Here is a 68,825-nt window from a genome sequence, read left to right as displayed (position 1 = left end):
TGAGGATCGAGGAATCTGGACTTAGGAACTTAACCTAGGTAGAGCCACTCCAAACCCCTAGTATCTACCTGATTAGGTACTTTTTGTTTTCTGTGCTTGCTTATGTTTTGTACTAACCCCTCTTGTTGTGTTTTGATTATGATTGCATTGCATTGCATTTGCATATTAGAAAAGAGATATGGATTTAAGTTCGATTACTAAATTAGAAAGCTTGTCATGGAATACGAATTCCTTGATAAAGTGGAAAATAATACGACTTCCCGAATATATTCTGAGGAACGCAAGAAGGGCGATGGAAGAGTTCGTAACCCTGCTTCGTGGCCTAAGGATTCAAGGCGATTGTCTAAGAGACTTCGACGTTCCAAGAAGCTGACGAGCCTTATGAAGATGGGCAGATGATGGATCGCGACCAAGATCAAAAGAAGGAGCTAGCAATGGCATCTATTGGCGAGATTACCTCAAACATGCAGAAGAAGAAAAAGATTGATGTTGCTTCTTGGAATAAGAGGGTGAGGCCGTACATGTATCCGTTTTATGTAAGGGAATTTGCTTTCTAGAAAAGTTTCCTAAATGTAATTGAATCAGAATCAACGTCTCTTTAGGCATTCATTTCATGCATTTGCATCACATTGCGTTAAATGCATTAAAATCCATTAAAAGAGTCTAAACGAGTAAATTTATTTCAACTAACCTGAAAAACCAACCAACCAAACACCCTTACGATATCCAACCAAAAGCTAGAGAAATGGAACGAAGGTTGAAAAAATTAGAGCGAATGCAGATCCAGATGCAGGAGTAATTGACTGAATTTCAACAGGAGATGAGAGATCAGATGCTAGAATTACGGAGAACTATGATAAACCAGTTCAACCCATTGCTAGTTGGAAAGTCAAAAGAAGTGCAAGACCCGGTGGTTTACTTTGGGGTTAATAATGATGATCTTGTCTATTCCTTAGATTGTACTCCGACAAGTGCCCAGGTCCAGCCAGATGGGCGCCCACAAGGGGCACTCTTTACTATTGGATCCCAATATTATCAGACTAGTACATCGACACCAGTGAATTGCCTGACAGGCTTAAGATCCAATTTGAGGAACGATTTAACTAATCCTGTTGCTAATCTAGCCGAAATAAAGCAGATGAGGGTAGAGTACCCAAATACTATAAAGGCCCCAAGGAAGAAGGGGAATAAAAAGGATAACGCAGACGGATATAACAAGGACCACTCAAAACCAATCATTGTAGGCCGGCCAAAGACAGAAACTACCAGGCATCAGAGTCCTTTAAAGCAAGAATCTGGAGTGAAACCAGGTACCGAGAAGCTCCAGTTCACACCAATTCCGACATCATATAAGGAGTTGTATCAAAGCTTGTTCGATGCGCATGTTGTTGCTCCTCATTACTTAAAACCCATACAGCATCCGTATCCCAAATGGTATGACACGAACGCACAATGCGACTACCATGCGGGAATTACGGGGCATTCAATAGAGGATTGCACTGCCTTCAAAAAGCTAGTTGAAAAATTCATCAACATGGGTATTGTCAAGTTGGGTGACTCATCTAGTGTAGAAAACCCTCTACCCAATTATGTTGACAACGGGTTGAATGCGATGTATGAAGAAGTGTTGGGAAGCGTTCACGCCAAGGCCATACATGAAGACACAAATGAAAAGGGACCTTGTTAGATGTCCGCCCTTATAAACGTGGAAGTGTTCTAAGCAATTCGACTGCGGAAGAAAACCCTATAGTCTCTAGAGCTTTTTAAAGTAATGTTCAGAACATTTTTATTGTTCTTAGCCTAGAAATGATAGAAATTCCTTTGTGAAATAGGCTTATGTCTGAACGTTATTATTTTAATGAAATACATCTTTACGATTATTTTTGAGCCGGTATTTTCATTCTTTACGAATAATTCTATACTATTTCATTCTTTTAGATTTTCTTCCAAACCATCATTCATTCATAATCATATTGTAAATAATCATTCATAAATTTATACATTCTTTTGTATATTCCTCGGTACTTATTATGGGTCCTCAGATATCAATGACGTGAATGACTCTGCTACAGACCCAGATTTTCCTTTTGAGCAAGGCATGTATTTAGAGGGATCTCAGGACTTTGAAAATGACAAAGATTGTAGCTTACCTCTGGACTTATTGAGGATGATTGAGTAGGAGGATAGACAGATTCTACCTCACAATGAATCATTAAGAATTCTGAGCTTGGAATTTACTTGTCCTCAAAAATGAAGCAATACCTTATTCAAAGAGGTCTTTGTAGGATCATACCAGGATATGCCGGGTTAAGCACCGATAATGAAATCTGCACAACAGCACGATGTCAAAACTTGTATGAATGATACAATTCTTTGTCGGGGCAATGCCGTTCTCTTCTATTCAGCATAGCTTTGCCCATTTGAAGTCGAGTTTCTATCCCTTCAAGATGTTGTTGGATTTTATCCCGATGAAAGAGGAAGATAAAAAATTTCCAGTTGTAGTTTCACCCCAAAAGTCTCTATAAAGGAAATCCAATATCAGAGAAGATCCTTTAAAAGGGATAACAAGGACTTGCCTAATCCCAAGAGTTCAGATCCGATTCGAAAAAGGAAAAGGAAAAGAGAGAAAAAATCAAAATCAAAATAATAAAAAAAGAAAAAGAGAAAGAGAAATCAATCAAAGTCAAAATAAAAATATGAAAAGCAAAGAAGAGAAAAGAAGAGGCTAAGGCGAAAACCCAAAAAGGGCGCTTTGTGACCAAATATGGTTCTGAGTTGAAAACCCGAAAAGGGCGACTCAAATTTCGAGCAAAATGGGGCATGAACATTACCATTATTGAAGACTTCTAATGGGTATTGCTTCACTATTGATATCATTAATTACTTCATCAAATGGATAGAGGCTACTGCACGCGTCAATGTCATCATGTGCTAGAGAGGATGGTATTGGAAAATGAATTGAACTGGAATGACAACACGATAGCTGAGGGCTGTAATCAGTTCAAAATCAGGCACCACGGTTTGTCACTGTATTGCAAGACAATGAAGTTCAAAAAAAAAAGAGAGATGAAAAATGAAAATGAAAATGAAAAATGAAAATGGAGAGGCTAAGGTGAAAACCCGCAAAAGACACCTTAGGCCAAAGGGGATTTGAGTTGAAAACCAGAAAAGGGCGGCTCAAATATTGATCAGAATGGGGCATGAGGTGATCAGAGTAATTCAAATTTTGATCAGATTGGGGCATGTGGTGATCTTGCTATACCTCAATCAATAGGAAAGGATAGGCGACATCTTGGGGCATCGACAGAGCACTGTAGATCTCCTAAAACACATGTCCAACTCAAAATGGTCTTCAGAAAGTTTGTACAGAGAAGTTCAAGCTGCGATATCTGAGGCACCCAATTCTCATATTATTTGTTGTTCTTGGAATACTTTTTTCTTTTCCAATATACACATTCCCAATTAATTTCTTTGTCTTCCTTCTTTACTATTTTCAATAATTTGTTCTTTCGAGCTATGCCCAGAACCAACTTTATTCTTATCCATTGTTATAACCCCTTTTTGCAAACATGTTGCATTGGAATAATGATTAATGGACTAATAAAACTTTCACAAAGGAAGTTTTGCATATTACTCTGAAAAGTTTTTAAATAATAAAGGAGCCTGAAACAGGACTATTGTTTAGAACACACTGAATTTAAAGGTTGGAAATTTAATAAGGAAGAGTCTAAATTTGGACTTTCTCTTTGGATTTTGTTGTCAAATGCATTAAATGACAAGATGCCATGTTGGTGATAAAGCTTAAATAAACAAGCAAGCAATGATCACAGGCAAGAGGAAGAGGTTACCTCGGAGAAGAGAGCTTTCATCTGCGCATAAGTCTTTGGTATGACACCCTGAGAATGGTGTAAGGAAATCAGAACGATTCAGATCTTGTATCCTTGAATTGGGATAAGAGAGGATTGAGGAAAAGCCACATATTTCTACCCTTGGATTGCAGTGGGAGAATGATGGTACAAATTTTGCGCCCCGATGGATTAAACTTTGAGGTCTACAGTGGGGGCAACTTGGCTAAATGTTTCTTCAGAAAAGCCAGTCAAGTGAGAAGGCATCATAGCACGTCAGTCACAAAGCCTTAATAAACTTCGAGTAATGACAACCTAAGCGGGATCATTCTCGGAAAGATAAAATTCTGCATTCATGCAAACACCATTCACGCATGTCTAGTTAGGAGCATTTGATTCATTTTGGTCATGTCATCCTAATCATTAGGCATAATTAGGTTTATTATACAGGTCATATTCCCTAGAGAGTAGATCAGTGAAGATCAAAGACAAAGCCTTGCCTCTATCGGTTGCAGTGGAGCTGGTTAAAGAAGCAGATCTTGCCTTCCTGCGTTAACAGCGAAGTTAACAGTGAAGCAGATCGAAAATAAAGCCTTGCCTCCATCGGTTGCAATGGAGCTGGTTAAAGAAGCAGATCTTGCCTTCCTGCGTTAACAGCGAAGTTAACAGCGAAGCAGATAAAAAACAAAGCCTTGCCTCCATCGGTTGCAGTGGAGCTGGTTAAAGAAGCAGATCTTGCCATCCTGCGTTAACAGCGAAGCAAATCGAAAATAAAGCCTTGCCTCCATCGGTTGTAGTGGAGCTGGTTAAAGAAGCAGATCTTGCCTTCCTGCATTAACAGCGAAGCAGATCGAAAACAAAGCCTTGCCTCCATCGGTTGCAGTGGAGCTGGTTAAAGAAGCGGATCTTGCCTTCCTGCATTAACAGCGAAGCAGATCGAAAACAAAGCCTTGCTTCTCTCGGTTGTAGCGGAGCTGGTTGAAGACAACAGATCTTGCCTTCCTCAGCAGTAGTAGAGCAGATCGAAGACGGCGAATCTTAACTTCCTAAGCAGTAGTGAAGTAGATTTAAGCCACCAGTCCTATCTCCCTAAGCAGTAGTGGAGTAGATCACATCAAGTCTTATCTCCCTAAGCAGTAGTGGAGCAGACGAAAGAAACCGATCTTATCTCACTAAGCAGTAGTGGATCAGATCGTATCAAGTCTTATCTCCCTAAATAATAGTGGAGCAGACAGAAGAAACCAATCCTATCTCCCTGAAGTTACAGTGGAACGGATTAAAAACAAAGATCTTATCTCTCTAAAGTTGTAGTAGAGCAGATCGTATCCAGTCTTATCTCCCTGAAGTTACAGTGGAGCAGACTAAAACCACAAACATCGTCCCCCTAAAGTTGCGACGAAGAAAATTAAAGCTACAAGTCAGGTCCTTTTGAAATGCAGAGAAGTGGATTCAAGCAACAAGACTCAGTGGACTGGAATGAAGCCACTTAAAGAAAAGAAGCATCAAGAAGTCAAGACTCGGCAAGACCGGGCAAAATTGGTCTTTCTCAGTCTTTGCTCTATTCTCGTTACACGACAACGAGCAAAGAGGGCAACAGAAAGCCCATATTTTCCCGCCCAAACCAAAGATAACAAGCCAAAAAAATAAAAATTATAGTCCATTACAAATGGCCCAACTGACCCGAAAAAATAAAGCCCGATAAGCCCAAAAATTAAACACAATCAGAAAAAACCTAGGGTTTCATTAACCCTTTCAAGCCAGTAGCCCCTCATCGCCCATGTGCCGCTCCCCAAGGCATTTATCCGCGCCTCGTCCCAAGGCTTACCTGACACCCTAGCCACCGCCTTGCACCAAAACGGCAAAAAGCCGCGAGTTCCGCCTTCGTCGATACCTGCAAATGACACAAAATGGAAACAAGAACAGCAAAAGAAAAGGAAAGAACATTATAGAACTGTAGCATGCACTGTAATCCAAAACGGCTATAAAAGCCGAATCAAACAAATGTAAAAAGGGGGGATTTTTTGAAATACAAAAAAAAATCTTTGGTAGAGAAATAAAAGAAGAGAAGTTCAAAAAGGTGGATTTAGATACTATTGTTTATTTCCGTTTTCATTTTTTTCTTTTTCTTTTTATTTTTACGAATCTATTTTGACAAGAAAGAAAAAGGAAAAGGCTTCAAGAACACTCACCGGGATCGTTTGGCGCCTATATCTTCGGAGGCTTCTTCTCCGGCGATAGATTCGGTAGTTGAAAGGCTGGTGGTCCTTTCCTTTTTTGTTTTCTTTTTGGGTGTTTCGAAGCCGTAGCCATATTTAGGAGGCCGAGATCTAAAAACAGGGTAAAAAATAAGACTTTTTGACTCTCCGTCGCCGTGCACGGCGGCATTGGCGCCGGCGATTGGCGGCCGGTGCGGTGGCCCTCGACCCGACTATTGGCCGGACTCTATGACCAAGGGAGAGAGTCTGAGAGGGAATATTTTTTTTTCTGAAAAGGAGGAAGAAATGAGCCTTATGGAAAAAATTTCAACTTTTATACTAATATTGAAACGACGTCGTTTCATCTGGGGAGCTTCAGCGCCAAAACGGCGCCGTTTTGAAGGGACCCGAGATCCGACCCGTTAGAGCTTAAGGATCCGCGTGTTTTTGGACCAAAGGTCTATTTGGGATCCTAGTCCTTTCGCATTTATTTTCTTTTAAATTTACTCATTTTGTTTTATTTTAATTTATCCCCTAAATTTTGTTTGTTTTTCGATCTCGTCCCTGGCTCACTGATGCGCTAAAACGACGGACATGTGTCCATATTTGGGTTTTATTACTCATTGATCCTGAATTTTTCGCATTTTGATTTTAGTCCTTTTGTTTGTTTGATCGCGTTTTTTACCTCGTAATTTTATTTTTGTCCCTATGTTTTGTTCGCTTGTTAATTTAATCCTCTTCCACTGTGACCTTTATTATTATAGAACTAATTAGATTAGTACTATTATTATTAATAATTATTATTGTTATCATTTACTTATTTCTACTTTTTAATCTTAATTTTGTTATATACATTAAATATATATACGTTTCTACCATATATATATATATACATATGTTTTGTTAATATATATATATATATATATATAAATGTATATTTTCAAAATCATAAATATATTTTTATATTTCGTTTTTGGCACATACATACACCTTTATCCATACACATATATGCATATCCTTTATATTTTAAAATCCATATTTTCCTTTATATATATAATTCATATATACCCATATTTTCAGTATATCTCACAATGTATATACACACCTATATATATATATCTATATACGTTTTTATTTTTTATAAATACATATATACATACATACTTTTGACATATATTTTAATACCTTTATAAATTATCATTATTTACATGTTTATATGTTTCTTATTGTTTTCAAACTTTGATGTGTACTAACATGTATATCTTCTTACATTCTTTATAATTTTATTCATTTTATTTATTTATTTATGTTTTCATCATTATTTTAAAAATGTGTTTTAGTCTCACTTGCTTATATACTTGTTATCTTGCATGTTATCAATTTGTCCTTTTATTTTACTTTGTTGCTATTGTTTGTATTATCTATGCTCGCATTATTCATTAACATTTTGTTATGCATATTTTACACCGTACATCAAAAGGAAAGTTTTTCTAAATAAGGCAATATTTTGCTTTTGGAAAATCGAGAAAACGTGCGCTAACGTGCTGGGTTTCGATTTCTCGTTCGACCAAGTAGCAAAATATCCTTTTTAAACTTTCAGAACGAGGCAATGTTTTGCGTTTGGAAAATCGAGAAAACGTGCCCTAACGTGTCGGGTTTCGATTTCTCGTTCGACCAAATAGCTAAATATCTTCTTAACTTTCAATCAATATTATTCGAGTTTTCTTTAAGGATCGTATTTTTAAAATTCTTCAAAGTTTTCAATCTTCGATACTAAGACACAAATTAATCAACTAGGTACCAATTTTGGGCGCATCGAGGGTGCTAATCCTTCCTCGTGCGTAACCGACTCCCGAACCTATTTTTTGGATTTTTGTAGACCGAAAAATAATGTTTTAATAAATCAAACTATTTATTAAAACGTTCACATTGCAAGGTGATCCGATCACACCTTATCAAAAAAGATTGGTGGCGACTCCTGTTCTTTTGTTTTCATTTTCAAAATCCAAGTTGACCTCGTTTTTACACAAAAAATGGTGTCAACACTACCCATTGAGCCAACTGCTCCGATAGCCAAGACTAGCTATCTCCCTAATTGGAATTGTAGACTACAGACTCATTTAGATTATCTACTGAAGTAAGTTATCTTTCTCGCAACGCAAACGTTCTTACAGTGCGACTTATCATGAACTTAGACAATCAATGAGCTAATATTTGCTTATCATAATTTCCCTATGCATGCAAAATATGAAAGCAAAAAACACAAAAAGATATAATAGTGAAATATGAAATTAAATTTATTTATTCATCGTTCAGATACATAAAAAAATAATTACATATTTACTACAATATAGAAGCATTTCTTAACAATCTCCCACTTTATGTTCACTGCAACAACAAAAACATCTTTAGAGGAAAACTACACTCCAACTTATAAATGGCTTATATTTAACAAAAAACTTACGTGGCCCTTCTTTTAGAAAATGTACTTGCGTGAAAAAATCTAGTATTACGTCAACCTCACATGTCCATTTACTTTAGGCTTTCTGTTGCTAAAGACTCTCCTCTTGGTTCAGGACTTCCTCTAATTCCAATCTGAACTCTTTTTCTAAATTAAGAAGAAAGTTTAAGGGATACCTATCAAGCCTCTCCTCAATCCCCTTTAGTCTTGCCATAAGTAGCCTTTTCCTGTTCCTAATATGCCCAAAGGACTGATAATTTCACTCTTTGACTTTAGTGCAGAATTTTTCAATGTTTAACCATTACCTAAAGTCCAATGATCTTTTAAAACCTCATCAAACTTAACATTTCGAGCCAAGTTGCAACAAAGCGAAAAGGTCTTTGTGTGTTGGGGAGTCTCTGAGGTACCAAAGAAAGATACAGTGGTAGATGATCCGAACCTATGCGTTGAAGATGTGCCACAGAAGAATAGAGAAAATACTCCATCTAGTATGCGTTACAAATGAACTGGTCCAATCGTTGGAATAACAATCCCCGAATCCAAGTAAAATATGGTAATTTATACCCCAAATCTATCATCCCATGTTCAAACATGAAGTTTCAGAATTAGAGATCAATACCTACCCTCGTCCCTGCACCTTCAGTCCTTTCCTCACTGGATACGGTCGATTAAAATCACCCCCAAGTAGCCACAGATTATTTCCTTGGTGCTTCAATGAGGCAAGGTGGTTCCAGAACAACGTACGTTTTGCTATGTTAGGACTAGCGTAAACAGCCATGAACAAAATATTTTGTTTCATACCTTGCTTAGAGCAGCAACAATGGATAAGTTGGCTTGAAACTTCAATAACATCAATCTTATTTTGTCTTTCCATAGAACCCAAATATCACCTGAAAAGCCCATTGCTTCCACTCTAAATAAAAAATTGAAACTTGTTCTCCGAATAACCTTATCAGTTTTTTCCCATTTATACTTGTTTCCACTAACATTAGATATCTGACTTTTGAGTCCTCAAGATATTTTTCAACACAGCACCAAATTTAGGACTTGCAACCCATTGATAGTTCCAGCATAGTAGCTTAAAATCCATATTAAAATGGTAAAAATATTGTACCCAATAAAGAGTCACCCACAACTAGAGCTTCATCCGTATTATTATCAGCGTCTATACCATGATGGCTCAGCTTCCTCCCATCCGGTACCTCACCCATAAATAATACCTCCATAGGAACATCTACATTGCTAGTTCTGCTCGAACTATCTAATTTTTTTGAAAACATCGCTACCCATTCTGCTAGAACCGGTTTAGTAGGATGTTTCTGTTCAACCCTTTTGCAGACTTTATGCCCCTTCTTAGTGATCTCCTTCATGGTTAAGGCTTTATTTTTTTTGTGCTTGAACCCCTTTAACTTTACATGGTTCATGCATACCGTATTTTCAGAATACCCAGTATTGTCTTCAATCAAGATAGCTCTATGGTTCGTAATGGGGAGACTTGTGGGCCTTTCAACAACCTTAGGGCCATTTTGTTCCAACCCCACCGCTAACTCTCCACTAGGCCCACTTGTTTCAATTCTAACATTTCCATTAGGCCCACCTGGCCAAATGCCCAATTTTTCCTTTAATCCCACTGATCCACCACAATCTTGGGGCCTATTAAGGGTTTGATCCACCCTTATATCATCATTAAACCCTTGACCACCAGCCACTCCTCTATCCTTGGTTGTTCCTTTTTTTTAACACCATCTGCTCTTCTATTTATTGTTTCCCATTTCCTTTCATCCTTTTCTTTCCATTTCCACTTCCCTTATCACCTGAAAAATTTGCATTCCCAAAATCCCGCGATTCCTCAATTATCGTGTCATCCAAATCTACAAGAATATCAAAATGAATATTTTTCGAGGCTAATTTAACACCATTTTGTTTCTTCCGATAATTGTTTGCTGCCAATTATTTTGTCAGTTTCCAGCCAGGAGCTAGCATTCACAGACCAAAGCAGTTTTGGCCAGCCATTATCCTCTCTATTGACGGCGGTGACGGTCTGGATTCACTACCCGCAGATCGAGCTTCCTTCGGTTCCTTTCTTTCCAATGTACAACGCTCTTGAAGGTGTCCATAACAACCACACTTATAGCATATTAAAGGAAGCCCCTCATACTCAACGCAAAAAGGGACGTTGTTGATTCCAACAAAAGCCTTTAGCGGTTTCATCAGATCTACCACAATCGCAAACCGCGCAAACTTACCTCTACTTGATTTTGGGTGGGTTTGGATAGGCGATTGGGTGCGGTACGTTTAGCTTACTTTTTATCTCACGCTACAGTATCGCTACAATATCTAATCTCACCGCCACCGCTGTTTTTACACTAACCGCAGGTAAACGCAAAACTCACCATTTCTTGTGTTTTAGTTCACCTTTACCACCTTCCCCAATGTCCTTGCTATTATTCTCAATAGTTTCTTGTTATAATACCTATACGGGAGCCCCGACATTCTAATCCACACCACTATCTTTGAGGGATGTTGTTTGTCCGTAGAGAAGTCTTGACTCCAAGGTTGAACAGTGAGGTAATTCCCATAAACCATTCATGGTCCCTCTGTGAGTGCTTTGGTATAGTCTTGACTCAAAGAAAACTTTACCAAGTAATAATCATTATCTATGTCGATCACCTGAAACGATCTAACAAGAAGAGTCTGTATTCTGTTAAGGAGGGTTTTGTAAACAATTGTTCGTCCCAAAAGCCTAACTACTACTGTTAAATCCATGCTTTTATCTAGTATTTCTTGCACTCGGTCTGAGAAGAAAATCTCTGGATACGGACCTTCCAATGAAATTCTAATATCATCTTCCATTATTTCTAAATCATCATTCACCATCACCACCTATGTATCGCCAGTCTTGTTACCTACATTCACCATCAATTTCGAATTAAACGATTCTTTCATAGTTAAGTCTCCTAGAGATGTCACATTACACTCCTTATTTTGGACTTTTTTAGTGACTGGTTCAATCTCTGAAGGTATCGACGAGCCAGGCTGTTCAAAACCTGACAAGGTTGCAGTAGCGAAATCCATTTTTCTTCCTCCTACGTGCTTTAGTTGTTTGTTTTAAAGTTTTTTATTTAGTTGCTATACAACTTATAAGCATCACCTTTGGTCGATACATATTATAAATGTTTATGGTCTAAGGTAAACTAAATTGGATGTATTCATGTTCTATATTAAGTGTATGCTCCCAAATTATACATGACATCTCATCTTTAGAAAAGAGAGTGTCACATTTTTTAAAATACTTATATGTTAATTTGGAAGATCAAAACTATAAGATTTTAATATCTCAAGATTTTAAGCGATTCAGGTACGTTTTTGTATCTACTATTGTTTTTAATTTGTTCTTGATAATTTGATGATTTGATATGATAAATCCTAATCTATTAAGTTTTATGTAAATTATTATTATTATTCTAACACAGAATGCAAAGGTAAAGCTTTCTTGGCAAATCTCCAATCACAGTTCCCTCAAAGTACCCCCAACATTACATCTATCATCAGTTAAGGCAACATCAACATTTAACTTAAGAAGGATGTCTCTCAGCGGCAGCTTCCATTTTCTATGATAATGGATCGGTACCATTCGATTGGCAAAACAGGAAGCATCAAGCTCCCTCATATATGGTTGGGCAAAATTCATCACTATGCTAGTGTCATCACCCATCCCCCTCAAATTTCAATTATTTTCAGTTATTTCATTTTTCCAAATTGTAAAACATCACCTTCGAAACTCCTCTATACCAAACTTTCGAAAGCAATTGATCATCCATTCAAAAAACGAGTTACCTTCAACATCTTGGACTTTATAAGAGAAAGACGGGAGGTTTCGAACTTTAGTCAATTCAGCACAAGAGCAAAGCACATGCAAGATAGATTCATTGTTGTCTCGACAAATACAACATAAGAAGGGTGCCGAAATTCTCCTTTGAACCAAAGTTTTTCTCACTGGAAGGTTGTTGTTACCCGCTCTCCAAAGCAACATTTTGATCCTTAATGGTAACAAAGAAAAAAAAATCTAGAAAAAAAACTAAATTGCACAATATGTAAATGTTGAGAGTTAAATTTTTTAGAATCAAAATTAAATTAGCATAATATATAAATGTTAAATGTTAAAATTACTGTTATATCAATTTTAAAAGTTGCCATCATTAGCTAACTAGTGACCAAAAAAACAAAATTAGATTGTTAGGTGACCATTTTGTAATTTTTCATAATTAAAAAATCGAAAATAAATTACTAATAGCATATTTAATTTACCAACAAAATATTGATGGTTGGGCTGGAAATTGATTTTTGTATTACACAGATTTAATTTACAGATAATTAATCATTGGTAGATGAGTAACGTCTTTTTCTCTAGCACCATGAAATTTCACTTATACCCTTGACTTAGAGTCTTAGACTTGCCTTGCTGCAAAGACTGCACACGAATAATTTGGTCATTTGACTTTAGCCCAACGCTCTTTATCGTTTTCTCCAAACATTTTTATTACACTCACAACACAAAAACATCACTATCCAAATCCCGGAGAAATTTCTGTTCTTTTCTTCCAAATTTTAACTTTAATGGTACAGAAGAAAGAAAATAAAAAATCCTATCTCCTTTTCTTTTGTATGAATATTAAAGAAATTTTAATTCGTTTCTACTCAGTTTTTACAAGATCTAACTTGAAAAGATGATGAAACAAATTTGATTTAATCGAGTAATTATCTTTAGTTTATGCTTTTCTTCTTCTTTCCTTTTTTTTTTGAACTTTAAAAGAATAATCTAGTATGGCCGACGCGCTCTCCGTGATTCCCGCCTCCGTTCTGCGTAATCTATCCGACAAGCTGTATGAGAAGCGGAAGAATGCGGCCCTTGAGGTTCTTCTTTTGCTTTTGTATTATTTTCCATGTAATTCAGTTTCTATCTTGCTTTTTGAATGACTGAACTGCTCAACTGTTTGATATCATGATTTTGTGTAGTTTGAAGGAATTGTGAAACAGCTAGCGTCGTCCGGAGATCACGAGAAGATATCGCTCGTGATCAACTTGTTGACCACTGAATTTGTTTACTCACCACATGCCAATCACCGTAAGGTTGGTTGACTATGAATATTTTCCAGAATTTTGAAATTTTTTATGAGATTTTGTATCTATTTATTTTAAAATTCGGGTTGGCTTTGTTCAATTTTGGTGTTGTGTTTATGTAGGGAGGATTGATAGGTTTAGCTGCTGCCACTGTGGGGTTGACTTCCGAAGCTGCCCAACATCTTGAGGCAAGGATAAATTTGCCTTTAATTAGCTTTCTATTAGCACATTTTATTCTTATTAGAAAACCGTTGAATAATGTTTGCCATGGCATTGTTATTTGAGAACAAAGAATTTGCTATTTCGGGTTTAACGATTTTGTTCTATGATTGTAATTATTTTTGGGGGGTTGTTATTACGTGGGTATAGTGTTTGTTTATTATTAAGAAGGCAACTGTTGTTGATTTTCCTTGGTAGTTATTACTTGGGTATAGTGGTGCTATGTTACTTGGACTAGAGTGTGAGTGTCGAATACAAGTATGTATCCGACATGGATAAGGTTAGACTTTTCTAGGTTTTTCCATAAGGATCCTTACAGGTTATATCTCCATATTCATGTGCTGGACATGAGTGCCGGACATGGGTTCTTAAAGAAAAATGAAGTCCAAACAAAATAGCTTTTGTGATCTCTAGTAGGCAGTTATAGAGACATCTACATGACATGGGAAATCAGGATTTTTTTAATTTTTAATTTTTTATGAAATTTTAATAGGATATAAATAATCGTATTCTTACTAACTTGGTTGAACCGTTTCTAGTATTCCCCCGGGCTGCTTTGTCGTACAAATATTATTTGGAATACTTGCATGATGTTATTATAAGCTTAGCCTCATCCTATTTGTCATATAAATTGTAGAAATCAGCTTATATGATACTTTGATCACTTTAGTTCTTCTCTAACCCCTTGCTTTTGTTCCACATTTGTCAATGTGAGAGGCACTATATCCCTCCTTATAACATATGTTAGAACAATGGAAGATCAATGACCAACTGATCAAATCTGTAAGCCTATAAATGCTTCATATGTTTCAGACATGGGCATACGAGCCCTACTACTTTTCTAGTTCTAATAACTTCAAGCTTTCCTTTCCATGTCTGATTATTGAAAATAATTAGTGTTATGTACCACACCTATTAAAACGGGAAGTTATATAATGAGCTAGTGAGATCAAGGACAGTTTGGTCAATCTCTATTGTTCATTTGCAATGTTATGGAGATCATTGCTTGTCGAATCCTAGAAATTGAATGCCACAATAGCTCTTCTTGCACCTGGTATATCATCCAGAGAGGTGGAAATTGTCAAGAAAAGTGGTCCTATCATGTTCATGCATTAAAGATAAGTTTCTAACTATCTATATGAACTTTAATTATTTTAATTTGTTTAATATATAATTAGAACCTTACCCTCAAGCAGTATGTTCCTTTGGCTGAATTTTATGAAGCTTTAATTATTTTAGTCTTCCACTTCAAACATATGACTATTTAGGTTTCATGAAGTAAGGAAACAAGTTATAGCCAGGCAGCATTTTGATCTTGGTGTCCTGTATCCATTCCACTACTTGACATATAGCTTAATATTGTGGTTTAGAATTTATTATGAACTATTTCCATTCTGGTAATTGGTAATGCATTAGATGTATATATTATTTGTTTAATGTGCTTTCAGTTCTTTCTTCATTTCTTATTGAACTTTCATAACTTCTAAAAGAATTGGAAACACTTAAAGATTAAAGTAAACATCGATGCACATTTAATTGCTTAATCAGGGAAGTTCTTAAATCATTGTTGCTTCTGGTTTGACCTCTTACTCCTGAGGAAAGATCAGATACAAATATTGTTGGTTGTTTGTTGCTGTCCTAAACTCTGTTTCACTATTCACAGAGAAAGAGTAATTATAAAATTTTGATTAGAAAGTGTAGAGAATTTTACTTAATGGAATTTTATTCTATCTTAATAGTACAACTTTTACAGTCTCCATATATGCACAATTTCAATCTTTTTTTTGGGTTACAAAAAGAGGGCCAGGGCCCTAAGACGCTTCAAGAGGAACAAGACGTGGAAATGCAAGTATGCAACTCCTTCCATGTCTGCCTTCAAGAGGTTCCAGATATCCTGCAGGTGGATGCTCAAAGAAAACAAATCAAGCAAACAGCATTTAAACTCTCCCTTGCCATCCAATGAGCAACATTTTAACTAAGGAAACTTATCAATAACTAGTTATCTAAAATATTAAAAAACCAATCTGATATACACACTATTATCTGATATAAAGCCCACAAAAAACTAAACACTCATACACAGCAGTTCACTAGAACTCAAAACAGTCACACGCTCACACCATCTGACAGAAGGCTTCCAAGCCATTTAGTAGCCTGGTATTGGGACTGCATCTGCTGCTTGATTTTTGTTATGTGCCCGCCTTTGTATCTTGGCTTGGGTGGTAGGTGATTTGTTTTGTCTCCTTAGTTTTAGTCTTGCGGGGGTAGAGAAGGTTAGTGCTAGGGTGGGGCAGGCTATCAGGGTTGAGACTTTATGTTCTTTCATGCAGTCAGAGGGGATGACCCTTGTTTCAAATATTATTCTTTCACTAGTAGAATATAATGTAAAATGGGAAAACTGTTACCTGCTGTTATGTTGGACATAGAGATTACTTTTTTCCTATGTTGTAAAAAGTGTTTTTTCCCCCAGTTGTTTATTTTGTTAAAATCTATTTCTTTCATATATAATTGAGTAATTAATTTGCTTTTGATGAAATATGCCAGCAAATTGTGCAACCAGTACTTAATTCTTTCTCTGACCAAGACAGCAGAGTTCGCTATTATGCATGTGAAGCTCTATATAACATTGCAAAGGTGAAAGGAGATTGGTTTGCTTATGACCCTTTTTCTTTGTCGCTTCTTGTTTTCATGACTAATAGTGGACACGGTACGTTGTTTCTACCATACAGATTGTTCGAGGAGATTTTATCATATTCTTTAATCAGATATTTGATGCTTTATGCAAGCTTTCAGCTGATTCAGATGGCAACGTACAGAGTGCTGCTCACCTTTTAGATAGGCTTGTGAAGGTTAATAGTTGCTCCCTCAACTAATTGTTGGCATCTTGGTAATCATGTGAAATATGGAATTTATTGCTCTTCTTTTTTACCATGTGAAACAGGATATTGTTACTGAAAGTGACCAGTTCAGGTGTGCTTTATTCCTTTCCAATATCAGCCCATGAATCTTATTATTTAGAGGCCTTGTTTAGAATTTTCTGGGAACCATCTTTATAATGTTATTATATGGTTGCTTTATCTTCAGTATTGAAGAATTTATCCCATTGTTGAGAGAGCGCATGAATGTCCTGAATCCTTATGTTCGTCAGTTTTTGGTTGGATGGATAACTGTACTGGATAGTGTTCCAGATATTGACATGTTGGGTTTCCTTCCTGATTTTCTTGATGGTAATAAAGTTTTGGTCTTTTTTAAGCGAATGTTCTACTTCTCTACAGTAAGTGATTTTTAATTAATTAGTTCTTGATAACTTTCAGGTTTATTTAATATGTTAAGTGATTCTAGTCATGAAATACGGCAACAAGCTGATTCAGCACTTTCAGAGTTTCTTCAAGAGATTAAAAACTCCCCAGTAAGATTCTACTGTCTTGTCTTTGATTGATGGATTGGCTCCTTGGCCACTTATCTTAAAGCTTGTCAGCATCTTTATGGGAATCACATGATTGATACCTCAGACTTTTAGTAAAAAAGTTGTGGCTTTATTAATGTGCAAACTTACCAACAGTATTTCTCATAAAAAGAAAATCTTTTGTTCATTTGTAATTTTCTGACTCGAGCAGTGCTACTCTTGAAGTCTGTAGATTATAGTCGCATGGCTGAAATACTGGTGCAACGGGCAGCTTCTCCTGATGAATTCACTCGGTTAACAGCTATAACTTGGGTAAGATGAATATGATTTTTTGTAGCCACAGAAAGGGAACATTTTAAAGTAGAAATCGGGAAAAGAATCTTGGTCATGGATTCTTCCCCTTGTCAATGTGTTTGTCTATCCTATGATATTCTTAAATTTTCATTCTGTTCATATATTGATTATTTCATCTGGTATTTTTACTTTATAGAAATTTGAAATTTTCCCCATTGTACAGATAAATGAGTTTGTAAAGCTTGGTAGAGACCAGCTTGTTCCTTACTATGCTGACATACTGGGAGCCATTCTTCCCTGCATATCTGATAAAGAAGAGAAAATTAGAGTAGTAAGTTTAGTTTATCTCGTCTGCTGTCTCCTTAATCTACTTTAAAAAACTATCTGCAATGTCTTTCAAAATTTGTGTGGAGTTCTTTCCTTTGTATTCATTTTTTGCGTTTGATTTCATTTTCTTGTATTAGGTCGCTCATGAAACCAATGAGGAGCTTCGTGCAATCAAGGCTGATCCAGCAGAAACTTTTGATGTGGGTGCCATTCTCTCCATCACAAGGAGGTGTAGTTTTTGTTCCCCGGAAAAAGTTATAGGTTTGAAATGTTACTAGCAGTTTGCACTTTTATGGGGGATATATAGCTCTTCTGTATCTTGAAGGTTGAAGAGCTATACAAAAGTGTTTAAAATGGTGACTTATTTGACCCCTGAAATGATCACTTAAAATGATTTTGTACTAATTACTATTTTTTTTTACTGGTCAGGCAACTTGATAGTGAGTGGGAGGCCACTAGAATTGAAGCATTGCACTGGATATCAACCCTTTTAAATAGACATCGTGCTGAGGTGAGAGGGCAATTATCTGTGAGCTTAATGCCGGTTTTGCTCGTATTTTCTCATGTTTTAATGATTAGAATCATCATAATGATCTTACTTGCATAACAACTTCATTGAAGTCCCATTTTTGTGTTAGTGTTGAAGTATCTAAACACTCAATAAATCTTATCTTTTAAAATTATACCTGATAGGGTTTCTGACTTTAATGTTTATGTTCCTTTCCACCATTATTATCATTTTGAAGTTTCAAGGAGTTTCTATCTCTAACATATGCATTGGCAGTTGAAGATTTGTTAAGTACTAGTAATAATTCTCATTACTAAAGATGATGGTTATTAAGTTACTGCTAGATGCAAAGTACAAAAGGTCTCGATCTAGATTCCACCTAACCTTTTTATTCTGAAATAAAATGGTCAACAATGTCGGCTTGATGGATGCCAAAATCAATCGTTCTTGACTTATTATTTGGATACATGGATATTCTTAGTATTTATCTCACTAAATGTCCTCGTTGACATCTCTTTGAAATATTTTAGCACTTTTGGTGGAAGCACATCTGATGCTGCATGCTTGAAATCTTTTCATGCTTGTAGAAAGACCACATTCCCTGTTTAAGGGCATAATAGTTTCAACAAAAACCGAGACAAAAAGTGTATAGCCTTATGTAAAATTTGTTATTTCAATGGTAGATTCATCAATTGAACTGTTGCTCCAATATAGGCAATGTTTAATGTTTCACCTGAAACAGGTCTTATGTTTTCTAAATGACATATTTGACACCCTTTTGAAAGCTCTATCAGACTCTTCTGATGAGGTAAATTTCTGCTTCTTCTTGTGTATTTCCTAATTAATTGTTCCATTAAGGTTTTTCTTTTTGTTTTACTTTTTAATTATTAATTATTTTTTCTTATATTATCTATCACTGTAATTACAATAGGGTGTGCCTATATGTATTATTTTTGTTTTTGGATGGAACTGTTATTGAAACTCAGCTGACAGTTGATAAACGTCAGAAATCGAAGCAAGAAAAGATGGAGAAAAGAAGGGAAAATTTTGGAGAAGATGAGAGAATACTGAAATATTTCTTCTGATTTTCGATAACTGCCTCCCATGCAGTACATGCAATTTTAAAGAAAATAACAAACCCATGACGTGGCACATTTCAGTTATGACCAAAACGCACCATTCTACTAATTCCCAAACTCCCCGTTTTAATTAAACTATTTTAACTAATTCCTTCCTGCTAACATTTTGACTCGTAACAATATTCCCTCCCACAAACACATCCTTGACCTCAAGGATAAAATTGAGGAAATTTGGACTGAATTGTAGTAAGTGGTTCCCATGTCACATCCTCCGGAAACGAATTAACCCATTCGACTAACACTTCCGTCACAGCTTGGTTTCCTCGCTTGACTATTCTTCTGTCTAAAATGCGGATTGGTTCTTTTGGCAAAGCACCGTGATCATCCACCAGAGGTAATTGAGCTTGAGTTGGGGCCGAACCCATGTGTTTCTTCAATTGAGAAACATGAAACATAGGGTGGATCCGAGAATTTTGCGGAAGTTGAAGAGTATAAGCTTCTGCTCCTACCTTCCCAATAACCGGAAAAGGTCCATAGTACCTTGGAGACAGTTTCTGATTAATGACCCTTCGAAGAGACTGCTGTCTGTAAGGTTGCAACCTTAAGTAGACCAAGTCGCCAATTTGAAAGCTCCTTTCCGAACGGTGTTTATCAGCAAAATGTTTCATACGAGCCTGAGCCTTCTTTAGACAGAAGTGAAGCAACTTCCTTGCGGCCTCATGAGCTTGTAGGCTGCGATCCACAACGGCTACAGAAGAGGCACCAGCTAGATAAGGCATGTGTGTCGGCGGAGGTTGGCCATACAGAGCCTCGTACGGGGTGAGCTGGATCGAAGAATGGAACGAGGAATTATACCACCATTCAGCAAGTGGTAACCAATGGGACCATTGAGCAGGTGTTTCCCCTGTCATACAACGCAAATAGTTTTCAAGACACCGATTCAGAACCTCAGTCTGGCCATCCGTTTAAGGGTGGTATGCTGTTGATAAGAGAAGCCTAGTCCCCGATTGTCGAAAAAGCTCTTGCCAAAAACTACTGACAAAAATTTTGTCTTTGTCCGATATGATAGACTCAAGCATGCCATGGAGTTTATAGATATGAGTCAGATATTCACCAGCTACATCTTTGGCCGTGTAAGGATGAGACAATGCTATAAAATGACCATATTTAGTGAGGTGATCTACCACCACTAAAATAGAATTCTTTCTGTTTGAAGATGGTAATCCTTCAATGAAGTCCATACTGATCACCGACCAGGGTCGATCCGGAATGGGTAACGGCTGTAACAACCCAGGAGAAGCTACTGTTTCACTTTTGCATTTTTTACAAACAACACATTCCTGAATCCATTTCTTAACATCAGTAGTAAGACCCTTCCAAGACAGTAGACTTGAAAGTCGTTTCCTAGTGACATGCACCCCTGAGTGACCGCCTATCGCACTGTCATGAAAATGGGAGAACAGCTCCTGACGCAAATGTGGAACCTGTCCCACCACAATCTTCCCTCTTTTGAGTAAAAACCGACCGTCCCAAGAGTATTTGTGGTCCTGGCCCGGAAGCTGTTGAAGATTCTGAATAATCTTCTTTAATTTGTCATCCCCAGTATATGATTGTTGCACTTGCTCTAAGAGACTCGAAATAATCGAGCTAGTCGAAAGCTGATAGTGATGGCAATGTTCTAGTTGGGGTTGACGAGACAGAGCATCCGCCACCCTGTTGTTTACTCCCCTCCTGTATAAAACCTCAAAATCATAGCCTAGCATTTTAGCCACCCAACGCTGCTGAAACGGGGTAATTGCCACTTGATCTGACAAGAACCATAAACTCTGATGATCCGTTCGAATTTTAAAGTGTCGGCCAACCAAATAAGTGTGCCACTTCCGAACTGCTAACAGAGGCGCTAGCATCTCTTTCTCATAAATTGATAAGGCCTGATGACGCACACCAAGAGTCTTGCTAAAGAAGGCTATAAGTCTACCTTGCTGCTGTAGAACCGCTCCAATGCCAAACCCACTTGCATCTGTATCAACTGTAAATTCCATCTGAAAATTAGGGAGCATCAACAAAGGTGCAAAGCTAAAGGCTCGTTTAGGTGTTAGAAAAGCCTCTGTGGCCTGTTCTGACCAACCCCACCCATTCTTTTTCAACAAATCGGTTAAAGGCCTAGCAATCACACTGTAACCCTTAATGAATCTCCTGTAATAGCCCGTGAGACCAAGAAAGCTGTGCAACTCCTTTACTGTTTGAGGAATAGGCCATGAAGATAAGCATTTGATCTTAGTAGGGTCCATAGAAACGGTGCCCGCATGCAAAATATGTCCCAAATAGTGGATTTGAGGTGACCCAAAACAACATTTTGTCTTCTTAGCATATAACTGTTGTTCTCTGAGAATGAGAAGAATTGTCCTCAAGTGTTGCAAATGCTCTGTCCAAGAAGTTGAATACACAAGAATATCGTCAAAAAAAACTAACACGAATCTCCGCAACCATGGCTTAAAAATTGAGTTCATGAGAGCTTGAAAACTAGATGAGGCATTAGTGAGGCCAAAGGGCATCACGAGGAACTTATAATGCCCCTCGTGTGTTCGAAATGCGGTTTTGTGCATATCAGGTTCCCACATGCGAATTTGGTGATATCCCGACCTCAAATCCAACTTAGAAAAGACTCTAGCATCCCCCAACTCATCCAATAACTCTTCAATGACAGGAATAGGGAACTTATCCTTAATTGTATGCTGATTAAGTTGCCTATAGTCTACGCATAGCCGCCAACTCCCATCCTTCTTCTTAACCATAACAATCGGAGAAGCAAAAGAGCTTGTACTGTCGCGAATTATTCCAGTTTGAAGCATCTCCTGAATTAGCTTCTCCATTTCGGTCTTCTGAAATGCTGGATAACGATAGGGTCGCATTTTAATCACGGTCCTTTCATCCTTTAAGGGAATTTTATGGTCATGTACCCTTCGAAGAGGTAACCCCTTTGGAACCTGGAAAATGTCATCTAATTCCACCAACAACGTTTGAAGTTGGTCCTCAGGATCCTCGACCCCCTTGGACGAGAGCTTTATTTGCTCAGGTGAACTCAATACTGCTGTATAGGGTCCCAACGACTGCCCCATCATTGCAAAACATTTTGGATCACTGTTGCCAACTGCTAGTGACCCAAGAATAATTACTTGAATAGAACAGGATCTCCCATTTAAGTGGAACTGCATAGTCAAAGAATTAAAATTCCATATGATATCTCCTAGTGCCAGTAACCACTGCACCCCCAGCACTATGTCGCAATCTTTCAATGATAAAACCATGAAGTCAGTCTCAAACTTGTGATCTTGCACCTCCCATCTGACTCTTTACACAGTCCCCTAGTGAATAAGCAACTACCATTTGCTACCGATACTCTTAATTGCTCCTGGCTTATCACTGGTAAGGACAGTCTATTGACCAATTTCGTGCCAATAAAATTATGAGTACTCCCAGAATCAACTAAGATAATAGCCCAGCATGACCCCAATCGAGCAGCCACTCTCATAGTATTGTGCCTTTGAAGACCTGTCAACGCATGCAACGAAATAGCAGGAGATTTGGGTCCCTCTTCTTCATTACCATTCTCTTCCAACTTTTCAAAACACTCCAGAAATTCCTCAGTTTCACTATCAGAAAAAGGCTCCAATAAAAATTGATACAATTGAGACTTCATACACTTATGCCCCGCATGATATTTAGCTGCACACCAAAAATAGAGCCCTTTTTGTTTTCTCTCAGCCATCAATGCTGGAGATATGGTTTTGGACCCTGACTTGCTGGATGATATATTATTGACAGATTGTTTATCCGAAACAGTCCTGGTAAAAGAGGAAGAGTACCTTCAGACGATCTATGTGGTGGGTAAGGTTCTAGGTGAACTAACTCCCATTGCTATAGGTCCCTTCCCAGAATAAGAGATAAGCACTTCTATTTTTCTGGCCAATTGAAAAGCTTCCAACAATGTAGAAGGTTCAAACAAATCCAAGTAATGACCTATTTCAGCCTTCAGATTGCTGATAAAAATACTAAGAGCATAGGTCTCAGGGAGATGCAATTGATTCAGTAACGCCACAAACATATCCTGATATTACTCAACCGTACCTTGTTGCTTCAAGTTGACCAGCTCCCTCATCGGATTCCCGAACTGCCCAAAACCGAAACGATCTTGCAAGCTCTTCAAGTACACAGGCCACGATAGCATGTGCAAGCCTCCACTTCTTTGAGAATAAAAATGATGCCATTCAAGTGCACGCCCCTCCAGATTCAACATTACCAGACGAACCTTATTAGCATTTGGTGTACCTTCTGCCTCAAAGTATTGTTCCAGTTTAGTCCACCATCCCTTGAAATCAGTATCATCAAACTTGGGGCATTCTAACCTGCTACATTTCCCCGAAACTCCTGATGCAAGTACTGCATGGGTTTGTTATTTTCTTTAAAATTGCATGTACTGCATGGGAGGCAGTTATCGAAAATCAGAAGAAATATTTCAGTATTCTCTCATCTTCTCCAAAATTTTCCCCTCTTATCTCCATCTTTTCTTGCTTCGATTTCTGACGTTTATCAACAGTATACTTATAGTCATCTTATCAAGAACCTAGAAAGAGTCTTGCTATTTTAAGAGTTTTTTCTCCTCCTCCATTCTCTCTTTCTTCCTTTTCTTTTGGAAGGGATTGGGGATTAAAGATGACTATAAGTATATGTATTATTTTTGTTTTTGGATGGAACTGTTATTGAAACTCAGCTGATGATATACTTATAGTCATCTTCTCAAGAACCTAGAAAGAGTCTTGCTATTTTAAGAGTTTTTTCTCCTCACCATTCTCCCTTTCTTTTCTTTTGGAAGGGATTGGGGGTTAAGGATGGGTGTAGAATAAGTCTATGGTGTTGTCAAAAATTGGACCTATAAAACTTTTCCATTTTAATCCCCTCTTGACGGTATTCCAAAATTTGTACCAGTTACTACTGACTGAGTCCATATTTTCTTTTCTTTTCTGTAATCTTCCGTCATTTGTAACTGCACTTTTATGTCAACAATTGCTCCCCTTCTCTTGTAGCTTGTCACTGGTTCTTTTGTCCTTTTATTAGACTGTATATATGATAGTTAAACAATCTTAGGACGTTTTTTTCTTTGGAATGTATTGGTACATCTTAGACATTACTAGTCCATGCTTCTTTTGTCATGCATGTTGTGTTGGAATGTATATAATATAGCCTCTGATCTTCCTCTAAAATACATTTTATTTGTCATAAAATTGAAATCTAATCTGTTCATATTTTTTATGATTTTTTGAGCCTGAACTATATAACATGTTTTGTCTCTTTATTAATGTGTGTTAACCTAGGTGCTCTTGCTTGTATATACTAATTTATCTTGCAATTTGGATTTTTCTGCCAGGTGGTGCTCCTGGTTCTGGACATCCATGCATGCATAGCACAAGATCCCCTAAACTTCCGCCAGCTTGTTGTTTTTCTGGTGCATAATTTCCGGGTTGATCATTCTCTTCTAGAGAGGTGATTCTAGGCCCCTCAAGCCCCAGTATTTTTATTTGAAATTTGTTATTATTATGAATTGTTTTGTTCAGTTGAACACTCATGTAGGCTACTTGGCCAACTTGCTATGTTTGTTGTATCTATATACATGCCTCTTATTTATGATTCTCTTGCTTTTTAGGCGTGGTGCTTTGATAATCCGTAGACTTTGTGTTCTCTTGGATGCTGAAAGAGTCTACCGCGAGCTATCCACCATACTAGAGGGAGAAGCAGACCTGGATTTTGCCTGTATTATGGTTCAGGTTCTGTTATGTACCTAAGAATTCAACTAAAGTAATAATGCTCTTTGGTTAAAGTAATAAGAATGGAGCAACTCCGTAACTTCAAATATTTGATAGGCATGATGTTATTGTCAAACTTAAAGTAGTATTTTCTGGTCTTTTAGTGTAATGGTATTTCCATCGAGTCTCAAATTAGATTTTTGTCTTGTGTTTCAGGCTTTGAATTTAATTCTACTCACTTCTTCTGAGCTGTCTGAGCTTCGTGGACTTTTGAAACAGTCACTGGTTAATGCTGCTGGAAAAGATTTGTTTGTTTCTTTGTATGCTTCATGGTGCCATTCACCCATGGCAATCATAAGTCTTTGTTTATTAGCTCAGGTACGAATCTATAAATCCTTTAAATGGCTAGCCAGTCTCTCTCTTTTGGGCTGAGGGAAGAGATTTGGAATTGCAGTGTAGTTTCGTGGTTGTTAACTTGGTGTTTATTTGGTTGATAGATGTACCAGCATGCAAGTGCTGTGACTCAATCCCTGGTCAAGGAAGATATTAATGCCAAATTCTTGGTCCAGCTTGATAAATTGATTCGCTTACTTGAAACTCCAATCTTTGCTTATATCAGATTGCAGGTGCTTATATAGATGCAATCTATTTTCCTTGCAATCTTGTAATTTTCATAGTTTTAACATGCTTGATCTTTAAGCTCTCTATGTTTAGTTTTTGGTTACTTATGATATTTGCTTTTACTTCAGCAAGTCTTCAGGCAATATTCTTTTAATTATGACTTTTTTGTCTACATATATTTTTTCTCTGATGACAAGCATTAGTAGTAGCTTCGACATTGATAGGGTCATGCATTCAGCATATTAGAGACTGGTCACCATAGTTGTCACTATAGTTGCATTTTTCTTGTAAGTAATTGGTTTATTTCTATTTTCCTTGTTTTCTTTTGAATTTAGAAGATCTGTCGTGTATCTGATCCTCGTTTTTTTTTCCCTCTTCTGATTTCCAGCTTCTTGAACCAGGAAGATATATATGGTTGCTGAAAGCATTATATGGTCTTCTAATGCTACTTCCACAGGTACGTCAGTGCTAGTTTCGCTTCAAGTCACCCCTCAACCAAACCAATGAAAAAAAAATGTAATGTCAGGTGCAAACTTGATCTCATCAAAACGGATCAAAAATTTCTTTTACTCCAGTGTTGGGTATGGGTGATTGGTTTCATGGCTACTTATCTCATGTGTGTTTGATTCTGTCACTGATTGGCACCTAATCATTGTGCATTAGTTTTTCCTTGTTAAATTATACTGACCTTTTAATTTAACTGCAGAAAAGTTCTGCCTTCACGAGATTGCGAACACGTTTAAAAACTGTGCCACTGTGCTCATTCAATGGCGACCAACTCAAACGAGCATCATCAGGCAATCCATACTCCCAAATTTTATGTCACAGTGGATCACAAATCAGCGAGGATGGTGACATAACCCAAGATAATGGGAATTTACAGAATGGAATTAATTTTGGTTCAAGGCTACAACAGTTCGAGCAAATGCAGCGACAGCACCGTATGCTTGCAAAATCACAAGCGCAATCACGAATCAGTTCTGCTTCATTATCAAAGGTGTGTGTGCTACTTGTTGTGTTTCCATTTTTCAGGCATCGGTATTTTGATAACTGTGTTAGACATGTGGCACTATGTCTCAATTGGGTTAAGAGTGGAATACCTGCAAATTAGAACATACAATTGTATGTTAGGGGGAGTTTGAAAATAAGACCTCTCCTATAAGAAGAGTTTGGTTCAAACACTAATTATGCTTTATGTTGCCATTTTTAACCTTTGTTTATCTTTCCTGTCTCATATGTTGCTCCGGCTCTTCATTTTTCTTTGGAATATTTATGTTTGACACCTATTCAGACAACGGTCCTCCAAATACAATGGAATACTTGGAAAAAAGTGATCATACCCGAGTAGAATACATGCCTGTATTGTATACTGATACCTGAGTCCAAATAATATAACCACTATATGAGAATCAACTTGCCATATCTCTACCGTGTGCAGGAGGAGCCAAAAGCAGAACCCTGGCGAATTCCAACATCAGAGGGAAACAGGCCTCTTTCAAGATCATCTAGGAGAGGTGTGGGGCAGTTTCAAATTTAGTTGTTGTCGTCATGTGCTGCCTGTTGATAGTTCAAGGTCAATTATACCCGGATCTCAAGATGCATGAGCTGCAGGTGAGATCCGGATCCCGTACACTGTAAAATTGTATATGATAGTAGTTAGTTTGTTTCTATTAAGCACTTAGAGGTCGGGATGGTGAAAGTTGGGGGGGGGGGGGGGTCAATATAAGCTTGGGTTTTTCTAAGCTAATTCCTTTTGCCCCCTTTGTTAACAGGATTTGACCATGTGGTTCTATTCTCATATTTTGATTGAAAACCACGTGGATTAGAGGGATATAATGAATGTAGAAAATGAAGCTTTTTGGTTTTTTTTTTTAGAATCTGTTTATCTTGTAAGGATCTTAATAGAGTTAAGGGATTAGGCTGAATCATGTACAAATTTATCTTTGGTGAAGGTATTGCATGCATTTAGTACCTATTGATCCATTTTAATTCAAATTTAATTTACTTCCTGACCCACTCCTCTTTTTTTCGTGTATGGTCTAACGGTTATGGTGATAGAACTTTTACATGCATATGGTAAAGTAGAATACCAATTCTTAAACTAAACTTCAGATTGCGTTGATCTTTGTACCTTAGATAAGAAGTAAAATAGTCTGCGCGCTAAATTTATGCCCATTTTATATACAAAGGTATAGTGACAAATTTAGTATATTTACATGTTCCTTTTTTTTTTTTTTGGTGTAAATTAACTCTCAACTTTTGATGTGAGATTTTTATCTGTTATAGCATTAAATAAGTTACCAACAAGTGTTGAGTGCAATGATAACGTACATTATTATATCAAGGGAGATGCAGGTTTGAATTTTGGAAATAATATTGTTTGGAGGGGGCAACCACAAACCTCGATCATAAATAGTGAAAGAAATATTATTTTTAAAAAATTTAAATTAAAAAAACTTAAATTTTTTAAAATTATTTTAGAAGTGCAAAACAAGTTTTATTTAGTGACGTTTCTAAAACTTTTAATAAAAGTAGCATAATATTTTATCATAAATAAGCACCCAAATAATTTTTTTTGAGTTTTCTAGTGATAATTAACTGGGCTTATTGATAACTTCTTAATCAAGGTAGATTCAACCCAAAATTGGATTGTTTCATGAAAAGTTCAAAATTTTAATAGTTTATTTCAAATGTATATTTTAAATTTTGATACATTTTAATTGAATCCTTAAACTATTAATATTGTATCAATTAACTTTTTTCATCAATCTAATACTAGTTCAAACATAAACAAATTTCTAATATCAATTTGGGTGTTAAATGGAAGTTCGGAACTAACATGGAATATGTTTAAACATGTTTATACTTATTACATTGATAATTTGAATATAATGGAAAAAAATAGTGGTTTTTGTATAAATGAAGGGAAATTTGCAAGATAAATTGTATAAAATAGTGCTTTGAACTGTAGCCACAGTTTCAACTACAAAATCAAAAGTGCTTAAACGTAAAGATGAACGCTAAGATTGTTTACGCAGTTTGACCATAGTCTACATCTGCGGGGCCTTGCCCAAAGTAATGATTCACTATTTGCAATTTAAGTCCTCACATTGGATTAACTCTCACCATTATACAAAGGTGATCATTCTCCCATTAAGCTTTTCACTCAAAAGCTTAGTTTTGCAATCTAAGAGACTCTCTTGATTACTTAAAATAATAATAATGCACACATAAAACGTTCCTAACTTGAACAAATTTTGCTCTCTATCCCTCGATTTTCAGTTAACTTAGACAAAATTTTAATTTATATGCTACTTAAGTTTTGTTTATATAAGAGTCATAGTCTAATCACTTTTCTATAAAATAAAGCTAAAAGTTAGCATAGGATAATCTTGACATAATTCAGTAAGAGTCCTGGTGTAAATCAATGTCTTCAAATATAGAAAGTGACTTTACTTGATTAGTAAGTAACCAAACTTGATCCATAAGTAACCAAAGTTGACCCACAAGTAACCAATCTTTAAGTCTTCAATTTTAACTCAATTGGTCTTCATGGTTTAGGCTTTAACTTGTCCAAATATCTTCAAAGCATAGTCTAATGTTTTTGTTCTAAAATTTGTCAACTCTGAAAATAGACAAGTACAACAATGAAACAGTGCCTCAAGTTGGGGCTACTATTCCAACCACAGAAACAATCATAAAATTTTTCCTTGCCTTTAAATGTGATATTTTTTAAAGCCAAATATAATTTTTTTTAAAGAAAAAACCAAAGATAGTGTTGTTGACATTTAAAGAGATTCTTTTTAACAAGTTATATCCAAGTTATTCATACAAAAAGTATAAAGAAGTTTAAAATTTAATCTATATATTTTAAATATACTCTATGGCTTATCCAAATTACCATTTAACATCTAAATTGATTAGGAACCTGGCTTAAGAACTTGATTAATATGATGCTTGATACGTGTCAAAAGTAAAATGTTTTAATCTCGTTCTTAATGCATTTTTGAATAGTTAATCAATGCAAAATGGTGAATTTTATGCTTCTAATCCTTTGAGTTCATGATTCTATACTTAGGAGAGTATTTGGGAGGAAAACGAGCAAAAATCGAACAATTGGAGTAGATTTTAGGAGCCACACGGGCTGGACACACGGTCTGTCACACAAGCGTATGCCAGACCGTGTGGATACGCGGAAAAATGCAATTTTTAGGTTTTTTGAGCATTCTAAGACCTATATACACCAAATATAAGAAGAGGGGAAAACAGTTGTCAGAGAATATTGAAGAAAACAACTCAGAAAACACCATTGAAGCCAACTCTGAAGCAGATTTCCACCAAGATTGGATATCTTCGTTTGATTTTTTTGAAGTTTATTATGAGTTTCTCTATTTCTTATGGTTATATTGTCTTTGAGATGTTTTTATTCACAATTATGAACTACTTTTCTAAATACTTAGGGGAGATGAACCCTATGATGAATTTTGTCTTCTGATTTCTGTTTTACACAGTAAATACTTGAATCTTGTTCTCAGTTATGTGTGCTTAATTCTTGATTTAATATTTATGGATTATTAATTCATGTTTGATGTGCTTAATTCAGAGGAGGAATAGACCCTATTTAAGAGTAGATCTAGCATAATTGAGTGGAGTTGCATGCAATCCTAGAAATAGGACAACATAAATCTACCAGATTAAAGTCAAATCTAATAAGGGAATCCATAGATTGAGTGAATGCGATAATAGAGGTTTTAATTAGAAAGAAATTTCAATTAATCAACTTAGAGTCAGTTGCTCTTTGTCTTGAAGAGAGATATTAGCATAATTTATGGATTTCTATGGATCAAGATATTTAGTGAATAATTGTTTAATTCAGATTAATAATGACAAATGCAGTCTAGGTGGATTCTTTCTTGGGTATTGTTTTGCTTCTTAGTTATTATTCGATTATTTTCCTATTTTTTCTTTGTCGAGTTCTTTAGTTAATTAATTTAGCCAATTTTAGTTTAAATCAATCACTCTAATTTGTCGGTTAAATAATAGAAATACGGTAATTTCTAGTACTTTTAGTTTTCGTGGTAACGATATCTTGCTCACCATAGCTATACTATTTATCAATAGGTGTACTTGCCTTTGTCGAATTTTTAGTTGGTTTCGTGAACATCAATGTTTAGATAACTCAATTCAAACATTTTGGAGTTTGATAATAAATTTAAAATATGGACTATAATTTAAGGATATTTTATGTAACTAACTATTATTTTAAATAGTTTTAAATATTTAACTCATATTGATGTTGATGTTTTTATTCTTCAAAGAACCATGATCTCTTAAATAAAAATAAATGTTAAAATATGTTGTTAGTCCTTATATTTTGATAAAATTTGAGATTTAGTTCTTGTACTTAAAAAGTTAAAATTAAGTCTTACTTTTTCTATTTGAAAATCTAAGCACGTTATTAAAATCACAACTATTTTCTCGTCAAAATTTATCAACTTGGATTTTATTAGACTATCCTTATATAATGTGATGTATGATTGACATAAAATATACATATTAAATTGATAAATTTTGATAAAACTATTAACAACAATAATGATTGGACTCAATCTTTTAAATTGAAAAAGTAAAAGGATTGAAATTTTAACTTTTAAAATAGAACAACTAAATCTCAAATTTTATCAAAGTTCAAGAACTAACAACATATTTTAACCAAATAAAATAATAAACAACTAACGCCTCATTTGGTAGGAGTATTACAATTTTAATACACCTCTTAATACATCAACTTAAAATAACCAATTGTTCGGTCGAGTTCTTTTAGATTTTTTGAACCATCCATCATTATTTGGTTCACCTCGATTCGGTTATCAGTTTTCCATATTAATTTTTTGTTTTGATTTTTTAGACTTATTTTGATAAAATGAGCTTTGTTTTATGGCTTTTGAATATTATTTGACAAAATTTTAAGATTTTTTTTTGTAAATATTTCTAAAAAACAAGAACTTTTAAATATAAAATATTCATTTTGATATCATAAAAATTAAAAATAATTATATATTAAATAAAAAACAAAATTCGATTCAGTTTCGGGTAACCGTGGTTTTTGAAATTACATTCTATAAACCGTTTAAATACCTCGGTTTGAGTTGGTCTTTGATTTGGTCTCTTTTTTTTTTTTTTTGCTCACCCTTACCCCTTTATAGTCATCAAACTTAACTCAAGCCAATCATTGAAGTTCTTAAAGTTGAGACACCAATTTGCTATTAAGCAATTTGTGTAGCAAATGATTCGTTGGATAGAAAATGACATCTTCAACGTTTGTATCCACATTCTTTATTGTTGTTACGGAACTCTTAGGATACAATAATGGAGAGAGAATGGATGGTTGCACTTTTCGTATTCAAATTTCAATATTTTTTTGTTGTTCTAAAAAGTCTTTATTCATCATAAAAGAGTTACAAGAGACACCCCAATTTTCGGGGAGTACATTGTTGCCAAAGAGGCGGGTAAGAGCATTTTAAAATGTTCTTTGCAATCCAATCAGCAACTCAATTACCAGTTCTAACAACATGCGAAAAACAAATATTTTCAATATTGGATGTACATGATAAAATATCTTCAATAATTGTAGACACATCCTAAGTCTTCCTAAGCTTACCACGGATCTTATTAATAGCTTTTGAGTAGTCAGACTCTAGGATCACATTTTTCCAGCGATTGTGATTGATAAGGACGAAACCTAACCTAATCACTAAGGTTTCAACCATGAACGCGCTCATTGAGCATGTTTGTGTGTTGATTCCGTCAAGAACATCGCCTTTGCTATTCTTTGCAATAGTCGCAAACAAGAAAATTTAGAGTTGACCAAAAATGAAGCATCACAGTTAATCTTAACTGTGTTGGAAGGAGGAGGAGTCCAATTTGAACTTAGCTCAAATGTTGTTATTGGATTTCTTCTCAATGACTTTCCAATGGTCTCATTGAATTCGAAAACACTTGCCATCATGTCATTTCACACCCAAATGGGATTGCCGCCTCCACCTTGGAAAACTCGATTATTCCTAGCTTTCCTAATGTTCTAGCATAACCATGCGATGCAACTAATTCTCGAGAGGTCACCAGAGTTGGGAAATTCATAGTAAACATCCATCCTCCATCAGAAAAAAAAGGAACAAAACCAAAAGAAGAAGGGATATAATTGAAGGTCGAAGCTCTCCAAATAACTTGGGCAAAAGGGAAAAAGAAAATGATGTGTTCCAATGACTCACCGTTGCTCCACATCTCAAATAACCTTCCTCCCTTGCAAGATGTCTCTTTACTAGATATTAATTAGAAACGAGAGGGTTATGGTAAGCTCTCCATGTGAAATTCTTGATTTTGGGGGGCAGGTTGAGCTTCTATATTATATCCAATCCATGAACTACCATGGCAAATTTGAGAGGGTTGATTGAAGTTTTGGCTGCGCAAATGATATCTTTTCTTTACGCTATGGATCACATTATCATTAAAGTTTCAAATTAATTTATCTTTGATCTTAGATCCCATCAAAATAAGGGAGATGGCAACCTTGTCCTCATTATTAAACATCTGAGATAAAAAGGTTTCAATTCCACATGTATCCATTGTTAGTTAAAAGATGTTTAACCAACATAAGACCTTCATTAACCGGAGGAGATGAAGAAACTTTATAGTTCTGACTTGAGGGGATCCATTTGTCATCCTAAATAAGAATATCTTCTCCATTCCCAACGTTCTATCCTAATCATTTGTCGAGAAAATCAAGATCTTCACAAAGACTATTCCATGCCCAAGAGCAATTCTAACCTCTTTTTCCTTGAAAAAGAGAGGAATTAGGAAAATAGATTCCTTTTAAGAGAGAAGTCTATCTCGATTCCGGATCTTGAAGGATCCTTCATGCTTGTTTAGCTAGAAGTGCTACATTGAAAGCTTAAAAGTCTTGGAAATACATTCCTTCCTTTCTCTTTTTTAGAGAAAGTTTATTCCATAACATCCATCTAATTGAACTTTTCGAAGATTCGGAGCCAGCCCACCAAAAGTTTTTCATATTCACGTTGAGTTCAGTGCAAAAACTGGACGAAATCTTAAAACATAGATAGGCATAGCCGACACAACGTATTTGATTATGATTTCTTTTCCTGCTTGAGAGATAAGTTTACTGTAACACCCTAAAATATATAGGATTGGATAAAATAAATAACCAAGAAATGACTTAGACCTAATAGTTAAGTAGTTAGCATACTCCTTAAAGTTCCTAAGTTATTTCCACTCTTTTCCCAGTTCTTTTCATTTTATTTTCAACAAGCTAGGATGAAAGTCAATCTAAAATAAATATTAAATGGTGTAAAAACATATTAAGATTGGGTAGCAGCCCAAATAGTTAGGTATCATTATCTTCCCCTTATGATCCCAAGTCTGAATCACATCACATTCACCCCTATTTTCTTTTTTATTTTCGGCAAGATGGGTTAATTACCTAAACAGACCCTAAAGTTTGAAAACCCTAGGTATTTAATCTCTTTTCCTAATCACAATAGAACTATGGTTTTCTTTTCCAATTAGACAAAATTTTTGCTTTCTTTTTCCCTATTTCTTTCTCCTTTTCTTTTTCATATTTTCTTTGTAAATATTTTTCTCTCTAATTGTTGAAATTACTTACGTTTCCCGAATCAAAATCAATTCCGAGTGTGAATCATTTTTCATCAATTGTTGAATTTATCGTCGATAATCTCTGAATTTTCACCAAAAGTTTGGTAAGTATTCTAGTTTCAATTAGTAGAACCCGTAAATTCTAAAATAGCATTGTTTCTCGCTAATCTTTCAATTCAATTATGAATCTTTTACAAATTTTGCCGAAAGTCTTGATAAATATTGGTTAATCTTGAAATCCATTATTGATTCATGTGTAAGTCTTGTTTGAAGGACCCATTCTAGGTACCCCAAAATAGATTTAAGAGCAAGGAACGACATTCAAGATCTTAGAGTTAGGTGTTTGTGTTCTTTTACAAGTGAATCGGGGCAAAACCGTGCCTAAGATAGGACCACACGACTAGCCACATGGGTGTGTCGGCCACCCGTGTAGACCACACGACCCTTTCACACAATAATGTTTCCTCTGAAACCCTAGGATATTTGATTCTCACACGGCCTCCCACACGGTTGTGTCACCCTTGAAGCTTAATTTTACATGTTTAACACGGCAAAAGTCAGTCATACGACCTAGCCACACGATCATGTACCTCTTCCACACGGTCTAAGGCTTCCCACACAATTCGATCACACGGCCGTGTGTCTCATGTAACTCAGATTTTATAGTTCTGGCCTAGAATTTTGTGTTTTGTTCAATTTGGTCTCTGAATGATTTTCAAGCTATTTTTAGTACTTTAACTTATTCAATTGAGCCCCTAATGATATGAAATATGTTAGAAATCATGAATAGATGGACTCATTTAGTATGATATCTATATATATATTTGCATGAATTGAGATCAACATATTTATATGTCTATTATTCTAGAGTTGTGATTGTATGTATGGTATGCCTTATGTTATCATTAAACCGAACACTCAAAAAACATTATTTTAGTTACCAAATCGATCTATCACAAGCATATTAATTGCTACTGAATTAAACCGTTATGAATGTAATGACCCATTTATGCCCGGACCCAAAATTGAGACCCAAAATAATAAAACAGTCCAAACCCAAATCTGCTGACCCAATACAAATTAAAATAACCAGCCCAAATACAAACCAACCTAACTAAGCCCAATAGCCCAAAATCATCAAAAAATAAGAAACCCAACCCTAGCCTCTGACAGCCCTGCCGCCGCACCTACCCCTGATCGCCTGTCACTACCATCGCTTGCAGCGCCACACCAACTCCACCCACTTGCACCTGCAAAATCAGAGAGAAACGACAGCAAGCAACAAATAATAATAAAAAACTTTGTAAAATGGCTATAAAAGCCATAGAAAGCGTGTAATCAAGGGGTTTTTTTTATTGGAATAAAAAAATGGATTCAAATAAAAGAACAAAGATTCAAAAAATTAAAGGTCACTCCTTTTTTTTTTATTTTTGCTTTTGTTTCATTTTTTTATATTTTTATTATTTCGAAATACTAAATAAAGTAAAAAAGGGAGGTCTTTTCTTACCTATTTGCCGTCGCCGAAGTGCTCGGAGGGCCGAGGAGGTCCATCAGAGAGAAAAGAGAGTTTTTTCTAGTTCCCGGTGGCCGGCGCAGTGGCTGACGGCCAGACCCTTGGCAGGATTTTTGGGAGGGGGAGAGGACTTGAGAGAATTTTTTTTTTTGCGTTTTTTTAGGAAGAAAGAAAATGAAATTTAAAAAAAAAAATTTGGTTTAAATGGAAAAGCAAAACGACACCGTTTTGGGTTAGGGACTCAAGCCCTAAAACGACGCTGTTTCGTCTTTCGACCTGAAGACCCGACCCGCTCTAGCCAAGGATCCGTGTGTTTTTGCTTGATGGGTTTATTCGCTTTTAGTCCCTCCGAAGTTTTATTATTTTACAATTAAGTTTATTTTCTTTTTTAAATTTGGCCCTGTAATTTAATTCGATTTACAAGTTAGTCCGCCTTGAAGCTGTGTGTTTTGGAGGGTGGGAATTATTTCTCATTTGGTCCCTCCTTGTTATTCGCGCTTTCAAATTAGTCCTTTCTTTTTTATTCATTTTGAATCCGCCCCAAATTTCCCTTTTTTGTTCAATTTAGTCCTTTACTCTTGCTATTTTTTTAATTAATTAATATTACACTATTATTATTAGTAGTATTAGTATTGTTGATATTATTATTAATATTAATATTATTATTATTCTTACTATTATTATTAGCATTATTATCATTAGTTTTATTGTTATTTTATTACTATTAACATCATTATTAGAATTATTATTAATGTTATTACTATTTTTATTAATATTATTAATATTATTATGATTATTACCATTAATTTTGTATTATTATTATTATTATTATTATTATTATTATTATTATTATTATTATTATTATATTTCTATGTATATTTATGTATCTAAGTTTAAATATATTTTGTTTTATCGTATATTATTTTTTATTTACTCACTTATATCCTTTTATTTTCTAGATTAATTCATTATTCTACTGTTAATAATAATAATAATAATAATATTATTATTATTATTATTATTTATACCCTTTATAATTCCAAACATTATTATTTTTGTTATTATTAATATTATTATTTTCTTTTAGCCGTTTTAGGTACCATTTATTTACGTATTCGTTTATTATTATTATTTTATCTAGTTTTAGTTGTTTTTTATTTATCATCATGTCTTATATCTATTTTATTTTTGCCTTTATTAATATCGTTTATGTTATTGCGTATATTATTCTATGCACATTAGCACCGTGTTTTATTCTTACATTTTACTATAAAATCACGTTACATTAATTTTACCCGATGCATAAATCATGGCTTTAAAACTAGTAAAACTATGTATTTTGAGATCGTATTTTGAGATTCGAAAAGGTCACACCCTAACTTACAGGGTTTCAATTTTCTCGATAAATCCAAATACATGAACCTTTTAAAACATAAGTTTTTTAAACGATCTCGAGAATTAATAAAAGATCGTATTCTAACTTACGGGACATGATTTCTTTTTCTAAACCCGAGATAGTCGAATATCTTTCAAATAAGTAAATTTTTCGGCATTCATTCTCGTATCAGAAATTTTAGACATTGTGTCCTAACTTACGGGACGTAATTCTCTTTCTCAATTAACGTGAAATATGTCTCTTTCTTGAAGATTTTTAGTGTTTTAATAAAGGATCATATTTTAAACCTCTTTAAAGTTTTCAATTTTTGACACTAAGACACTAATTAATCAACTAGGTATCAATTTTGGGTGTTACGAGGGTGCTAACCCTTCCTCGTATGTAACCGACTCCCGAACCCGTCTTTCTAAATTTCATAGACCAAAAAGCGTTGTTTTAATAAATCAAACCGTTTATTAAAAATAGCCATTTTCTAAGGTGACCCGATCACACCTCATCAAAAAGGATTGGTGGCGACTCCTATATTCGTTTTCATTTTCAAAATCCAAGTCGACCCCCTTTTACAAAAAAATGGTTGCGACAATGAACATACCGTCTGCTACTATATTGTTTTGTTAAAAGCATGTTATATGCTACTGTATTTATCTGTGGAGCATATCATATTGCATTGCATGGGGTGAGACGTTATTAACGGAGGAATTTTTTGTAGTTTATTTGCATTTATTTTTTTTGTTGTGCATCCACATCCAAATGCAGATTCCATCTGTGGGTTATTTGTTGTGTAATCCACTGCCAAAAATAGGTTTCATTTGTAGGACTTTTTGTTGTACACCTATAACTAGAGGCAGATTCCATCTGCGTGGACTTGCTGTATGTCCACAGCCAATGACAATTATGAACCAATAGAGTTTTTTTCCATATCCTGGTGTGTTGGAGGATGGAGTTGAGGGCAACTCCCATTGTGGTGTGTAGTGGTGGGGTAGGATCTATTCTGTTAAAACTGAAATCGTATGGCATCTATAAAGTCATGTGCATACAAATCTGAAATTTTTGTTATGACATACATGTATATGTATATATGTACATTGTGGGCAACTAGAAAATTTGATATTTTGAAATTACTATTGTGAATATGTGATATTAATTATGGTTAAATTGTAAAAACTGATACTTTGAACTGTTTGTTTTATTGCAAATATTTTATGTGATGTTATCTAATGTGTCTTACAGACTGTTTGCATTGATTTTCTTGTGAATGAACTCACATTTAGCGTCATAGCTCACTTCCCTTTAAAATTACATTTTTATAGATAACCCACCAGGTTAGGACGCGGACGCGGCATCCAGAGGGTCTCAACTCAAAATGTTTTATTTTTATTAAAGTATTTTAATATTACTATTTGATATTTTTATTTAGAGACTGTATTATTTTATTTTGAATTGTGGCATGAGACTTAGGATTTGAGTTTTATATTGCTTGACATTTAAATTTTAGGATAACAAGTTATGATTATTAATGAGTTATGCATGAATCCTCGGTTTTATTTAAAAATAAATATCACTTTTTCGCTGCTAAATTATAATTAAAAATTTGAGGAATTCTAAATTGGTAATTAACTAAGCTTTCTACTAAATTAATTAAATGTTTTAAAATAATTGTTTTCAAAATTCTGATAGCTTACTAGGTCACTTCGGTAGCTAATGTAATCTTTCAAATTCGGGTCTAACGTTTAGGTCGAGTTGGGGAGGTTACATTTACCTTTCTAACTAGAGATTCTTGTGGTAAATTTGTTTTTGAAAAATGCCAAAGCTTCTCTTTTTCCCTCTTTCCCATATCGAAAGAAGACCAAGATAGTTGGAATTTTCTACCATGGTGTCCATATGAATAATGTTTTTGATTAACTCTATTTGAGTTCGATGTGTGTTAGGCAAAAAAAATTAAAGATTTCCCCACATTAACTATTTGCCCCATAACTTCTTGAAAAAAAAAGATATAATTTAGGATAGTCGTTGCATTAGCTTAGTCAGCTTTGCAGAACAAAAGGCAATCATCGACGAACAAGAGATGAGAGATCAAAGGACATCTTGGGGTTATAATGAACCCTTCAATCAAATCCTCCTCTTCAGCCTTGTCAATAATGGAATAAAGACAATTTGCATCCAATTTGAAAAGGCCCGGAGACAGAGGATCGCTCTATCTAAGCCCTCATTTGGGGAGGGTGGTTCCTTTCGATTTTCCATTAATATAGACATTCAAGGATGTAGATTACACACATTTCATGATCTGTTGAACTCAAAATTCACTGAAACCCATCAACTTTTCCAAGAAACTTTGTCATACGCTTTGGCAAGGTCAAGCTTAGTGGCCATGATTCCCTTGTTACACCATTTTCTCCTTTTAATAGCATGGAAGGCTTAATGCACTTAAAGATGAAAAATTAATCAATCAAATCCTTTCGTTAATATTGACCAAGTTTGATTGGTAAGTTATGCTGACTTAGGGCTCAATTGATGAATTTTTCATTTTTAAGGGCTCAATTGAGTGGAAAAATTTTCATGAGGACTTAATTGATTTTTTTTTTTTTTGCATAGGGCCTTTTTTACTATTAAGTCATAAATTTTTGTATCATTAATATCTATTTTATAATCTATATTTAGAGTTTGTGGTTGTCACTCCCAATAATATTATTTCCAAAATTTCAACTTTAGCTCTTTTTTTTTTTACATGTAATATGCCTTACCACTATTTTTAACTATACCTGCTATATTCAGTAATTTTGTTAATAAATCAAATATTATTATATGTAATCTTATCAAAGTGATGATCTCACAATAATCATTATATTTATCAACTTATCATGAGAACTGGTCGGTGATTGATTCCACGTGGCGGACTCTGGCGTTTTCCCGTGAATCTTGTTTGATTTTGCTATTGCTTTCCAGATTTAAGTTTGACATTCAATCAAAGATTCGTATATTCCCACTATGTTTTAATGATTTTTTTATACCCGTTAAAGTTGTGATTTCTAAAAAGATAATCTCATTTTTTATGCCTCTATTTTTATATTTTTTTTATTGTGATAATGTTGATGGTAGTAATTTAATTATGGATTGAATTTTGGTTCGATTTAAATAAGTATTGTTATCAATGTAGGAGGTTATGAATTTCAGTACACTGAAGAGTATTATTCTTCTATTTCTGAGTTAAGGGCTATGGGTAGTTCTAAATATTGTGTCAAAAAGAGCCAAATATAATCGGAACCTATAATGAGATTATTAAAAAAATATCATTATATGTTTTGTATGTATTTTTCTAAAATGTTAAGTGTAGTATTTATACTTTAAAAATTAGGGGTGTTCAAATGATTAATCGAACCGAATTAGTATTAAATGAACTTTTTAATCCTTTAACCGTTAATCCAACCGAACTAAATTTTTTTCAAAAAAAGTTAACCGAATCGAAATATTTCAGTTAATTCGGTTGGTTAACCGAAATTTATATTTTTTTTGTTAAAACAAGGATAAAACATATCAAAATAATAATAAACTGATAATGTTCATTTGGCCGAATTAACCGAATTAAAACTACATATAATTTGTATTATTAATTATTAAGTTCGGTTAATTACCCGATTTCAAACCAAGTTAACTGATAACCGAACTTCCAAAAAATCATTAATCGACCTCCGACCGAATTAGATCGGTTCGATCGGTTAATTCGATTTTAACCGATATTTGAACACCCCTATTAAAAATATCTAATATGATACCTAAATTATTAATATATATCTTATTATGGTACCGAGGTTAACACCAGTGAATTACTAAATCGATCAATAAAAATTTGATGCCTAGAAACTTTTTTTTAAATCATTAAGTCCACAGGGATAATACAACTTTATATGAAAAATAATTTAAAACAATTAAATTTAAAACTAATAACTAAACATATAATTAATAAAAAGAAGTATTTACTAAACTTTCATGAAAGTACCTTACTTTCATGAATAATACAAAATATTATCTAAAATTAATTAAAATATTATTTCAAATGGAAAACTCTTTAGAGAATATGATTGTTTATTTAAATGGAGAATATTATGTTTTGTATGTTTATTATTTATTTTATTAACAATATGTTTAGTTTTTTAATTTAATATATTTTTATTTAGTTTTTCAAATAATGTTAAATTATTCATGTGGACTTTGAAAGAAATTTGAAAATTTTACATGTCGAATTTTCATTGTCTAGTTTAACAATTTAGTGATTGTGTTAACACTAAGTATCATAATAAAACCCTTATTGACAGTTCATGTACCGCATTAGATATTTTAGTAAAGTACATCTACCATAATAAAGCGATTCAGATACTACATTGAACATTTTAAAAGTACAGATATTTTATAAAAGTACATGTACCAAATGTAACATTATCCTTTTCAACAATTAAAAGATGTTAGTTTGAATATATTTGATGAAGATTTTGAATAATTTAGAGATGATATGAATTTGTTTTATATTGTAGTTCAACCTGTCAACAATCTTTTAATTTAATGATAAAAACATTATGCTCTAAGCATAAGAAAATTCTCCTCTTCACATTACTTGGAAAATACTGATAAATCTTATGATATATGTAGGTAAATTGAAACTTATTTCATGAATCATATCTCTAATATGCGGAATCATCCATCACTATTTCCAACAACATCGAAGTAATGCCTGCTTTATTAATTTATTAACATTTTCTTTTAATATCTCTTAATTTGTTTGGATATTAGAGAATAATTAAATGGAACTCTAATTATTAAATTGGAGAGTATCCAATATATTGATAATTTTTTTTTCACAAGTAATTTTAAAATTTGATATATCATTTTAATTAATATTGTAGCGACCTAAAATTTTTTTGGGGCACGGGCGCTAGTCGAAATGATTATTGAAAAATTAAAAACAAAGTTTCAAATTTTATTTACAAAAGAGGAGTCGCCACCAATCTTTTTCTAGGTGTGATCGGACACCTTCAAAACTCTCTTTTAATTTTTCTAAAAAAGAGATAATTTTAGGTCTACGTGAAAATCCAGAGAAAATTAGGGTTCGGGAGTCATTTACGCGCGAGGAATGTATTAGCACCCTCGCGACGCCCAAAATTGGTATCTCGTTAAACGCGCGTTGTCTTAATTTTCAAAAATACGAGTTCAATTTAATATCTGCTCGTGATCCGATTGAAACATGAGAAATTTTTTAACACGAAGATTTTTGAAGCAGAAATTTTTTTAAAAGAACGAAAGTTTTTTTTTAACACGAGAATTTGTAAACACGAAAATTTTTGAAACACGAAAATTTTTGAAACACGACATTTTTTTAAAAACACGGGAATTTTTAAAACAGGGAAATTTTAGAAACACGAAAATTTTTAAAACACGACATTTTTTTTGAAACACGATTTAAAAAATTTTGAAATGCGAGAATATTTTTGAAATACAAGAAATTTTTGAAAACACGAAAATTTGAAACACGAGATTTTTTTTTGAAAACGCGAAAATTTTTAAAAACATAAAAATTTTTGAAAACACGAAAGTTTTGAAAACATAAATTTTTTTAAACACGAGTTTTTTTTAAAAAAACACGAGAATTTTTTGAAAACACGAAAACATGAAAATTTTGAAAATACGAAAATTTTTGAAACACGAGATTTTTTTTTTTGAAAAACATGAAAACACGAATTTTTTTTTTAAAAAAGAAAGAGACACGAATATATTTTTTGAAACACAGAAAATTTTATTATTATTATTTTGAAACACGAGAAATTTTGAAGACATGAAAATTTTTGAAACACGATTTTTTTTAAAAAAATACCGTATTTAACACGAATCGATGATATTCATCCCGATATGGCAGTGAAACCATCGAATTAGTGTTAACTCAATTCAATTTAAAATTTAATCGGGATCCTAAAACACAAGAATTTTTATTAAAATACGAGGATTTTTAAATATTTTCGTTTTTTAAAAGGGCGTTCCGAATTTAACACGAGCTATCGATATTCACCCATCATAGCGATGAAATCAACGGCTCGATGCTAAATCGGTTCGTTGCCTTATGCATTAAAATAATTTTTATTTCATTTTTCTTTTATGCAAATAAAACCACACTAATATTACTAAAAAAACTATTTAAAAATGCTAATTAAATTTAAATGAAATAATGTTTAAATAAATAAAATTAAATTAAAAAAAGGTTTAAGGAAATTACCAAAAAGCCCAAAGTTGTGGGCCCTTTCCCTTTTCTTTTTTCTTCCCTTTCCCTTTTTTTTTCTGCTGGATGTTGGGCCTGGGTGCTGGGCCGAATGCTGGTGCGCTGGCTTGGGCGCTTGGCCTGTTGCTGGCGCTGGGCTTGGAACAGCTTGGGCCTGCTCCTCCTTTATTTTTTCTGCTTTCCTTTGTTTTTTTTTTTGCTGCTTGTTTTTTTTCTCTTGGGCTACCCTTTTTGGGCCTAATTTGCTGGGCTTGCTGGGTATCTTGCTGCTGCTGATTTGGCCTGTTGACGGGTCGCGGGTCGGACGGGTCGGGTCGGATTGACCCGACTGATTTTTTTTTATTTATCTTTTTATTTTCTTTTCTTTTCTTTCTTTTTTTATTTTTTTCTCTCCTTTCTTCTTCCCTCCTTCCTTTCTTCTTCTTCTCTTATTCTCCAAGACCCATAACCGCCGCCGCCACTTGCGCCGACCTCCTCCGCCCTCGGCTCCTCTCCACACTCGGTGACCGGCGATTCCAAGGTAAATGATTTTTTTTTTAAAAGGTTCTTGGCTGCTGATTTTTGGAAGCTTTTTCTTGGGTTTTCTCAAATTCATATTGCTTCTTGATTGGGTTTTTTAGGTGGTGTCTTTGGTGGTTGTAGTGATGGTGGTTGCGGTGGTGGTGTTTCCACCAAGGCAATGGTGGAGGCTTTGCTTGCTGCTATTTTTTCTTTTTTTCTCTGCTTTTTTTTGTTTCTTTGGTTGCCGAAAAAAATCCCCCCTTCCCTTTCCTTCAATTTTCTTTTAAATGCTTCAATTTTCTGTCGTTTTCCTTCTTGTTTTCAGGTGGCATGGAGGTGGGGAGCATGGCTGATTGGCGGTGTCAGGCGTAGGGTGCGGTGCACGCCCGGATGCTGGTTGGGGGCAGTCTTGTCATGCCCAGAAGGACTGAATTGTAGAGTGTGCAAAGTTTTTGGGGCAAAAACGTAATTTTCAGAAAATATGGGGCTAAAATGTAATTTCTGGAAAGTTTAGGGGCCCGACTGTAATTTACGAAATATTAGGGGTCAAGATGTAAATTTAGAAAAAGTTAGGGGGTAAAACATAATTTTTGAAAAGTTTGGGGGCCAAAACGTAATTTTTATTTTTTTGTATTTTTTATTTTTTTCAAAATTTTATTATGACTATTTTATTAATATTTAAAGCAAACATTAAAAATGGGCTAAAACAATTCTAAAATTAAATCCTAATGGGCCCGATCATTTGGCCCATACGAGACCGACCCGACCCAAAATTCAAACCGGGCAAAATTCAGTGATTACAGCTGCCCCTCTTTGCTCATTGCTATGAAACAGGGATAGAGCAAAGACTTAAAAGCACTGAATTTTGCTCGATTGTCTAATTTTTTATATTTTTTGAAAGCCTGAAATTGAAAAAAAGATTGGTGTGTGATCCGAAGTTCAACTCATTTTTCAGATTATAAGTTGACCTTTGAAAAGAAAAAGAAAAAGAAATTAAAAAATATCTCAGCTTGACTCGAGGCTCAACTCACCTCTCGGATTATGAGTTTATTTTTTTTTTTGAAAACATTAATTGAAAATACCTCAGCGTGACCTGAGGCTTAACTCACCTCTCGCATTATGAGTTGATTTTTGAAAAACAGAAAATTGAAAAATACCTCGACATGTGACCCGAAGCTCAACTCACCTCTCGCAATATGAGTTGCTTTTTTTTTTAAAAAAGTAGTAATTGAAAAATACCTCGGCGTGTGACCCGAGGCTCAACTCACCTCTCGCAATATGAGTCGATTTTTGAAAAACAGGAATTTAAAATACCTCAGCGTGCGACCTGAGGCCCAACTCACCTCTCACAATATGAGTTGATTTTTTAAAAAACAGAAATTGAAAATACCTCAGGATGACCCGAGGCTCAACTCACCTCTCGTAATGTGAGTTGATTTTTGAAAAAAAAATTTAAAAGAAATACCTCGGCGTGACCCGAGACTCAACTCACCTCTCGCAATATGAGTTGATTTTTTTGAAAAACAGCAATTTAAAAATACCTCAGCGTGACCCGAGGCTCAACTCACCTCTCGTAATATGAGTTGATTTTTGAAAAACAAAAATTGAAAAATATAATTCTTGAAAGAAACAGGGTTTCAAAACATCAGGTGAAACTAAAGCCTTCTTCTTCATTGATTCTGTGCAACTTTCTCTCAGTATTCCCTGTTCTACTAAGATACCTGTATATGTCATGTATGATGTTATTATGATATGCACGTGTTTGTCCTAAATGCTTTCGTGTCTACATGATCATGCCATGCACCCTAGGCTGTTTGTCACATGCCCCACTTTTGATTTTCGTGAGGTTCCGCATTCATTTCCTCAATTCCCGACTTTTCTCTTCAGTTTTGTACTCATCCTCAAGTTCTGTGAGTAATTCACATTTCTCCACATATCACTCTCTTGCCCCCTGCTGAACATTGTTCCTGCTTTCGGGCCCTTATACTTGTCAAATTCTCATCCAGGTAATGTTCCACATTTCTTTTGTTTAGAGTATGTCATCTTACTATTTATCATTTAAATGAATCAAACACGAGATGCATGGAAAAAATGGCAATGTAGGCATGAAAGAAAAACCTCACATTCATTTCATTTTTAAAAGAAAGCAACAAACAAAGGAAATTGACAAAGAAAGTTTAACAAATAAAACGTCATAAAGAAAAGAAAGCGAATTCAATGGCCAGAAATGCTCTAGATATCCAATGCATGAACTTCTCCACGTTTCTTTGTCCTGGATCCATTCAAGCACGGTTTCTTGTGTAGAAGGTTTCGAGCTTCTGAGAATGCTTCAAATATTGCAACTTCGTCATTCAACTCACTGTTCAAGTCATCTTGCACCTTAAGTTCGAGCTCACTTCATTAGGACGCCCTTTCGGGTTTTCATCCTAATTCTTTTTGTTTATCAAGACGCCCTTTTTCGGGTTTTCATCTTGATTTTTCTTCTTTTTTTTTTACTTTTTTTGCTTTTTTTGTTTTTTTGTTATTTTTTTGTTTTTTTTCTCTTTTTTTTAGGCATAATATTTCTTCACAGCATCTGAGTTCACTGGATTAGGTAATTCTTTCCCGTCCATCTCAGTGAGAATCAGAGCCCCTCCTGAGAATGCCCTCTTTACAACGTATGGTCCTTCCCAATTTGGTGACCATTTTCCTCGAAAGTCCTTCTGTGTCGGGAGAATCTTTCTCAGTACGAGCTCTCCTTCGTGAAATTCTCTTGGCCGCACCTTTTTATCATGGGCCGTAATCAGTCTCTTCTGGTACATCTGTCCATGACAAATTGCCTTCAAGCGTTTCCCTTCAATAAGGTTTAGCTGATCATATCGAGCTCGAACCCACTCTGATTCCTCTAACCTTGTCTCCATCAAGACGCGCAGGGATGGGATCTCTACTTCGATAGGCAGAACGGCTTCCATTCCATAGACCAGAGAAAAAGGAGTTGCCCCCGTAGACGTCCGTACCGAGGTGCGATATGCGTACAAAGCGAATGGTAGCTTATCATGCCAGTCTTTATATGTCTCAGTCATCTTCCCAATAATCCTCTTAATGTTCTTATTAGCGGCTTCTACTGCTCCGTTCATCTTTGGGCGATAGGGCGAAGAATTATGATGTTTTATCTGGAATTACTCACATACTTCTTTCATCATCTTGTTGTTCAAATTTAAAGCATTATCCGAAATGATTCTTTCAGGCAGACCATATCGACATATAATCTCTTTTTTTAAGAACCTACAGACTGCAGCCTTTGTCACATTAGCAAATGAAGTGGCTTCTACCCATTTTGTGAAGTAGTCTATAACCACAAAGATGAATCGATGCCCATTGGAAGCCTTCGGGGAAATTGGCCCTATAACATCCATGCCCCACATAGAAAAAGGCCACGGAGAAGTCATGACATGAAGGGGCGACGGAGTTGCATGAATTTTGTCGCCATAAATTTGACATTTGTGGCACTTTCGTGCGTAACCAATGCAATCCCTTTCCATCGTCAGCCAATAATAATCGAGTCTCATAATCTGCCTGGCCATGGTGAAACCACTGGCATGTGTTCCACAAATTCCTTCATGAACCTCTTCAAGTATCTTTCTAGCTTCAACAGCGTCCACGCACCTCAGGAGCACTTGATCTTTTCCCCTTTTGTATAGAATATCCCCGTCAAGAACAAATCCAATCGCCATTCTCCTGATTGTTCTTTTATCATTCTCGTTTGCTTGCTCGGGGTACCTTTGATTCTTGATATACTCCAAGATATCATGGAACCATGGTCGTCCATCTGACTCCTCCTCAATACTAAAGCAGTGTGCGGGGGTCTCATATATGCTCATTTGGATGGGCATTATCTCATTTTCTCTGTTTGCCTTGAACATCGAAGCCAAGGTGGCTAGGGCATCAGCCAGTTGGTTCTCCTCTCGTGGAAAGTAGTTAAAAGTCACTTTATAGAACTCCTTGATCAGCTCTGCAACGAGATCATGATATTTGACTAATTTTAGATCTCTCACTTCCCAATCTCCACGAATTTGATAAATGACTAATGCCGAGTCCCCGTGTACCTCTAAAATTTTGATTTTTCTCTTGATAGCTGCACGAAGTCCCATGATGCAAGCCTCATATTCCGCTATATTATTTGTACAGAAGAAACTCAATCTAGCAGTAAGCGGGTAATGGTCCCCTTCAGGTGACACTAAGACTGCTCCTATCCCATGCCCCAATGCATTTGATGCACCATCAAAGCTCATCTTCCATGACTTTCCTTTTGATGACTTGCCCTCTTTTTCTGAAATGCACATCAAATCTTCATCTGGGAACTCAAATCTCAAAGGCTCGTATTCCTCCGTTGTTCGACTTCCCAATAAGTTAGCTATTGCGCTTCCTTTTATCGACTTTTGGCTCACATATACAATGTCATACTCAGTCAATAGGATCTGCCATCGGGCCATTCTCCCTGAGAGTGCAGGTGACTCCATCATGTACTTTATTGGGTCCAGTTTTGAAATTAACCATGTCGTGTGATACAGCATGTATTGCCTGAGCCTTCGAACCGTCCAAATCAATGCACAACAAAACTTCTCAATTGAAGGGTACTTTTCCTCATATTCTGTGAACTTCTTGCTGAGGTAGTAAATTGCCTTCTCTCTTTTCCCCGACTCATCATGTTGTCCTAGTACGCAACCCATTGAGTTCTCAAACACGGTCAGGTACAATATTAAGGGTTTTCCAGGGGTCGACGGTACTAGCACAGGAGGATTAGATAGATACTGTTTTATCTTGTCGAAGGCCACTTGGCACTCCTCGTTCCATTCTCCCGGATTACGTTTTCGAAGGAGTCGAAAAATTGGGTCACACTGATTGGTAAGTTGAGCAATGAATCGAGCAATGTAATTCAATCTTCCTAAAAAACCTCTGACTTCCTTTTGTGTGATCAACCTCGATACCTCTTTCACTAACAATGAAACCTAGCAGTTTTCCTGAGGTAGCCCCAAATGTACATTTGGCCGGGTTAAGCTTCAACTGGAACTTTCTTAATCTTTCAAACAGCTTCATAAGACTCCCAACATGCTCTCTTTCTTCCCGAGATTTGGCAATCATATCATCGACATAAACTTCTATTTCTTTGTGCATCATATCATGGAATAATGTCACCATGGCTCTCGATATGTTGCCCAAAGATTCTTTAATCCGAACAAGATTACCTTGTAGCGAAGGTTCCCACATTGTTATGAATGTAGTTTTCTCCATGTCTTGGAGCCATCTTTATCTGATTATATCCTGAGAAACCATCCATGAAAGAAAACAGAGAATGCTTTACCGTATTATCCACCAAAGTGTCGATGTGCGGTAAAGGAAAGTTATCCTTAGGGCTTGCTTGATTCAGATCACGATAATCCACGCATATTCGCACCTTGCCATCTTTCTTCGGCACTGGGACTATATTAGCTACCCATTCTGGATACTTTGAGACTTGTAAGAAGCCAGCGTCAAATTGTTTCTTGACTTCTTTTATCTTTAACAGCATTTCGGGTCTCATCCTTCTTAATTTCTGCTGAACGAGCTTGCATTCTGGTTTCAGTGGGAGCTTGTGAACCACAATATCCGTGTTCAATCCTGGCATATCCTGATAAGACCAGGCAAACACATCCTTGTATTCATGGAGCAAGGCGATCAAATCTTGCCTTGTGTTCTCTGAAATGGAAGTCCCAATCTTCACTTCTTGTTTCTCTTCTTCACTCCCCAAGTTTACTACCTCAACAGATTCTTGATGGGGTAGGATTTGTTTCTCTTCTTGTTCCACCATTCTCGAGAAGTCGAGACGAGACACAATCTTCAACATTTTCGCGACTTCAATTCTCCTAAACAAACAACCTTCTCAAAATTGATTTCAGGATTCATAACGGGATTATTCATGCCATTGATATCTGAACACCTGAAAGGTGAATGGAAAAAGGCTATAGAAGAGTATTGAGGTATTGTAATCAACACACAATGATATGAGATGATATGAGACATATGCCGGAAGAGGATATGAACAGAAGGAGTAGTCGCAAAGTTAATGGAAAGAATATGACAATATAAAACAAAATGCATCTTCATTAATGTTCATTGAAATGATAAAGAGCAAACATAAGCTCTTACAAAAGGAACCATACTGTTTAAGAACACACAAAATGAAGGGTTAACATTGAGCATTACTCTGAAGGGGACTTAAAAACTACAATGAGGTCCTCAGCAGTCCAGTTGTTCAAAACATATCCTGGAGGACAAGGGCGTATCATTGAAGCATTCTTAATTTCATCACTCTCATTGTCAATAGCATTTAGGCTGATATTCTGAAGACCCTTTTCAATCAATAATGTGACTTGCGGATTGTCCCGCCCTGGGTACATCACTCCTGCTAATGTAAATGTTCTTGACATAGGAGGATACGCCAACGGCTCCCATTCTAAATCCTGGCCTGAAGCTCTTTCGATTCTTCTTTCTCGATCTTTCTGCAATTGTTTCCTTCTTTGATGTATATCTGGCTTGAACCCCAAATCGTATCAACCCTTGTGGTGCGTTGGTTTCAAAGCTCTAACCATCCCTTGTTGATATTTTCCCAAACCTTTCCTCGCTCGAGCTCCTTTTCCCACAGTCAGCTTAATTCCCATTTTGGTATTCCTTGACAGTTTAGGAATGGGGATCTTATTCCCTTCAGCAACAAATGCCGCATTAATAAATTCCAACGAGCGAAAAGAACATTCTACAGCATCTTCGCTTACTTCGATGTAGGGTGTATCAGCAGAGATCGATGCAACGATGTCTTCTTCACCATCGACAATAATCAAGCGGCTATCCATGATAAACTTTACTTTTTGATGGAGAGACGATGGAACCGCCCCAGCAGAATGGATCCACGGTCTTCCTAAGAGGCAATTGTATGAAGGCATGATGTCCATGACCTGGAACTCGATATCATATACACATGGCCCCACTTTTAAAGGAATTTCGATCTTTCCCATGACTTCTCGCCGTGTCCCATCAAATGCCCTTACTACGTAATGACAAGGCCTCGATAGGACATATCAACCAAGATCCTAGAAAGCGTGGTCAAAGGCATAACATTGAGTGCAGATCCATTGTCGATGAGCACATTTGGTAATATGTAACCTTTGCAATTGGTTGTGATGTACAATGCTTTTACGGAGCCCCTACCATTTGGCGGTATTTCGTCATCACTAAAAGAGATGAAATTATCTGCATTCAGATTGTTTGCCCATCTATCAAGTTTTTCCACAGATACATTGTTCGCCACATAAGCTTGATTTAACACTTTTAGCAAGGCATTTCGATGTGGCGCTGAGTTTAACAATAGAGATAGTACCGAGATTCGGGCTGGCTGCTTGTTTAATTGCTCTACAACGCTATATTCACTGTGCTTGATAAACTTTAAGAACTCATGTGCTTCCTCCTCATTCACAGCCTTTTTAACTTCTTGCCCAAGTTGTGTTTCAACATCATCCTCAACCTCATACATTGGTGCTTTTCCTTTTTGGCTCGGGCCAGTAACCTTCTTCTTTGGTTCAACTGTCTCGGGAGAATAACACCTTCCACTGCGAGTAAAATGTCCTACTCCGCTAACATCTTCATTCATCACTTTTGACTTTTCACCTTCAGGCACAATGATATTGACATCGTACTTCCACGGCACTGCCTTGTTGTCCTTGTAAGAGAAATGAGCAGGTACTTCGATTATCAAACTTGGTTTCACTTCTCGACTAACCTCTTCCTTATTCGCCTCGTAATAAATCACCAAAGGTCTGTCGACGCTATAAGGGAGAATCATCGATTGATTATCAGAGGCATATATTTCTCCTTCTTTGGCCCTCTCCACACTATCAAGGACCTTGATCTCTTTGTTATCCATCATGTCCTGAAGTAATTTTCTAAATTCCTTGCAAGATTGGATATCATACCCTTCGATGCCATGAAAATCACAGGAACTCTGGTCTTTTTTACTTTCCTCCTTGAGAATCCTACTAGGCGGGCAGAGCAAGCCATTTTCAATCATCATCTCCCACACCTTCCGCAAAGGTGTCCTTACTTCGGCAACATGAACTTTGGCTCGCCAATTGTCTTTATTTGTCACCGCATTTACATTGCCACTAGTATGGTTAAGAAGAGGATTTCCCGTCACATTGCTAACACCATCGAATCGCAACACCAAAGATCGATGAGACCTTGAACCCTCCTTTTAAAGGCAAGGCGTTTTCAGAGAATGCCCCGATTTCCAAAGTGATACATGCAATTAGCGTTAGGATCATACCACTTCGGAAATGGAGGCTTCAGGGGTGCCATGTAATGTGGGGAAATTAATTGTTTTTCCAACAGCTTCGGGTATAACTCTCCATATGAGACAGGAATTGGAGTAAACTGAGGTATTTCAGGATTGGGTCTTGCTGGTCTTTGTTCATTTTTGGGTTGGCTTTGTGCGCATGGTGTTTATGAACACGGTGAATGGCCTTTGGTTATTCACAAGATAAAGCAGGTAAGACGGAGGTGCCCGGTAGTAAGGACCTTGAGGAGGAAAGTAGAAGTTTGAAGGTGGGCGGTAATGAGGTCGTGATTGGGCGAGTAGTACTGAAATGGGAGCACAGTGGCTCTTGTTCCAACCATATGGGCCTCTTCCTCCTTTTTCTTTACAGTACCGCCCTCTTCGAACTCTCGGGGCCTCCCATTCTCCCACTCTTGACGGCGTTTTCGATAAGTTCCCCTGATATTACAATATCCGCAAAGTCCTTTGTGGCGCTTCCTACCAATTTATCGTAAAATGGCACTTTAAGAGTATTAATGAAGAGGACTGTTATCTCTATCTTAGTTAACGGAGGCTCTACCTGAGCCGATATATCCCTCCATCTTTGTGCATATTACCGAAAAGTCTCTGTCGGCTTCTTTTCCATCATTTGTAAAGTTAGTCGATCAGGCACCATATCCGATACATGCCTATATTACTCACAAAATGCTGAAGCCAAATCCTTCCATGATCGGATTCTCTCTCTACTAAGTTGATTATACCATCGAAGGGCTGAGCCAACCAAACTATCTTGAAAGCAATGCACCAACAATTTATCATCGTTTACATAACCAGTCATCTTTCGGCAAAACATGATCAGATGCGCCTTTGGACATCTTGTTCCGTCATACTTCTCAAAATCAGGTGCCTTAAATTTTAGGGGTAGGACCAAATCAGGTACCAAACTGAGCTCTTTGGCACTCAAAGCAGAGAAAACTTCAGCGCCTTCTACTACCTTGATCCTCTCTTCCAGGATCCTATACTTATCCTGAGCATTATTGTCATCAATTCTTAGCCTTGCTACTTCTACAGGATCATCTAGGTCTGGAACAATTGGATCTGAAGGATTAGCCCCAGGGTTCGATACAAACATTCCTTGTCCTAAATGAGCAGATGGAGCAGGATGTTGTTCCAGGCTTGTAGGTTCCCTTTAGGGGTATCCTCTTCGCATTGCGTGGACATGAGGTGGAATAAATCTCGGGGGATAAAGTGGGTCTTGATTAACTCTTGACTGAGGCGGCTCTACGACATCAGGGCTCTGCATAGGTCCCTTTCCTTTGACCAAGGCCGTCATCATTTCCATCATTTTGGCCATTTGATCCCTTTGTTCTAGCGATTCCTCTCGAGATCTCACCATCAAATCTCTTGCCTCTTGTCATGACTTGGCGATTGCTCTCGCAACTCTCTTTGGGTTCTTTCCATCCTTTCATTGAGTTCGGCATCCATAGTTCTAGCTCTTAAGCGCGTCCTATAGGAGTGACGTGATTCCAGACTCGTAGTGTGGTAACTGTGGATTAGATGGTTTTAACCTTAGCGAATGATTAGGGAGATATGAGCATGTAATGAATGAATGAATAAATAATTAATGAATGTTAATCATACGTAAATATGCAAAAATAGGTATTGATTCCAAAATGGCCCCATACTTGGGCGTTTCATTTATCAAAAGAGTCCATTACAAAAAGTTTTGCCATATTAGTTTTACAGTTACACAAACTTCTTAGCCACATCGCCTTGCTTCTTTATACATTCTAGGAACTCCGATATGCTTGATCTTTGGCTTGGAGGGTATTGGCAACTGAGAGCTTCCGCTTCATCTGACAAATGTACTACATGCGCAGCCGCCCTACGAATTTTATTGATCAAACTGCCGATATGCATATCCTTTTCTTGGAGGGCTCTTTCATAGGCGCAAACGTCTCTGTCATGCTGACCATTCTTCTCTTCTAAAGCTCTCAAGAGGTCATCCAAATGTTGCTGATGAGCTTGCAGTGTACTTTCTAGACTTCGAATTTTTCCTTTTAGCTCTTGATGCTCAGACTGACTAGCCGTTAGTTCTGCAGTCACAGTTCGCATTCAACGTTCTTCTTCCTCAACTCTATCATAGTACGTGCAGCTTTTTCTTCTTCTTTCTTCGCCTTGGCTTCCCAGAATTCCATCCCACCTTTGATATTGCTTAATTCCTCCTTCCATTCTGCTGATGCTTTGCCCAATCCACTATTTCTTATAGTGCCCCTTAATTTCTTGTTTTCCAAATGAAGGTCCCTTAAATCCTTTCTCGTAACTTCAACCTCTTTTGGACTTTTTCGTTCGGATTTTTCAATTTCGACATCAATCTTCACCGGTAGTTCTCCTCCGAGAGAACTAATATCTCGCAACAGTTTGGCTTTTTCACGTTCAAATTCATGTTTTGCAATTTCTAGCTCGGATGGGATTTTCTCTAAGAACGGATTCTGGCAAGCTTCATCAATCGATGGGGTTACTTGACTCTTCACTCGTCGTTGCCTCCATAGGTCATAGTCTACAGTGATAGTATCAGCATAGAGAGCTAATTCCATTAGGTAGATTTACCTCCAAGAATTCGCAGTATCTTAAACCTTTTTCATGTAACCCTCACCCATAAAGGCAAACTCCGATTGTGCCAATCCATCGGTAACTGGTACAAACTATCGCGAAGCGAACTGTCTTTGAACCAACAATGGAGTATATCTAACTCTTCCCCATAATCCTAGTAAAGGCACCCAGTCTTGGTTTCCACACTTGTATAATAAGACAGAGGGACGAATCCAATGTGCTCTCCAAGTTATATCTTCGACACGGAGGTTCTGAAAAACTAAGACCCAATGTTGTTCAGTGACATCCTTCGGCCAATCTTTTTCAAGGTGTGCTTCCAACGGGGCGAATGTCTTTGAAAACATATGGAAAGGCGTGCGCTCCACCTTCTAAAAATGGCTAAAGATCCAAACATTCAGTAACTGAGCGCATCCGATAAAACATCCTTCCCCTTTTCTCCTACAAGCATTTAGAGATCTAAAAGTCTCAGCCAAGATGGTTGGGACCGGGTTGACTCTTTGCCCCAGCTTTTCGAAGAAATCCACAACCGCAACTTCAATATGCCCAAGAACCTTCGGGAAGACGACCAGTCCGTAAATGGCCAAGGCAAATAAATCCACTCTTTTTAACACATCTGGATGATTCTGAACTAACTCCCGCAGAGAAAACCATGTGACCCAACTGACTTCATTCTTTTTCTTCATTTGTTTTTCAGCCCATGTATCAGTCATCCCCGTCAACTTCATTAGCTTTTTCTTGAAGGTCATTGGTTTAGGCTCCTTCACATATATCTTGTTGAGTTGCACATTATCGATGCGAAGCAAAGCGGTATACTCTTCTATGGTCGGAGTCATATCTTCCTGATTGAAAGTGAAACAATGATAGGCTGGGTCCCAGAATCGAGCCATGGCTTGGATCAACTGCTCGTTCACATCGATTGCTATCAAGTGAGCTATATCCCCATACTTTTCAGTGAATATGCTTCTAGTATCTGAGTCCCACTGCTTCCAAATCCTAGTCAAGTCTTCGAGATCATTCTGACGAGCATTCAAAGTCACACGCTCAGGAAGATCAGAGGTGTATCCTTCTTTCAAACTGTCCCATTTCACTTTTTGAGTTCTCAAATACCAATCTCGGACTACAGCATTTTTCTCGGTTACTCGTGTAATTGACTCCTCCATCAGAAACCCGTTTTTGGCAACCAATATTTAACCAACACCTTCCTAATGAGATGTCTACGATGCATGATGAAAAATAAAATGAAAAACAAATAACCTTGGTTAGAGATCACAATATAAAAAGAACAATAAAGACTATGGAAAATTTAACAAACTAAGCTATTCAATCATGCAATTTGGTGGAACGGACCCATATTTCCTTTTTTTGCCCCAGCATGCTTTACAAAAACCTACCCCACATACTATCAGACAATCTACCCGACCCAACTTATTAAATAGACTCAATTCATTTGCAAATAAGTGTAAATGTAAAAGAAATAAAAGGTAAGAGGCGTTTCTCCCGTGTACTTATTTTGGTGACTATTCAACGGACAGAGGTTCGGCATGGCTCTAATTGGATGGCTCGTACAATTCACTACATGTGGTTCTAGTTCTAGAAAGGTACTCGAATTGTCCATACTGTCACCTATTAAGGTAAGTACGGAGCCTCGGTTATCACCTGTCATGGGCTTGCGAGTTCAATTCGAGGGATTACATTTACTTATGCCTATGCGGAGGGACGAGTTAACTCACGAAAGCATAAGTCATATGTAACCCGGAAGTATTTCACTAGCCTGTGCGGAGGGACGAGTTAACTCACGAAGGCGTAGCGTTTACTTCCACTTAAACGGACGGAGCCCGGGTAGAGAGCTCATGTTATGCAAGAATGCAAGTGCACGGTGTGTGGGGAGAAACTCACAAACCTTTTTATTTTTATTTTTACTAAAAAACAAACTAAAACCATAAAACTTGAAGTTGAAAAAAACAAGAAAATAAAATAGGTTAGAAAAATATTAATTTCAAAACCGGATGCGGATGCATGATTTTTCAAAACAAAATTCAAGGATCACGATTAAAAATTAAATTGAACAAGAAGTTTTAAAAATTTTGACAACACGCGTTTAACACCAGACTCGACTCTCAAAAGTCCCCAGTGGAGTCGCCAGCTGTAGCGACCTAAAAATTTTTTGGGGCACGGGCGCTAGTCGAAATGATTATTGAAAAATTAAAAACAAAGTTTCAAATTTTATTTACAAAAGAGGAGTCGCCACCGATCTTTTTCTAGGTGTGATCGAACACCTTCAAAACTCTCTTTTAGAAAAAAAAATTTATTTTTTTTAATTTTTCTAAAAAAGAGATAATTTTAGGTCTACGTGAAAATCCAGAGAAAATTAGGGTTCGAGAGTCGGTTACGCGCGAGGAAGGTATTAGCACCCTCGCGACGCCCAAAATTGGTATCCGTTAAACGCGCGTTGTCTTAATTTTCAAAAATACGAGTTCAATTTAATATCTGCTCGTGATCCGATTGAAACATGAGAAATTTTTTAAAACGAAGATTTTTGAAGCAGAAATTTTTTTAAAAGAATGAAAGTTTTTTTTTAACACGAGAATTTTTGAAAACACGAGAATTTGTAAACACGAAAATTTTTGAAACACGACATTTTTTTTAAAAACACGGGAATTTTTAAAACAGGGAAATTTTAGAAATACGAAAATTTTTAAAACACGACATTTTTTTTGAAACATGATTTAAAAAATTTTGAAATGCGAGAATATTTTTGAAACACGAAAAATTTTTTACAAACACAAAAAGTGAAATTTTTTGAAATACGAGAAATTTTTGAAAACACGAAAATTTGAAACACGAGATTTTTTTTTTGAAAACGCGAAAATTTTTAAAAACATAAAAATTTTTGAAAACACGAAAGTTTTGAAAACATAAATTTTTTTAAACACGAGTTTTTTTTAAAAAAACAAGAGAATTTTTTGAAAACACGAAAACATGAAAATTTTGAAAATACGAAAATTTTTGAAACACGAGAAATTTTTTTTTTGAAAAACACTAAAACACGAAATTTTTTTTTAAAAAAGAAAGAGACACGAATATATTTTTTGAAACACGGAAAATTTTATTATTATTATTTTGAAACACGAGAAATTTTGAAGACATGAAAATTTTTGAAACACGATTTTTTTAAAAAAAATACCGTATTTAACACGAATCGATGATATTCATCCCGATATGGCAGTGAAACCATCGAATTAGTGTTAACTCAATTCAATTTAAAATTTAATCGGGATCCTAAAACACAAGAATTTTTATTAAAATACGAGGATTTTAAATATTTTCGTTTTTAAAAGGCGTTCCGAATTTAACACGAGCTATCGATATTCACCCATCATAGCGATGAAATCAACGGCTCGATGCTAAATCGGTTCGTTGCCTTATGCATTAAAATAATTTTTATTTCATTTTTCTTTTATGCAAATAAAACCACACTAATATTACTAAAAAAACTATTTAAAAATGCTAATTAAATTTAAATGAAATAATGTTTAAATAAATAAAATTAAATTAAAAAAAGGTTTAAGGAAATTACCAAAAAGCCCAAAGTTGTGGGCCCTTTCCCTTTTCTTTTTTCTTCCCTTTCCCTTTTTTTTTCTGCTGGATGTTGGGCCTGGGTGCTGGGCCGAATGCTGGTGCGCCGGGCTTGGGCGCTTGGCCCGCTGCTGGCGCTGGGCTTGGAACAGCTTGGGCCTGCTCCTCCTTTATTTTTTCTGCTTTGCTTTGTTTTTTTTTTTGCTGCTTGTTTTTTTTCTCTTGGGCTACCCTTTTTGGGCCTAATTTGCTGGGCTTGCTGGGTATCTTGCTGCTGCTGATTTGGCCTGTTGACGGGTCGCGGGTCGGACGGGTCGGGTCGGATTGACCCGACTGATTTATTTTTATTTATCTTTTTATTTTATTTTCTTTTCTTTCTTTTTCTATTTTTTTCTCTCCTTTCTTCTTCCCTCCTTCCTTTCTTCTTCTTCTCTTATTCTCCAAGACCCATAACCGCCGCCGCCACTTGCGCCGACCTTCTCCGCCCTCGGCTCCTCTCCACACTCGGTGACCGGCGATTCCAAGGTAAATGATTTTTTTTTTAAAAGGTTCTTGGCTGCTGATTTTTGGAAGCTTTTTCTTGGGTTTTCTCAAATTCATATTGCTTCTTGATTGGGTTTTTTAGGTGGTGGCTTTGGTGGTTGTAGTGATGGTGGTTGCGGTGGTGGTGTTTCCACCAAGGCAATGGTGGAGGCTTTGCTTGCTGCTATTTTTATTTTTTTCTCTGCTTTTTTTTGTTTCTTTGGTTGCCGAAAAAAAATCCCCCCTTCCCTTTCCTTCAATTTTCTTTTAAATGCTTCAATTTTCTGTCGTTTTCCTTCTTGTTTTCAGGTGGCATGGAGGTGGGGAGCATGGCTGATTGGCGGTGTCAGGCGTAGGGTGCGGTGCACGCCCGGATGCTGGTTGGGGGCAGTCTTGTCATGCCCAGAAGGACTGAATTGTAGAGTGTGCAAAGTTTTTGGGGCAAAAACGTAATTTTCAGAAAATATGGGGCTAAAATGTAATTTCTGGAACGTTTAGGGGCCCGACTGTAATTTACGAAATATTAGGGGTCAAGATGTAAATTTAGAAAAAGTTAGGGGGCAAAACATAATTTTTGAAAAGTTTGGGGGCCAAAACATAATTTTTATTTTTTTGTATTTTTTATTTTTTTCAAAATTTTATTATGACTATTTTATTAATATTTAAAGCAAACATTAAAAATGGGCTAAAACAATTCTAAAATTAAATCCTAATGGGCCCGATCATTTGGCCCATACGAGACCGACCCGGCTCAAAATTCAAACCGGGCAAAATTCAGTGATTACAAATATTTTTCTATACTTTTGTAAAACAATTATTAACCTACTGACTTTGTTTGTGGAGTCTAAAAATTTTATTGACAGTATACCAAATAATTTCCCTTATGGATTAGTAATTATAATGAATTTTAATTCTTTAAACACGTTTGGCTCACTGTCGAAACCCCTTTTTTAAAACAAAAGTTTGTAGTCGACTTAAAAACGAAAATTGGAGTCGCCACCAATCTTTTATTGAGGTGTGATCGGTTCACCTTGAAAACGATTTTAGGTCTACGAATTTTGAAAAAATAGGTTCGGGAGTCAATCACACACGAGGAAGGGTTAGCGCCCTCGTAACGCCCAAAATTGGTACCAAATCGATTGTTTAATGTCTTAGTGTCGAAAGTTTGAAAAGATTTTACAATACGATCCTTTAAACTTGAATAAATTGAATTAAATGATAAGACACTCTTATTTCAAAGAAATAAAATATCACACCCAGTGAGTTAGGGCGCAACATTTTTAATTTTCAAAATTAACTTTTTCTTTTGACTTTTAAAACCCATGCATTTTGAGAAGGATATTTGGTTATTTGGGTCAAATGAAAAAATCAAAACCTAGTAAGTTAGGTTCAATTTCCCAAAATTCCTAAATACCGAATTTGCCCTTATTTTTTTAAAAATCCTTAATTCGATGTAGCAAAATGTCATATCCAGTGAGTTAGGATCCAACATTTTGAAATCCCGAAAAACTTTTATTTAAAATTTGTATAGTTTTATTGCAAAAGAAATACCTAGCTATCTAAATTCTTCGAAAAGAATTGAAGCCCAGTAAGTTACGGCACAATCCTCTCGAGAATCGTGAACATCGAGTATTTTTAAAAATTTACGGAATAGAATGATTTTAGTGCTCTAATGAAACACAATTTTTAAAACAAATGTAGTATGATTGAATAGTAATGTATAATGTAAAAGATATAATTTATAATCTAAATACACACTAAGGGATAATAAACAAGCAATAGATAACAAGAATAGCAACAACAATTTTAATCACATTATGCAAATATCAATATTAATATACAAAAATTAAACAAATCCATCATCAAATTTTAAAAGATACACCAAGATAATACAAATATATATCCTATGTATAAAAGTTTTAAAATAAAAATATATAAGAATATTCAATGAATAAAAATAAAACATCAAAATATATATAAATTATATCAAATTTTCATAAAAATATATATATTAATAAATGATGAATTAAATAATAATATATCAAGTTTGAAAATAAAAGTATATAATGGATTTTAAAAATAATGTATGATAATTTTAAAATATGTTAGTAATAATTTAAAATAATAGTTTATTATTTTTAAAAAATCATATTAATAATAAGTTTAAAAACAATGGCAACTAAATATTAAAATAATACTAGAAATAATGTATTAAGATAAGTATTAATTTATTTTAAAATTATACTATTGGAGGATAAATTAGACATGAAATATAATTTAGAATATAAAATAATAATAATAATAATGGATTAAAAATGAAATTGGAATTTAAATAAAAATAAAAACACTACAAATAGAAATAAAAAGAAAATAAAGATAAACTAAATTTGTAATCGACTTGAAAAATGAGGGACAAAAATAGCAAATAAGCGCAAAAATTTGAATATTCAAAATCAATCGTAGAAAACGACACCGTTTAAACTTGGATCCAAAATGAAATCAGAATAAACTATATGGTATAAATTAAAAAACTGAAGAAAATCGGATTGAAACAATACAAAATACAGAAGGATTCATGGCGCAAATAAACCCTTGAACCAAATTGCATGGATCCTGCCCTGGGTTGGGTCACCGCGCGGGTCTGAGCTTCTAAACGGCGTCATTTTTAAAGCTACTGAAGAATGCTTAAAACGGCGTAGTTTCCTTCACAGTATATAAACTAAAATAAAACCTAAACTAACAGCCTCCTATCACTTTTCTAAAAAAAGCTAAACAGCCCGATTGCGATGAAGCGAGTGACAATCCGGCAAGCCACGTAAACTCTCACCCTTTAACTCCTCTTTTTCTTTTATTTTGCACACGAATAATGAGATAAAAATCCAAAAAAAAAGAAAAAGAAAAATAGATCTGTAATCACCTTTCGAATCTTTTTGTTTCGATTTCTCTGAATATTTTTGTTTTCGTATTCAATATGCGTAAAAAAGATCCCTTTACAAATGAATCAATCGGCTTTATATAGCCGAATAAAACAAAAAATTACAAAAATTATTATTTTTGTTATTTTATCACTGCTGCTATTCTCGTTTTTTCTTTTCTGTTATTGTCTTGCTTCGCTTGCTTGTTTGTTGCGTTTGTTACGTCTGTTGCAGGTCTGGGCTTGGGTTAATTGGGTTTAGTGGGTATTTGGGCTAGTTGGGTTTGTAGGCTGAATGTAATATTGAATTTATTATTATTTGGGTTTGTAAAAAAACTGGACTTTTATTTTTTATTTTATTAGTTTATTATAGGTCGGGCAAAAATTGGGTATTACAGCTGCCCCTTTTTGCTCGTTAACGTGTAACGGGAACGGAGCAAAGACTTTAGAAATGACCAATTTTGCCGGGTCGTGTTGGACCTTGGTGCTTTTCTTCTTCAAGTAGTCTCATTCCATCCTACTGCATCTTCAGAGGTATAGGAATTGGTAATTTGATCCATTCCACTGTGACGTCGGGGAGATAGGATTATTAGCTCTACGAAGAAACATTTGCTATCTTCAGTCTGTTCCACTGCAACTTTAGGGAGATAAGACTTGTAGCTTCAACTTGTTCCACTGTAACTTGGGAAGATAGGATTCGCCGTCTTTGATCTGCTCCACTACTATTTATGGAGACAGGATCTACAAGCTTCAACCTACTCCACTGTGAACTCAGAGAGGCAAGGCTGGTGTTGTCGATCTGCTTCGCTGCCAGTACAGGAAGACAAGATTTGCTATCTTCAATCTGCTCCACTGCAAACCCAGTGAGGCAAAGTTGGTGTCTTCAATCTGCTTCGCTGCCAGTACAGGAAGGCAAGATCTGCTATCTTTAGTCTGTTCCGCTGCAAACTCAGGGATGCAAGGCTGGTGTCTTCGATCTGCTTCGCTATCAGTATAGGAAGGCAATATCTACGGTTTTCAGTTTGCTCCACTGCAAATCCAGGGAGGCAAGGGTGGTGTCTTCGATCTGCTTCGCTATCAGTATAGAAAGGCAAGATCTGCGGTTTTCAGTTTAATCCGCTGCAAACCCAGGGAGGCAAGACTGGTGTCTTCGATCTGCTTCGCTGCCAGTGCAGGAAGGCAAGATCTGCTATCTTCAGTCTGCTCCGCTGCAAACCCAGAGAGGTAAGGCTGGTGTCTTCCATCTACTTCGCTGTCAGTACAGGAAGGCAAGATCTGCTATATCAGTCTGCTCCGCCGCAAACCCAGGGAGGCAAGGCTAGTGTCTTCAATCTGTTTCGCTGCCAGTACAGGAAGGCAAGATATGCTATCTTCAGTCTGCTCCGCTACAAACCTAGGAAGGCAAGACTGGTCGATCTGCTTCGCTGTCAGTACAGGAAGGCAAGATCTGTTATCTTCAGTCTGCTCCGTTGCAAACCCAGGGAGGGAAGACTTGTAACTTCAATCCGCTCCCTTGTAACTTCAGGGAGATAGGATTTACTATCTTCACCGATCTATTCTCTGGGAACATGACATTTATAATTCATTTTATGAACCTAATTATGCCTAGTGATTAGGATGTCATGATCAAAATAAATCAAATGCTTCTAAATAAACGTGTATAAATGACATTTGAATGAATGCAGAATGTCATTTTTTCGAGAATGATCCCTTTTTATCACTTAGGTTATCATTACTCAAAGTTTATTAATGTTTTATCACTGATGTGCTACAACGCCTTCTTGCTCGGCTGGCGTCTCCAAAGAAACACTTAGTCAGATTGCCCCCATTGTAAACCTCAAAGTTCAATCCACTGAGACGCACAATATTTACCATCATTCTCCCACTGTAACCCAAGGGTAGAAAAATATGGCTTTTTTGCAATCCTCTCCTATCGCAGTTCAAGGATACAGAATGTGAAGCTCTTTGGTCCTTTACACCATTCCCAAGGAGTTATACCAAATGCTCATGCACAAATGAAGAATTCTTTTCTCCAAGAATAGCTTCTTCTTATTATTCGGTGATCATTACTTGCTTGTTCATTTAAGCATTGTCACCAACACGACATCTTGTCATTTTGTTCAATCAATGTTTTTGACAACAAAATCTGAAGGGATAGTCTTAATTTAGACTTTTCCTTTTTAGATATTTCAACCTTTAAACTTGGTTGGTTCTAAACAAAAGTCTTGTTTCAAGTTACTGTATTATTTAGAAGCTTCTAGAGTAATATGTAAAACTTCCTTTATGAAAGTTTTATTTGTCCATTAATCATTATTCTAATGCAACATGCTTGCAAAAAGATCATAATGATGGATAAAATAGAATTGATTTTAGAGCATATCTTGAAATGAATAAATTATCAAGGATATTAAGAATAAAAGAGGAATTGATTTGGGACATGTATCTTAAAAAAGAATAAAGTATTCCAAGAACAACAAATCCAATATAAATAGTATGAAGATTAGGTGCCCCAGGTATCGCAGCTTGAACTTTTCTGTACAAACTTTCTGAAGACCATTCTGAGTTTGACATGTGTTTAGGAGATCTACAGTAATCTGTCGATGCCCCAAGATGTCGCCTACCCTTTCCTGCTAATTCAGGTATAACAAGATCACCACATGCCCCAATCTGATCAAAGTTTGAGCTGCTCTGATCACCTCATGCCCCATTCTGATCAATATTTGAGCCGCCATTTTTGGGTTTTCAACTCAAATTCCCTTTGGTCATAAGGCGCCCTTTGCGGATTTTCACATTGACCTCTCTATTTTTTATTATTGTTATTTTTGTTATATATTATTATTATTATTTATTATAATTTTTTTAGGAATCAAAGCGCCCTTTGCGGGTTTTCACATTGGTCCCTTCTTCTTCAGGTTAAGTATTTCTTGACCGAATCTGAGTTTACAGGATTTGGCAAGTTTTTACCATCCATCTTACTTAAGATCAAAGCTCCTCTAGAAAAGGCCTTTGGCATCCATTTTCCTCTAAAATCCTTTTGTATAGGAAGGATCTTTTTCAACATTAGGTCCCCCTCATGGAATTCTTTGGGACGAGCCTTTTTGTTGTAGGCCCGGTCATTTGCCGTTGGTACATTTGACTTGCTGAATAGCTTTTAGCCTTTTTCCTTCTGATCAGATTGGATCTATTCTACTTCATCTAACTTTAGTTCAACTAATACCCGGAGAAAAGAGATTTCTACTTCAATGGGTAAAACTATCTCCATCCCATAAACCAAAGAGAATGATGTTGCTCTGGTAGAAGTCTTGAAAGATGTTCGACAAGCAAGGAGGGAAAATGGTAATTTCTCATGCCAGCCCTTGCAAGTCTCAGCCATTTTGCTACAATTCATTTTTGGGCGATACAGTGACGAACCGTGGTGTCTAATTTTGAATTGATTACAGGCCTCAACTATTGTGCTATTGTTCAGGTTCAACGCATTTTCCGATACCATCTTTTCTGGAATTCTATATCGGCATATGATAGTAGTCTCTACCCATTTAGTGAAGGACTTGATAACCTCAAAAATAAGACGATGCACATTAGAAACCTTCGATGATATTGGCCCGATAACATTCGTATCCCACTTTGCTCAAAATTTGGGTCGCCCTTTTCGGGTTTTCAACTCAAATCCCCTTTGGTCACAAGGCGCCCTTTGCGGGTTTTCGCCTTGGCCTCTTTTTTTTTTTCTCTTCTCTTTTTTTCATCATTTTTTATTCACCATTTTTTTGAAATATTTTTTTATTTTGATTTTGATTTTTTGATTTTTTTATTATTTTTTCTTTCCTTTTTTTTTGAAATATTTTTTCTGATTGGATCTGAACTCATAGGATTAAGCAAGTCCTGGTTATCCCTTTTGATCAGAATCAATATTTTTCCAGATAGAGTCTTCCACATAAGATCTTCGACTTTTATTTTGTATGCGAAAGATCTTCGTTGGTATCAGGTTTCTTTCACAGAGCCTTCTAGGGCGAAATTTAACTATGATGGAAATCTTTGAATCTTCCTCTTCAGTTGGGATAAAATCCAACAAAAATGCGGAGAGATGACAACTCAACTTCAATGGGCAAAGTTATGATAAGTTAAAGAGAAAGGCATTGCCCTGGTAAAGAATTTTCACTACATCGTTCATGATGTTATACTGCAAATTTCTGACATCATGCTGTTGTGCAGATTTCAATGTCAGTGCTTAACCCGGGCATATCCTGGTATGATCATACAAAGACATCTTTGAACTCTCGAGGTAACTCAACAAGGTCTTGCTGCGTTTCTTCGGCTATGCATGTTCTGATTTTACTATTTTTCCCTCCTTCAAGGTCACAATCTCCTTTGTCTCCTCATGAGGTAAAATTTTCCTTCCTGCTCTACCACCCTCAACAAGTCCGGAGATAGGCTACAATCTATGTCATTTTCAAAGTCATGAAATCCCTCTAAACATATGTCTCGCTCAAAAGGAAATTCTGAATCTGTAGCAGCGTCACTCATGTCATTGATATCTGGGGACCCATAATAGGTACTAAAGAATATACAAAAGGATGTATAAATTTATGAATAATTATTTGTACAATATGATTATCAATGAAAGAATGATGTGGAAGAAAATCCAAAAGAATGAAAGAATAATTATTCGAAAAGAATGAAAAAATATTGGCTCAAAAATGAATGCAAAGATGTATTTTATTAGAATAATGACATTCAGACATAATCCCATTTCACAAAGGAATTTCTATCATTTTTAGGCTAAAAACAACAAGCTGAACATTACTCTGAATAAGCTCTAAAAACTATAGGGATTTCTTCCGCAGTCCAATTGCTTAGAACACTCCCAGGTTTATAAGGACGGATATCTAATAAGGTCCTTTCTTCAGTTGCTTTTTCACAAAAGACATTGATGTGAACATTTCCAACCCTTTTTTTTTAAACTTCTTCATAAAACTCCACCTCTTTATTGTCCATCATATCTTGAACCAAGGCCCTGAATTCCACACACTCTTGGATCTCGTGCCCCTTCTTATGATGGAACTCACAATAATTTCCCCTCTTTTCAGAACCTCTTTCTGCATCCGCAATGATTAACCCTCTTTTTACCATCTCTTTCCAGTCCCATTTCAAGAGAGTTTTTACTTCTGCAATATCTGCCTTGATTCTTCTTCCCATGTTTCCACTCGTCATGTTTACCCCATTATCAATATGATTAGGTAATGGATTTTCTGCACTGGATGAATCATCAAATTTGACCAACGTCCATACTAATAAGCCTTTCAACCATTTTTTTAAAGGCAATGCAATTTTCTATGGAATGCCCCGTAATTCCCGCATGATAATCGCATTGTGCATTCTTTTTGTACCATTTGGGGTACGCAGGTTGTGGGGGTTTTAAGTAGAAAGGGGAAACAACGTGCGCATCGAATAAGCTTTGATACAGCTCCTTATACGACATCAGAATTGGCATGAACTGGAGCTTCTCAATGTTTTGTCTTGTTCTGGATTCTTGTCTTGATGAACCTTGTTGGTTAGCGACCATTTTTCTTCACTGATTCACCGTAATTGATTTTGAATAACCCTTGTTATATGTACTCGTGTTGTTCACCTCATTTTCCTTTTTTCTTCAAGGTCGACCTTTTATTATTCTCCCCAGCATCAATCTTTCCGCTCCTTATGGCACTTTCAATCATTTCACCATTCATGACTATGTCAGAAAAACTTTTTGTGGCACTTCCTAACATATGTGTGATGAATGGGGCTTTTAATTTATTTATAAAGAGCATTGTCATTTCTCTTTCCAAGAGCGGTGGCTGAACTTGGACGGCGACCTCCCTCCACCTCTGTGCGTACTGCTTGAAACTTTCATTTGACTTCTTTTCCATGTTTTGTAAGGTGATTCTATCAGGCACTGTTTCTGCTACATGACTGTACTACTTCATAAAAGCCTGTGCCAAATCTCTCCAAGAACTAATCTTGGTACGACTCAATTGATTGTACTGTTTAGATGCTACCCCTGTGAGGCTATCCTAGAAGTAATGTATTAGTAGTTGGTCGTTGTTAACATACCCAGTCATTTGCCTAAAAAACATGGTAATTTGGGCTTCAGGGCAACTGGTCCCCTATACTTCTCGAATTCTGGCATTTTAAATTTATAAGGGAGCACCAAATTTGGGACCAAGCTCAGATCTTTGTCATCCATCCCACTATAGCTCTCAGTGCTTTCCATGGCCCTGAATTTCTCTTCAATCCATTTCCACTTTTCTTCTAGCTGTTTTGGCAATTCTTCCATTGCTTTGTCTTTTCCAGCCACTTTATCAAAATCAGGGATAACGAGATTAACAGGGTTATCTCCAAGATTAGAGCCCGATCCAGCTTGGAAGCTCATTGGTATTGGGGCACCGTCCTGAAACTGTTGAGGCCTGATTGTGACAGAGGATTTGCGCGGGTGCACCTCAGCTTGGGTCTGCACATGTGGAAGAGTGAAGCCTGGAGGATAAAGCAGTTCCTCATTATCCTCATCCGGACTGGCCATGGGGCCTTTTCCTTTATCCATTCCTCCAGCTAATAGTTGGGTCAACTGAGTCATCATGTTTTTCTGATATTCTAGCATTTTATCCATAATGTCTTGCTGGATCTTAGCTAG

The 68,825-nt window shown here is 36.0% G+C and overlaps 1 protein-coding gene across 3 annotated transcripts; it reads left to right on the top strand.

Moving 5' to 3' along the window:
• Window positions 1-13,062: 13,062 nt before the first annotated feature.
• LOC105764377 (protein VAC14 homolog) lies at window positions 13,063-27,893 on the top strand. Of its 3 annotated transcripts, none has more exons than XM_052625373.1 (20): window positions 13,064-13,415; window positions 13,518-13,631; window positions 13,745-13,810; window positions 16,386-16,548; window positions 16,635-16,690; window positions 16,783-16,811; window positions 16,926-17,068; window positions 17,156-17,250; window positions 17,473-17,559; window positions 17,765-17,872; window positions 18,006-18,097; window positions 18,298-18,379; window positions 19,119-19,184; window positions 24,881-24,996; window positions 25,157-25,277; window positions 25,473-25,634; window positions 25,754-25,882; window positions 26,266-26,334; window positions 26,584-26,874; window positions 27,316-27,893. In XM_052625373.1, exons 1-20 carry the CDS (start codon window positions 13,326-13,328, stop codon window positions 27,412-27,414), a joined length of 2,178 nt encoding a protein of 725 aa, XP_052481333.1. In that variant the 5' UTR covers window positions 13,064-13,325; the 3' UTR covers window positions 27,415-27,893. The 3 variants fall into 3 exon arrangements, with proteins under 3 accessions (XP_052481334.1, XP_052481333.1, XP_012438371.1); XM_012582917.2 differs by having other exon boundaries at window positions 13,065-13,415; window positions 16,386-16,475; window positions 16,571-16,690; XM_052625374.1 differs by lacking the exon at window positions 19,119-19,184 and having other exon boundaries at window positions 13,063-13,415.
• Window positions 27,894-68,825: the final 40,932 nt, after the last annotated feature.

Source organism: Gossypium raimondii, chromosome 12, assembly GCF_025698545.1.
Source record: "Gossypium raimondii isolate GPD5lz chromosome 12, ASM2569854v1, whole genome shotgun sequence".
In the NCBI taxonomy this organism is placed as follows: Eukaryota; Viridiplantae; Streptophyta; class Magnoliopsida; order Malvales; family Malvaceae; genus Gossypium; species Gossypium raimondii.
Note: the sequence above shows the minus strand (reverse complement) of the source record. Positions and strands in the feature narration are given on the sequence as shown.

Excerpts from the sequence above, each read along its gene's own strand:
- LOC105764377 (XM_052625373.1), top strand. The coding sequence starts at position 13,326 with ATGGCCGACGCGCTCTCCGTGATTCCCGCCTCCGTTCTGCGTAATCTA. Across the intron at positions 13,416-13,517 it reads GGAAGAATGCGGCCCTTGAG|TTTGAAGGAATTGTGAAACA; the intron begins GTTCTTCTTTTG and ends GATTTTGTGTAG. Across the intron at positions 19,185-24,880 it reads TATCAGACTCTTCTGATGAG|GTGGTGCTCCTGGTTCTGGA; the intron begins GTAAATTTCTGC and ends TTTTTCTGCCAG.